Source organism: Nicotiana tabacum, chromosome 20 (genome assembly GCF_000715075.1).
Source record: "Nicotiana tabacum cultivar K326 chromosome 20, ASM71507v2, whole genome shotgun sequence".
Taxonomy (NCBI): Eukaryota; Viridiplantae; Streptophyta; class Magnoliopsida; order Solanales; family Solanaceae; genus Nicotiana; species Nicotiana tabacum.
Genome location: NC_134099.1, coordinates 79,702,389 through 79,774,477, shown reverse-complemented (window position 1 = coordinate 79,774,477; position 72,089 = coordinate 79,702,389). Strand labels below are relative to the sequence as shown.

The 72,089-nt window shown below is 38.5% G+C and overlaps 2 long non-coding RNA genes across 2 annotated transcripts; both read right to left on the bottom strand.

Moving 5' to 3' along the window:
* Nucleotides 1-37,798: 37,798 nt before the first annotated feature.
* On the bottom strand, nt 37,799-40,971 carry LOC107789000 (uncharacterized). Its single transcript, XR_001648745.2, has 2 exons — nt 40,306-40,971; nt 37,799-38,066 (listed from the first exon to the last, which is right to left on the bottom strand). It is a non-coding gene; the product is annotated as an uncharacterized LOC107789000 (long non-coding RNA).
* Nucleotides 40,972-48,964: 7,993 nt separating this feature from the next.
* On the bottom strand, nt 48,965-52,067 carry LOC107764648 (uncharacterized). The gene is made up of 2 exons (XR_001643266.2): nt 51,499-52,067; nt 48,965-49,263 (listed from the first exon to the last, which is right to left on the bottom strand). It is a non-coding gene; the product is annotated as an uncharacterized LOC107764648 (long non-coding RNA).
* Nucleotides 52,068-72,089: the final 20,022 nt, after the last annotated feature.

Below are 72,089 nucleotides of genomic sequence, written 5' to 3'. Positions count from 1 at the left end.
AACATCAATAGACTCTTGTTCCTGTGCTTTGTTGCTGCATGCAGTTGCTGCGAGATGGGCATTAGTATCATTACTGATGTCAAATGTAATATAATGACTAAAATTGTTATGATAATATAATAATTGAATGTTATAATATAATAATAATTAAATGTGTATCCACATAATGTTAGCAAATTTTTTAATTTAACAAAATATGGAAAAGGTCCAATATGCCCTTATACTATACGAAATTGAGCACATTTGCCTTTCGTTAATACTTTAGCCCATTTATGCCCTTACCGTCACATAGTTGGTCCATATATGCTCTTACCGTCACGGAATCCAAGCAAATTAATTAGCTCTTTTGTTAATTGTACTAAAATATATTACAAGCACTATTTCCTTTTTATTAGTACTTTTTTTTTTACCTTTCTCTCTTCTTTTTTCTTTTTTCTTTCTTCTTCTTTTTTTTTTTTTTCCTTTTTCTTTCTCCCATATCCGAATTCCTCCATTGCTGATGCCTTCTCCATTTTCGTCACCAATTTCACATGACAAAACTCATGAATTCCTGCTAATTTTACTATCACGATTCCCACAGGTTCTTCTGACTTGAAGGAGATGAAGCCGAAGAATTTTTTTCGGTGGTGTTAATTGGGTGAAGATAGGATATGGTTATTCCGATTTGAAGGTCTTGTTCCCTCAGATCTAAAGCTCCACAATAAACAACACCTTCAAAATCTGAATAACCATATCCTACCTTTATCAAATTAACACCACCAAAAATATTTCTCCGATAATTCTCATCTCCTTCTTTTCAGAAGAACTAGAGCCTTCTCGCTAGGAAGCTTTTGGTGGTTTAGGTTTGATTTTTAGGAATACATCTAAAAATGTATATGAGAATATTCTCAACATCAACATCATAGCTAACATAGTTAGTCATGTACATCTTGAGTCTTTTGTACTGAACTGAGCATGTTCAATCCACATGGCACATTTGAGGAACTTAGATTTTTAGTTCCTCTTTCTCATATATTCTCCTTTTGGTTACTAACATACATGTTCGAGGGTGACTTCTCCAGGCAGGCTTTATACCCAGCACATCCTGTTTTGGCTGTTTTAGAGCACAGTTCAATGGATTGTGCTATTTCTTTTGCAGAAAATTAAAGCCCCAGATTGGTTTCCCTGCAATACAAAGGCTAGAGGATTTGTAGGCAAACAAACTAGAGAAAGCATTCAACCCTTCAAGATAATGCAGGAAAATGATGTTCATAATGCAGGTGCAGCAACAAGCATTAGCACTTTTCTCAAGATTGTCAAATGGGGAAGCTTCTTTTGCCAAATGATTGCACTTTCTTTGGAAGCTTGGTATGCCTGTAGCCCTGGATAGTTGGTGAAAGAAGAAAAGGAAGCATTTCTTAGAATGGTTACCAGCTATCATATAGAGTCAACTGTGAAGCACTACTTAGGCATAGTAAATATAATGGATTGAACTTGGCTTTGTTGAGGAGGCTTATGAACCACAACAATAACAACAACAACCCAGTATAATCTCACAAATGGAGTCTGGGGAGGTTAGTGTGTATGCAGACCTTACCCCTATCCTGTGGGGGTAGAGATGTTATTTTCGATAGACCCTCCACAGTCCGCACAAGAAGATGAAAAAGACAATAGAACAGTGACAACAAGAGAAGCCATAACGATAGAATCAGAAAAAATAAATGAAAAAAGTAATATTATTTATTAGTAACAACGACAAGGTACTAGGAAACGGGGGTGGAAAAATAATAAGAACACATCACATAATACTAGCATATGAAAACTATTGCGGAAGCCAAATGTATATAGTGTGAATGAGTCACAACTACTATACCAAAAATTATGGCAGCCACCAAATAATAAATAAGACAATAAAGCAACAATAAAAAGAACACTAGAATTTACGAGGTTCGGCCAATTTTGCCTACTTCCTCGAACACAACCAATATTTTATTCCACTCCAAAAATACAAGTGAAATAATACTAAAAGAGAGAAGATACAAATGCCTTAAGAAGATAAAAAAACAAATGAGAGGTGTGTTTCAATCCTAAACATTAGACCTCCTTTTATAGGTGAAATTTTCATAAACATTTTGCCCACAACCGATGTGGGACTTTGGCAATCAACAAATCTCCACCTTGCAAAATTCCATATCTTCAATTTTCTCTCAGTAACAAATTTTGGTTGTGTCTTCATCTTCAATCTTCAGTGTTCAACAATGTTGATCAAATTCAAACAATGTTGAAACTTGATCGCAATCATCACTTTTGTCAGCATATCAACAAGATTCTTTGTAGTATGAATTTTCTTCACCGTGACTCCACCTTATTCAATGATTTCTCGTACGAAATGATATCGAATATCAATGTGCTTCTTCCTTGCATGATAAACTTGGTTCTTTGCTAATTGAATAACACTTTGACTATCACAAAAAATTGTGATACTTTTTTGTTCAACACCAAGCTCCTTTAGCAACCCTTGAAGCCAAATTACCTCCTTCACAGCCTCCGTAATAGCCATGTACTCTGCCTCTCTGTTGTAGACAAAGCAACTGTTGACTGCAAAGTAGACTTCCAACTAACTGGTGCCTTTGCAAAAGTAAACACATAACCAGTAGTTGATCTTCGTTTGTCCAGATCACCTGCAAAATCTGAGTCACAATATCCAACTACAGATTGATTGCCTTCCTGCTCAAAAACTAACCCAACATCTACAGTATTATGAACATACCGTAGAATCCGCTTCATAACTTGCCAATGCTCCTTTCCTGGATTATGCATATATCTGCTAATAACTCCAACAGCTTGTGAAATGTCAGGTCTCGTGCAGACCATTGCATATATAAAGCTACCAACAACATTTGCGTATGGTACCTTTGACATATACTCTCGTTCAGCTTCATCTTTTGGCGACATAGTAGTACTTAGCTTAAAATGGGGAGCAAGTGGAGTAATAACTCGCTTAGTATTTTCATCTATGCCAAAACGTTGTAGTACTCTTTTCAATATTCTTTCTGAGATAAACAGAGTTTCTTTGAACGTTTATCTCTTATTATCTCCATGCCAAGAATTTTCTTTGCCTCACCCAGATCCTTCATCTCGAACTCCTTCTTCAGTTGAATCTTCAACTTATCAATTTCTTCCGAATTCTTGGAAGCTATCAACATATCATCAACATATAGGAGAAGATATACAAAGGAACCATCTTTAAGCTTGCGCAAATACACACAATGATCGTACTTGCTTCTCTTGTACCCTTGCCACAACATAAACTTGTCAAATCTTTTGTACCATTGTCTAGAAGATTGTTTCAATCTGTACAACGATTTTTCAAGTTTGCACACCATATTTTCCTTTCCAGCAACTTTGAATCCTTCTGGCTGAGTCATGTAGATTTCCTTCTCCAAGTTTCCATGTAAAAACGCAAATTTTACATCCATCTGAACTAGTTCCAAATCCAACTATGCTACCAAAGCCAACATAATTCTAATGGAGGAATGTTTTACAACTGGAGAAAATACTTCATTATAATCAATTCCCTCCTTTTGAGCATATCCTTTGGCCACCAATCTTTCTTTGTAGCAAACATCTTTTTGGTTAGGAAATCCTTCTTTCTTTGCAAATACCTATTTGCACCCAATTGCTTTCTTTCCCTTCGGGAGATTGGCCAATCTCCATGTATGATTCTGATGAAGGGACTGTATTTCATCATTCATGGCAATCCTCCACTTATCTTCTTCTGAACTTTGGACTGCATCTTTATAAGTGGTAGGAACATCATCAGCTACAATTAAGGTGACACAAGCAACTGTCTCTATGAGACGAACAGGTTCTGTTATTGTCCTTTTTGGCTTGCTGGTTGCTATTGATTCAAGTTGTTATTGAGGTTCCTGAGTTGGAATCTCCCTCTCTACTGGCTCTTCTTCCAGAGGATAATCTTCATTTGTTTCCTCCTATGCTTCTTGTGTAGGAAAAATAAATTTTTCCTCAAACTCCACCTGCTTAGAAGCACCCTCATTTTGTTTGGTATCTTCTGTTACCTTATTTACCATAGCAGATTCATCAAAGGTAACATCTCTATTGAATATTAATTTCTTTGTCATAGGACACCATAAGCGATATCTTTGACTCCAGAAGTAATCCCCATAAAAATAGCCTTCTTTGCTCTTGGATCTAATTTTGACTCTGTCACATAATAATATGCGGTTGAGCCAAACACGTGCAAAGAGTCATAATCTACAACAGGCTTTCTATACAATTTTTCAAATGGTGTCTTGCCATCAATAGCAGTAGATGGTAGATGATTAATGAGGTGACATACATATGTAATTGCCTCAGCAAAATTTTTTTGCCCAAGCCAGCATTGGACAACATACACCATACCTTCTCCAGCAAGGTCCGGTTCATACGTTCTGCCACTCCATTCTGTTGTGGTGTATGTCTGACAGTGAAGTGTCGGACGATGCCATCATTTTCACAAACCTTATTGAAATGATCATTTTTGTATTCACCTCCATTATCTGTGCGAATACACTTGATCCTCTTGCCTGTTTGATTCTCCACCATCGTCTTCCATTTGAGAAAAATTCTCAGCACTTCATCTTTGCTCTTCATTGTATACACCCACACTCTTCGCGAAAAATCATCAACAAAGGTTACAAAATAGTGCTTCCCGCCCAATGAAGGTGTTTTGGAAGGACCCCAAACATCAGAGTGTACATAATCCAAAATACCTTTAGTATTATGGATCGTTGTACCAAATTTTACCCTTGTCTGTTTTCCTTTGACACAATGCTCACAAAACTCCAAGTTGCAAGTCTTTACTCCTTTTAACAATCCTTGATCTGATAGAGTTTTCAAGGATTTTCCTCCAGCATGTCCCAAGCGCATGTGCCATAGCCTGGTTACTTCTGCCTCTTTATCGTCACTGGACGTCACTGTCGTTGTCCCAATAACTGTACTACCACGATAGCGGTACATGTTATTGTTCTTCCAATTAGCCTTCATTACCACTAGTGCACCAGAACATACTCTCATCACTCCATTTTCTGCAATGATTTTGAACCCTTTTGATTCTAGGGCTCCCACAGAGATAAGATTCTTCTTCAAATCCGATACATATTGAACATCTGTTAATGTTCTGATCATTCCATCATGGTTCCTTAATCGTATTGAACCAATGCCATATGAGGTAAGAGGGCTGTTATCCGCTGTGTGGATGACTCCATATTCTCTTTCTTGAAATTCCACGAACCAGTCCCTGTTGGGACACATATGATAGCTACAAGCCGAGTCCATCAGCCATATGTCTGATGATGTAGATGACTCTGTTGTAACTAATGAGAAGTCTAAATCATCACTATCAGCTACATTTGAATCCATAATGGCCTTTCCATTATTATGTTTGGCCTTATTCTTCAACTTCGGACAGTCTTTCTTCCAGTGCCCCTTTTCTCGACAAAAGGCATATTCATCTTTGCTGGGTTTAGATCTTGGCTTGGATCTTCCCTTTTTTGTCCTCATTTGATTTTGACGACCTCTCAGAACCAGTGCGTCTCCTTCTCTACCCTTTTGTTTTTCTCCCTTTCTTTGTTCATAGATGTACAAAGCCGAACAAACTTCTCTAAGAGAAATTTCGTCATTCCTATGGAGTAGAGTAGTTTCAAGGTGCTCGTACTCATCAGGAAGTGACCCCAATAACATCAAGGCCAAGTCACCATCATCAAAAGTTGCATCCATATTTTGCAAGTCTGTGACCAACTTATTGAAACTGGTGATATGTTCGTTCATTGTGGTACCAGGAACATAGGTGAAGCGGAACAATCTCTTCTTTATGTACAATTTATTTTGATTGTTTTTCTTCAAAAATTTATCCTCCAGTGCTTTCCATAATTTACTTGCAGAAGTTTCCTTTGTGTATGGATATTTCTGCTCTCTAGCAAGGTAGGATCGAATGGTACCGCAAGCAACACAGTTGATAATTCTCCAATCTTCTTCTCCAATAAGTCTGGTCTTTTTTATTCAATGGCAAGATCTAGCCCTTGTTGAAAAAGGACATCTAGAACCTCACCTTGCCACATCCCAAAATGTCCTGATCCGTCAAAAATTTCTATCGCAAATTTTACATTTGACACAATTCTTGTCATAAGCGAAGATGCCAACGATGACGTATTATTGACACTTGATGTAGATTCTTCTTGTTTATTGTCTCCCATTTTGACACGAATATTATTTAATAGATGACGACACAAATCAAGATTATTTCCTTTCTGGTGTGGAAGATCAGACTAAGCTGCAACCACAGAGCATACTAAGACAGAACCTTAACACAGTTACTATGAGCACGTGATTTTTGCCTCACATGAATTACTCCAAAAGAATTCTCAAATTAGGCCTTTTCTTTAATTATGTGTTATTCTAGGAATTACTGTGCAATTTTCTTGATTGTTTGCATATTTAATTTTAAATTAAAAATACCAAAATATAACATCTGCACTTAGGATTTGATTTTACATTTTTGGTTAATTTAGTAAAATGTTATTTTTACAAAAATGAAAAATGCACAAAAAATAACGTACTTTACATTTTTAAAGTGTTTAATGTCAAATTGTGTGATTGTTTTATTTTTAGTATTTAATTACTTGTGATAAATATTATTTGAAGTGGATTAGTATTTTAAGTCAATTTTGGTTTTACAATTTGAGTTGGGATTTTGGTTTTAATTTTTTTAGACAATTTAGGAAGAAAATAATTAATAAAAGAAAAGGAAATCGGAATTGGGCCAAATTAATTAAATCCTCAAGGCCCAAATCCTTACAGCCCAATTCAAACACCCCTGTACCCGGTCCAACCCTACCCAGTCCCCAGCCCTAAACCAAACGACCCCGTTTTGTTAAGCGACTCAATCGGGACCGTTGGTTTCCATCCATCCAACGGTCCAGATTAGGTCTTTGATTTTAATATGTCACACCCCCATACCCTTAAACCCGTCTCCATTCCCAAATCCCGCCCCCCATTCCAATCATCTCTTCAAAGACCGGAAATCCCTCCCCCAAAACCCTAGCCGCCGCCGGCCTGCTCCACCGCCCAAAACCCGGCAGCCGGTACTCCAATGGCCACCAAATTCACACCCCAGCTTCGCCTCGACCTCCCCAACCTAACCCCTCTAACCATCACCCTCGAATCATGGCCGACTGCTTCGAATCTTAGATCGAAGACAAGACCTCAAACCTTAAACCTATCCAATCAGTCCCAAATTAACACCATACCACCACTAGACCTCCTTCGTCCCTAATCCAACACCATTTTCCTTCGAATCAAGTTGGATTCCTTCGAATTTGAAATCGATTGGACGAAACCTAAAATAACCAAGCCAGGGGATCGATACGCAGTAAAAAACTAAGGTCGTAATCGACCTTAGTCGTGTGTTCTTAGTCGAGAACACTCGATTAAGGTCTATTTCGGCTTCAAAATCAAGTTGAAGCTTTGAGTAGGATAGATTCGAATGGTCTGAAATTCCGAGGTATTTCTTTTCATTTATTCTTTTTCGTTTGTTGTCTTCTGATTAATTTTCGTTGTAATTCGTCTTTTGTCAATTATTTTCTTCCTCCTCTTTCGGACCCTTTTCTTGGTCCAGTTTGCTTTGTTGATTAGCATATGTTATAAACTGTTGAATCAATTAAATAGTTTCGTCCATTAGTCCGTTTTCTTGTAGCTAATTCATGTTTGTAGTTAGTTGTTCTCTTCAAGTTATTTGACATTGGTTGTTTTATTTTCTGATCCGTATATTCTCAGCTTCAGGGGTTCATTGTTAGTTTTGAGTTTTTCTACCTGAATCAGTAGGTTTTTAATTCATATTCGTTTTTGAATTGAGTTACAATCAATCGAAACTTAAGGTAGAGATTCAAGGGGGCTTTAATTTGAAAAGTTGAATTGAGGGTAACATGACAACATGGGTTGTCAGGGCACTTTTTAATTTAGAAAATCATGCTGCCCATAACTAGGGGAATAAAATAATGAAATTGGGATGTAATGGGGTAACTGACACTTTTGTCTTGGTTTTTTTGAGTGGGAAAATCAGAGGGGGTGATGGGAGGAAATATTTTCTTAATAGTTAAATGCTTTTAGGAGTTGGAAAGTAGATAACATGGGGGGTAATGATAAAAAGTTAAAGGGGTACACATAGTAAGGGATACACAAGCTGGAAAGGGAAAAGATGTGAATGAAAGGGAGTTGATCCTAGTCTTTAAAAATGGACACGGGCATTGAGATACATGAGACAGACCTAAGAGCTTAGGAGATTGAAAGGAGAACATTCTGAGAACTCTAAGGAGTAACACTGTTCCATTGAGTGATTGGTGATTTCTAAAGTTTCCTTAAGGCTGAAACAATTTCTGGTTAGCTGATAGTTGAAATAAGTTGAAGTCAAGTCAGGTTAAGGTCTTTTTGCTCATTTGTTTGGATTGAAACTGTTTTCCTGGGCTGGTATTTCACTTTTCTGGGTTGGAAACTGATTGAAAACTGTTGCTGACCACTATTCTTGTTACTGTTCTGCTGCTGTCTCCTCATCCTCTGTGTTGTTTTCGAATTCCAGGTACAAATTTTGAATCCTTCATGATAAATGTGGTTGATGTGATCTTGAAATGAAGGCCTCCCTTCTTATTAGCTGTTTCTTTGTTCATTTGCTTTATTCCACATGATATGTTGGTCTAATTTTCCTGTTATAACATGTTTAAAACAAGGCCATGCTGTGAACTTTGAGGCTTGCCTTGAAAATTTATAATTGGACCCTTGTTTGGTATTTGCTGATTCTATTTCGTCTTTCTGTACTCACTTACTAAAGAACAAGTCTGCGTGGTTGAGAATCTGAGTGTGATCTTGAAGTCCAAGTACTTTATATGTTGATTTTTTGGGGGTTCTGATGGCATTGAGGATAGTTTAATCGAAGTTCAGGTTTTTCTTAAGCAGTAGTTAGTATAAAGCGCATGTGAGGAGAAAGAGAAAATGGTTGAGAATTTTTTTAAGAGCCTGCAGTGATTTACTTTGATTGGCATATGAGCATGTTTTTAGTTAAAACTGGTATCCGAATTTCAGAATGCTCAGATAGTTTATTTAGGATTCAATTTGTAGAAAAATGCAGAAGTATCATGTTAGCTCAATGGCATGTTTCATTAGTTTTGTTTGAATTTGCATTTTTGAATGAGCTTGTACCAACGATTGGGCTCTAAAATCTGGGCTTAAAATGGGCCTAGCAAAGGAATATCCTTCCTCGAATCCATGGTACGTTCTGAGTCCAAAATGGGCCTCATCTTGGACCCCGGATGAAAGGCTTTAGGCAAATGGGGTTGATGACCCAAAACGTGTTCTTTTTTCCTAAATAATCGGCATTGTCTCTCTTTAGAAAATTTCCCTATTAATTAGTTTGGGTGCCATATAAAACGGAATTCAGTCCTTTTAATGTTCAAGTAATTAGATCCCTTCAATTATTTGAGGAATGCCGTATTAAGCAAAAATACAGTCATGGCCTTCAAAATTTAGTTTAAGCTCCCTTTTAAAATTAGAAACGAGGTGCACCGTGCCGGATAATAATCTCAAATTACATGGTCCTCGCTTTAGTTAATCTTATTTACCCTAGAACTTGAGGAGCGCCGTCTAGTAAATTTCATGGCCCTTGCAAAGTTGCAAACACGTAGTTGCTTTAGGTGCGCTACTTAATAATTTATCTTCCTAAACTCGGGTGCGCATTTATGTGACCCAAATCCACTAAAATATATCGTGGACCGCGGGTGCATTTATGTGACGTGGTTCAAGATATGTTTTAGATGGCGTTGAATCTCTCTGAAAAATAATTAAATAAAATCGGTTATAAAGTTGAAATCGCACCATAGGCTAGAACATGTACTAAAATCAGATAATAAGCCAATTATAACAGTTGAGCGACCGTGCTAGAACCACGGAACTCGGGAATGCCTAACACCTTCTCCCGGGTTAACAGAATTCCTTACTCGGATTTCTAGTTCGCGAACTGTAATACAGAGTCAATCTTTTCCTCGATTCGGGATTCTAAACCGGTGACTTGGGATACCATAAATTATCCCAAGTGGCGACTCTGAATTTTAATAAAATAATCCCGTTTCGATTGTCACTTCTAGTGGAAAAACTCCATTATACACCCTTTTCGGGGGTATAGGTAAATAAGAGGTGTGATAGCTCTGGCGACTCTACTGGGGATCGAACCCAGAATCTCTGGTTCTGTCACGACCCAAACCGATGGGCCGTGACGGGCAATTCGGTACCTTACTCGACCGAGTACCAACATAACGTATCTTTCGTATTACATCATTATATACACGTGACATACAGACCTAATAGGCCAACATAATTATTTATAACTCAAACATAGGCCGACAAGGCCATACAATCTTTCACGTATACGACATATGTCTACAAGCCTCTAAGAATACATAAATATCATAAAGGTCGGGATAGAGTCCCGCCATACCAAACAATACACATCCAAATCATACTAACCAAACAAGCAACTCCAAAGCAAATGGAGCGCACCAATATCTTCCGCTGAGCTGATAGCCTACTTGGAGGGCTCTCGACCTGTCTATCGGACCTGCGAGCATGAAACGCAATGTCCCCAGGCAAAAGGGACGTCATTACGAATAATGTACCGAGTATGTAAGGCATATAAATAAGTACATAAGAGACATGGAAGAAATATAGAGTACATGACTCATCCTGCAAGTCTGAATAACTTTGTAAATCATAAATTACTTTTAGCGTCATGCATATGCGTATGAATGTCATGTCGTGCATAGGTACATGTTTCATAACATCATCAGCCTCTGACGGAATCCCATCATATTATATCGGCCATTGTGGGCAAAATCATCATCGTATACCAGCTGATCAGGTAGTGATGCGTATATAACGCCATAACCTTTCCCATATTCCATATATATATATATATATACATACATATATACGCGTATATAACACCATTTGAATACATACATATATATGCGTATATAACGCCATTTGAATACATACCCATATATGCGTATATAACGCCGTTTGAATCGTATTTCAGCCACTGTGGGCAACATCATCATCATATACCAGCTGATCAGGTGGTGGTGCGTATATAATGCCATAACCTTTTTCCATATCGCATATACATATATTTACATATATACGCATATATAATGCCATCTGGTCATAGGTCAATGCACATGGATGCAATGCATGAAAAGTACGTCAATAAAATCATTCGAAGGTCATACGACCACTTTGCCTCTTGAGCAATATAATAAAGTAACATCTTTTCAACTTTCGTATTTTTCTGAGACCCATGAACAAATGATAAAATATTATGACACATGAAAATTCAAGAACATAGATATTTCTAATACTTCTATGAATAGAGTCACTTATAGAATTTGTGCATTTGCACGTTTCGTTCATAGCGTATGGATCATGCCAAAAAAAAGAAGGGATCACCTTAACATACCTGGAGCAGAGAAAAATTCGTGTGATATTCGTGGAAAAAATTGTACCATACTCCTTTAGAACCGCAAAATCTCACGTTGGTAGTGTGCTAAGAAATCTTGTTGGATTTTTGGTTGAAGGATGAAAATCGTCACTGCCGTAGTGAACTTAGCTAAAGAATAATTGAAATTGGTAAACAATTATTGAGCGTTGACTGCTAAGAGTGACCGAGAGGGGCAACCAAATGAACAATCTTTCCAAAACTTCTCTTGACCCATCAACCTTAACTTAAAAAAATGGGATTGTTGCCTTTGGTTTGTATTGGATATATTCAAAGTGAAGTATTATGTAACTAACATGGTTTTGCCACCTAATCCTAAAATTAGTAAGAGTCACTTTCTCAAATAGTGGCATTCTGCCACGTTTTATTGGGGGAAGGGATTTAATCTTATCTACTTTTTAGGTAATCGGGTAATGTTCCGTTACCCGGTAATTAACCAATTACCCGAAAACTTGAGAATTATTCCCACTTACTTAAAATATTACTCACTTTTCACATACCTTATACACCTTTATATCGTGGTCATGTGGTACCTTGTATGGTATTAGTCCATAAATATCGAGTATTTTAGCTTGGGCCGCATTTTATTCCAAAATGCCAAACTTCGACAAAATTCGTTTTCTTTGACTTGCTCCCCCTTTCACCTTCATGAATTTACTAATGACTTGTGAAATAGCATAATCCTTATAATCCCTAAATAGTCTTTTCCTTGGACTGATGTCAATTACCTTACGACAAATTCAACATAAAATACTGCAGGGTGCAACATCGTTGTAACTTATTACTGCGAAGCGTAACACCACTGTACTGTAATACTGTTGGGTACAACACTGTTGTAACTTAATACTGCAGAACGTAACATCAATCGTAATATATTACTCCAGAGCATAATATCGACGTAAAATTATACTGTGGGACGTAATATTGACGTAATATTGTGGGGTGTAACATCATTCCCCCTTTGGAAAATTCGTCCTCGAATGTTGACTAATGCTCTTATCATTTTCTTAACTTATATCTTCCGAATACTTTAGAACTTTCCTTGCCATCTAGGCGACTGTTCTATGAATAAGTCCAAAGTCTAGGGCATCCCCCCTTAGGCCTCCTTCTCACACCACAACTTGTAGTCGGAATCCTTCCAATCTCGTAACTGTTGCCACCTTTCATCATGTAGCATGTATAGTTTTGATCTTGTAAGTGTGCCCAATCTTTAGGCTTCACATGTAGAGCTTGATAAGATGTCCCTTTGGGCATTTATGAGTATACTAAAGTTCATCGCTCGGTACCTGTTTGAATTCACGAATATTGTTATATCTCATTGCATAGGTCCGTTTAACCATCCGTATGAATTTACTACCATAACTCTTACTTTAATTTATCGTTGCTGAGGTCTGCTACCAAATCTCAGCTTGCTCTCATTGCTTATTCCATATGTATAAATTTAAGTCCTTTAATGATTCCTCATTACTGTTCGTCTTTAGAATGACAGCCTAATCTTATCTCATACCTTGTAACTTTTGTCCATCCATTGTTGATTCACCTCAATATTGATCTACAATATACCACTGATAACTTAACCTTTTATGTAATATTGCTGTTAGGATTCACGTTTCACTGGGGAACGTCTGAAATGATTAGATTGATCCACCTGGGGCGATACCCTACTTTCATAACCGTACCTCACAGCATCCCAATGCGATTCACCTTGCGTGGGTACTTTAATCCTGTCCAATTCATAAGATCCGTTTCTTTTCTTAGTTGAATCATTATTCAATCGAAGGCCCAAACGTCATCTTTTATTTATTACCAGGGTGTCATTCTAAATGCTATTAGCTTTAGACTCCTTTGAGTTCATTTAGGCTATAGTGAGCTTTGTATAATTTAGAGAAACCATCTGCTCTTCTTATTTTTATAGGCTTAATCCTGAGGACTTATCCATTTTCATTACCTTCTCACTCGCCCCTTCTTATCCTTACTCTTGTCTTCTAGAACCTTATCTCTTCACCATACAATGGCTTGATACCTACACAACTCTATTTATATTACTTTCAACCTTTCAACTTGCTTGCATTATAGATTTCCTTATGTCATTATGGGACATCAAGCGAGATATCACATCGTCTCTAACGCTTCTTTACTGTCTTAATTATCCTCCTCTATACCTAGAAACCATAGGCTATGAGATATGCTACTGAGTATGCCACTATCATTCCTGGATATTGAATCCCAAGACTTCTAGCCTTCTATCCGAAGTATGGACTATTCACATATTCTGCCTTTGAGTATCTCGTACGCCGTTCACCTTTACCTTACTTACCTTAAAATCTCGCATCGTATCTTCTATCTTTTTCATGACCTCCCTTCCACATAGGTATAATTCACGTCCATAACTTGAAGCTCTATTATAATTCTTACACCTCTGGTGCATACACAATCCGGTGGGAGCTTCGTACTGACTTTTTATGAGGCTAGTACTCTTTAGTTGGCTTCATCATAGAGCTTTATAAAATATGGTTACTGTTCTATCATTCTTAAACCTCTGCTACTTAAGAGTGATCCTGAGGTCTATAATTCTCTTGGTCCCTCCTGTTTTGCTTAGTCGATGTAATTTTTTAGTCTCCTCTTTTTTCTGATAAGCCTCTATGTAGACCTGTGGCTCCTAGTATTACTTATTACTTTAACCTTTCATAGGCGTTGAGGGATATTTATGATAAAATCCTTTAACAATTTAATCCTTCATCTATGACCTGGGCTCAATTCTTTCTTTTAAAATATACCAGAATCTTCTACGGTTGTATATGATGCAGGTATAAAACTCCAAACTCTTAAGTGCGTTCATAACGTCACCAACTCGGGATCATTGATTAAATAATTTCTTTTGTTCCTTCTTAGCTTTCTTCAATGTAAGCTATTATCTTTCCTGGTCTTTTCGCCCCCTTGTTGCATGCATACTTAGCTTATCTTAGTTCCCACGCATGCTAGAGTTTTCGTGCAACTCATATGACCTTCAAATATTACTTTTACTTTTTCTTCCCGTTCGTTATCCACGGTAGGGGCCACTTTCCTTTGGAGTGCTTACAATGTTGTTTTGAGACTGTTGTCACATGACCATTTCCTCTTTATATCGTTGTACTGAGGTTGAAGCCTTCTTCCTTATTTCCTCAGCTAGTCTTTCGTCGTAGTACTTAGGGAAGACCCTCTGACTCTTGTAAAGATGCGAGCTTATTATCCTATATTCCCGATTGAATTTTTGATGTTCGTGCTCACTTGTAATTATCCTTAGTTACTTACTTCCATACTCATCTGCTCGTACAGCTTCTTCTGAACTAAAGTTTTGACTATCTTCCCAGTGGAACTATCTTTTATTTCCGTAACACTCATACGGTACCTTTAACTACTCTAACTCCTATTTGAATATTTCTTAAGTATTACAATGTCATAATTGTGGGGCTAAATTTACTATATTGGGTTTTACTATCTTTATCTTGCACAACCTGCTGTCTTGTATTGTATTCTCTTGACTAGCCATGACTAGGCTCTTTCTGAATCAACTACTAACTATTCGTTGTCCCATTCTCATGTCAATATTCCGCGAAATCTTTCTTGGGTTATTTCCTTGGTCTTAACTTACGTCTCGCATTGGCTCCTTAATTATCAACAACATCTCGGGCAAGAACCCTTACTTCTTCTCCTTGACATTGCGTTTACATAATGTTTTGGAGTTATAGCATATCTGTAGCATTTGGATAAGTGCAATATCATCCCTTTCTTATTTTTTATCGCATTCTTCCTTTTATTATTTCATATTCCCCCCTTTAGGGGAGTACTAAGAGTTGGAGCTACGACGACCTGGCTATAGATGTTTCACCTTTTCATCTTTGTCGTTCTTTTACATCATTGATGGCCCTTACTCGCCTTGCGGTAATCCTTATGTACCAAGGATACAAATTTCCTTACTCACAATGGTGATACTTAGTGTAACTGGCACATATATTCCCTTAAGCTGAACTTTGTTCCCCTTGCTTGCTAGAGAAACGTCTTCCTAAATGACCATTCTCTGAATTTCCCATGAATCTTCTTTTATTATCCATTCTATTATCGTCGAAACGCGATCTGAAATTCTCATGACGCCGACCGTTATAGAATCACTCAGTCCCTAATTCATGTTTAGTTTATCTTGTTTACCAGTCCATACTGGTTTTATTATTCTGGGGTCTAACTTTTCCTCTTGGTAATCGCGCTAGAGTTGCCTCAATTATAAACGTTGTTAACCTTCATTAACTGGGCGCCTCGTACCCTTCTTCATATTGCTTATTTTGCTTGTTGTAACTTGTATTTATCTTTTTAATCTCTCATTGTCTTTCACCATAAAGGTGGATAGGCATTCTTGCTTTAAGGATCCTTATCAAGAGGCTTACACCCTTTTAGTACGTACATGATCTGCTGAAGACCTCATATTTACTTATCATAAGCATGATACGAAGTCGAGTTCCTCTAATTCAACACTTCCACAGCTATATCTCTTATCGATCATCTTTCTGAACGTAGACATCGTCTTATTACAAATAAAAATAGAAGCTCGGGACTTGAATTCTTATAAGTGAGCTCTACCACACGATCTAAAGTAAGAAGAAAGAGTGACAATCTTAAATGCCATGTAGCCTCCTGCTTATAAGTGTGGTGCACGACACACCCATAAACAAGACCCTACTAGACACGGCTTGTAGACTCCCTAGGACAGAACTGCTATGATACCACTTTTGTCACGACCCAAACCGATGGGCCGCGACAGGCAACCCCGTACCTTACTCGACCGAGTACCAACGTAACGTATCTTTCGTATTACATCATTATATACACGTGATATACAGACCTAATAGGCCAACATAATTATTTATAACTCAAACATAGGCCGACAAGGCCGTACAATCTTTCATGTATACGACATATGTCTACAAGCCTCTAAGAATACATAAATATCATAAAGGTCGGGATAGAGTCCCGCCATACCAAACAATACACATCCAAATCATCCTAACCAAACAAGCAACTCCAAAGCAAATAGAGCGCACCAACATCTTCTGCTGAGCTGATAGCCTACTTGGAGGGCTCTCGACCTGTCTATCGGACCTGTGGGCATGAAACACAGCGTCCCCAGGCAAAAAGGACGTCAGTACGAATAATGTATCGAGTATGTAAGGCATATAAATAAGTACATAAGAGACATGTAAGAAATATAGAGTACATGACTCATCCTGCAAGTCTGAATAACTTTGTAAATCATAAATTACTTTTAGCGTCATGCATATACTTTTAGGTACATGTTTCATAACATCATCAGCCTCTGAGGGCATCCCATTATATCATATCGGTCACTGTGGGCAAAATCATCATCGTATACCAACTGATCAGGTGGTGACGCGTATATAACGCCATAACCTTTCCCATATTCCATATATTCCATATACATATATATACATACATATATACGCGTATATAACACCGTTTGAATACATACATATATATGCGTATATAACGCCATTTGAATACATACCCATATATGCGTATATAACGCCGTTTGAATCATATTTCAGCCACTATGGGCAACATCATCATCATATACCAGCTGATCAGGTGGTGGTGCATATATAACGCCATAACCTTTTCCCATATCCCATATACATATATTTACATATATACGCGTATATAACGCCATCTGGTCATGGGTCAATGCACATGAATGCAATGCATGAAAAGTACGTCAATAAAATCATTCGAAGGTCATACGACCACTTTGCCTCTTGAGCAATATCATAAAGTAACATCTTTTCAACTTTCATATTTTTCTGAGACCCATGAACAGATGATAAAATATTATGACACATGAAAATTCAAGAACATAGATATTTCTAATACTTCTATGAATAGAGTCACTTATGGAATTTGTGCATTTGCACGTTTCATTCATATCGTATGGATCATGCCAAAAGAAAGAAGGGATCGCCTTAATATACCTGGAGCAGGGAAAAATTCGTGTGATATTCTGGGAAAAAGTTGTACCATACTCCTTTAGAACCGCAAAATCTCACGTTGGTAGTGTGCTAAGAAATCTTGTTGGATTTTTGGTTGAAGGATGAAAATCGTCACTGCCGTAGTGAACTTAGCTAAAGAATAATTGAAATTTGTAAACAATTATTGAGCGTTGGCTGCGAAGAGTGACCGAGAGGGGCAACCAAATGAACAATCTTGCCAGAACTTCTCTTAACCCATCAACCTTAACTTAAAAAAATGGGATTGTTGCCTTTGATTTGTATTGGATATATTCAAAGTGAAGTATTATGTAACTAACATGGTTTTGCCACCTAATCCTAAAATTAGTAAGAGTCACTTTCTCAAATAGTGGCATTCTGCCACGTTTTATTGGGGGAAGGGATTTAATCTTATCTACTTTTTAGGTAATCGGGTAATGTTCCGTTACCCGGTAATTAACCAATTACCCGAAAACTTGAGAATTATTCCCACTTACTTAAAATATTACTCACTTTTCACATACCTTATACACCTTTATATTGTGGTCACGTGGGACCTTGTATGGTATTAGTCCATAAATATCGAGTATTTTAGCTTGGGCCGCATTTTATTCCAAAATGCCAAACTTCGACAAAATTCGTTTTCTTTGACTTGCTCCCCCTTTCACCTTCATGAATTTACTAATGACTTGTGAAATAGCATAATCCTTATAATCCCTAAATAATATTTTCCTTGGACTGATGTCAATTCCTTACGACAAATTCAACGTAAAATACTGCAGGGTGCAACATCGTCGTAACTTATTACTGCGAAGCGTAACACCACCGTATTGTAATACTGTTGGGTACAACACTATTGTAACTTAATACTGCAGAACGTAACATCAATCGTAATATATTACTCCAGAGCATAATATTGACGTAAAATAATACCGTGGGACGTAATATTGATGTAATATTGTGGGGTGTAACAGGTTCAGGGTTCAAGAATCCGAGCTTAGAATAATTGTTATATTTGGCTTTATTTATTGTCTGATTTTATTTACATGGTTGGACCTAATGTGCTAAATGCTGCTTTTACCGCTTTGATATTTGGTTGGACTGTATATAAATTGTTACGAAACCATCCTCTCTCTGAGTCTTCTAAATCATCTGGGAAGTGTGCACTTCGTGTGACTTATTTTCTATTAGAGTCATATCCCAAATTTAGAACGAGGTTCAGGCAAGTTGCAAAGCCGGTGAAGCTTCTGTATTCTCGGTACGCTACCCCCCCCTCGGCTTGAGCTGTCCGCTCGGGTAAGCTAGAACAATAAACCCAGGTTTAAACCTAGTATAACAATGCCTCATGCCGGATCCCTAGTAGGAACGTTTGATTGCATCATGTGCATTTTGACTTTGGAGACTCAACACAGGGGTTGGGTCTGTCTAGACAGGTGCACCCGAAACAAAAAGACCATCCTGATGCACCCTACTGCTATTGGTGCATTTATTTGCTTCGTACCTGCATGCTGACCGACTTATGAATATTGGGAAAAGTTGAGGAAAAAGAAATAGCAGTATGAGGGATAAAGAGAGTTAATCGCCTGATCTAAAAAAAATGTACAAATAGTGCCTAAACTCTGCCGAATTTTTGAGAAAATGAAAAAAAGGAGGCTTGTTTTTAAAAAAAAAAAGTTTTGTTTTAGCTGCCCGAACTACGCCAGTTTGATTTTCACAGGGTGTGAGATACGTAGGCAACCCCCATCGGGTCCAACTTCCTTTTTGCAAAAATAATCCGAAACTCCAAAAAAAAACAATTTTACTTTAATTTGAAAAATAATTAGGGTGATGTCGTTCTTGTCAGAAATAGTAGAATGTCCCTAAAAAGGGCGCCGGAAGGCTATTTTTGCAAGGATAGCCACTTTTGTTCACTTTTTAAGGTTTTGACTAGTTAGCCGACACAACCTTAAAATCTTCGTTTTCAAAGTGCTGAAAGGCCATGTTGGCAAGGCCGGATGTTTTGTGGAAAATTTTGAAAATGGTCTTTTCTCTTAAGTCAAGATGGGTCATAGTTTTCTTTTAATTAAAATCACCTTAATAAATGTGCAGGATGAGCACAAATCAAAATGAACCTTTCTCAGTCCGTGAAGAGATCCCTTTGGAGCTACATATGTGGTGGCATGATTTGGGGGACGACAACAGGAAAGTTGTGACAAAAGCATTAGGCGGTCTTATTGGGCTCTTAAAGGATAAACCCAGAAAAGATGTGATTGAGGCCTTGATACCATTTTGGGACCCGACACATAATGTGTTCCACTTTGTGGATTTCGAGTTAACTCCTACGTTGGAGGAGATAGCAGGCTATGCCAGGTTCGAAGGGAATCTCAGAAGCCAATACCCGGTAGCACCAAGAACAGTGACCCCTCACAAATTTTTGGACCTATTAAGCATCAGTCGGGACATCCGAGATGGAATTTTGGCCAAAGGATTTTGTACCTTCTACTTTCTGTATCGACGTTACGGGAATCACCGTCGCTTCGAAATGCCAGACACTGGTCTTACTCACGCTGGAAATCAAGACAAGTGGGAAGCTCAGAGAGGATTAGCTTTCATAGTGGCGTTCCTGGGTATTTTGGTTTGCCCGAGAAACGATGGGAACATAGAGTTGGGGCTAGTAGGGATAGCTGACTTTGTGATGAAAAAGGAAAATGGGACTATAGTGCCACTTATATTGGCAGAAATTTACCGAGCTCTCACTAGTTGTCGAGAAGGAGCGAAGTTCTTTGAAGGATGCAATGTACTGTTACAAATATGGATGGAGGAACACCTTTGCCACCATCCCGGATACTTGAATTGTGGTTTGACTGGCCTCGAGTGCATCAAAAAACATGAAAAGTGAGTAGTGGGTTATGAATTTCTAGATGGTACGAAAGCATGGCACGCTCATTTGAGATCTTTGACTGCAAATATGATCGAATGGACATTTGGATGGCTTTCAGTCGACGAAGTAGTCTATATGTTAGCTGAAGTGTTTTTTTTTACTGTTGATGGGTCTTCGGAGTATTTAGCCTTATGCTCCGCACAGAGTCTTACGTTAGTTATGCCGATACCAGACCATCCTACACAATGAATATTTGAGTCGGCAGGTCATTGAGTTAATGCCAAAAGTTGCCTTCCCAGAGGAGAAAGTGCGTCGGGTTTGGCATCAGTGCAGATTCTTAGGGCCTAACACTCAAGTACGAGACCTATCCAAAGGCGAGGTGGAGCCCAGTTACACTTCCTGGTATGCTAAAAGATCCTGAGTTCAATATGAGCCCGACAGACCCGCAAAGAGACCCCATGTCCAGCAATTCACCGACGGAGCTCAAGTGCAATGGGACTGGCTGACCAAAGAAAATGAGTACAGGGCTAACATAAGCAATTTGGAAAAGCAAGTCAGAGAACTTCAATTCGAGAATAGCTTGCAAATGACGGTAGATGAAGGAGAAAAGAAAAAGTTAGCCAAAGAAAATGAGGCCCTTCGAGTTCAAATTCAGAAATTGAAAGTAGCGGCAGAAAATCCAGTCCGAAGTAACAGAGATAAAAAGCTCGTAGCTAACCTAAGGCAGAAAGTGAGTAACTATAGTTTCTATTTGAACAAAGCAGAAAGTGAACTGGCCAGGGCTCAAAAACAATTGGCTAAAAATGCAGATGAACGGGTATGCCTGGTTAAGCAGTTAAGAGAAAGGTACGACGATGAGGTCGCGGGGTTGAAGAAAAGGGTCATCGCCACGGAGAACAAAATGATCAAGCAGGCAAAAGACTTCAAGGTAGAAAGGGAACGTTGTTATACGACATTGGCGCAGTTATAAATAGACTTGCAACAACTTCAGGAACAAAATTATGCAGCCAAGCAAACTTTGGAGGCCAGGGCCCAGCAGATTGGGCGTTTTTTACAAGAAAAGGGCGTCATAAGAGAGAGAATTAGAAACATCGCAGACTACATCGTTATGAAGTGCCACATTTGTGAGGATATGACTTGCACTACGTTCTTTGTAGCGGTGATGACCTTTGTTAAACAAATAATGAACAACTTGGACCGACTTCAAAGGGATCTTGCACATAGGCCCGCGACGAGACCGAATGATGTCCCGCGGGCACCAGGAGCATTGATGTACTCATGATTTTCCATTTGAGTTTGTATTTTCTTTTCTGTCGGAGTCCGTAAGTCATGTTGGGTTTATATTTTGTTTCTGTTAGTCTGTATTTCTTTAAAGTATGATAGCTTAATTTCGGAGTCTGTATTTTTGTCTTTTGCATCAGAGTCTGTTAGTCTTTTCAAATTTGTTAATATTGAGTCTTTGTGATCGAAGCATCTGTTTTTATAAAAGCTGAAAATCCCAAAAATGTTTTATTTACTTTCACACTTATCTGATAGAACTACGCACAGTCTGATTCATGCGGGGACATGATACATAGGCAATATCTATAGGATTCGACTACCACTAAAAAGGAAAAGGGTAAATAAAGAAGGATAGAATAAAAGAAGCTTAAAATAAGGGGCATAATTATGAGAGGGCGGAATGACGCACGCAACCGAAGCAAATGCATGATAGAAAATGATTAATTGCCTAGGAGCATTGCATCCATACGTGTGATTGCATATGTGTTAAACTCTAAAAAAACTAACAAGTTTGTTGTTTTTCAGAGAATTCAAGCAGTTAGTTTATTTAGAGGATACTGACACATTATCATTACCAAACCAGATCAAAGGGACCAATACCAGAAATCATGTCTATCCCAGATGTCGATACTAGTGTTGAGGTGGAAGAGTTGGACATCAATAAAATGAAGGAGGAGATGCTCAAACTTAAGCAATAGATGGTCGAAATGTACCAAGCCTGGTCCAAAGGGCAATCACCGCCGCCTTACCCAGCCAACCCGGCTTTTACCCCACCATTAGCTCAGTCTCAGGATCATCCCACCACCGATCCAGGTTTTCCCATTTATCAACACTACCATGGCACTACTTCTCATACGCCACAAGCTCCACCACCAAAATCAATTCCATACCCTCCTCCGCCAATCACCCCTGTCTTTGTGGCATCTCCACCAGCTGCACTCCATAAATCCCCGAGTGAACGTGTGTTCCAAGCTCAGGACAACCAGTATTATACCCCGGAGCCCACTTTCAAAGCTCCCGAAACCTACCCCTATGATCCACGTTCTGATCTCCCAAGAGAAGCCAAAAGACCAGCCAAAAATCCCGAACATGAAGAGATGTTTAGAATAATGAAAAGCATAGAACAATCCTTCAGGGATATGAGAGGGCTAGGAGGTCAGGTAAGTGTGGCTTACAAAGACCTGTGTTTATTCCCAAATGTACAACTACCGGCAGGGTTCAAAATGCCCAAATTCGACTTGTACAACGGACACGGTAATTCAGTGGCTCGTTTGAGAGGGTTTTGCAGTAAGATGAGGGGAGCCGGAGGAAAGGATGAATTGCTAATGGCTTACTTTAGTCAGAGTTTGAGAGGATCAGCATTGGAGTGGTACACCCGCCAAGATCACGGAAGATGGTACACATGGGATGATCTGGCACAAGCATTCGCTTGTCACTTTCAGTATAATCTTGAGATCATTCCAGACCGACTATCTTTGACTAAACTGGAGAAGAAGCACAGTAAAAGCTTTAGAGAGTATGGCTTCCGGTGGAGGGAGCAAGCAGCAAGGGTAGATCCCCCAATGAAAGAGAGTGAGATTGTTGATTACTTTTTGCAGGCTTTGGAGCTAACTTACTTTGGTCATTTGGTGTCCGCAATCGGCAAGTCTTTTAATGAGGTTGTAAAAATGGGAGGCATGGTCGAGGAGGGGCTTAAGTCAAACAAAATCATGAGTTATTCAGTGATCAAGGCAACCACTCAGGCCATTCAAAGCGGTACTGGGGGTGCATTTGGGAAAAAAAAGAAAGAAGATGTCACGACTGTTGAGTCCGGAGCTTGGTTCGGATCTAGAGGCCCGTCACCCTACTATAGCCAACCACGACCCTACCACCAAAATTACCCCCACACTCTATATAGCCATCCATAACATTACTACCCACCGCCAGATCCCCATTTTTCTGTCCATCATGCACAAACCTATACCCAAACTCGGCACACGCACAATGGCGTGCGCCGACTCCACAAAATCCATACCCAGCTCCACATAACACGTATCCACCCCCAAAAGCTTACAGAAATCCCTCCGGGATTGGTTTCCGACCAAACTAAGCCTTCAAGAATGAGAGGTTACAGAAGCAAAAGACTTCTACTCCACTGGGGGAATCATATACCAGTCTGTTCCATAGGTTGAGGCAGTTGGGCATGTTGAATCCAATTGAGCCTAAAATGCCAAATCCTCCTCAAAGAAATCTTGACCACTCGGTGAGTTGTGAGTACTATTCAGGAGCCCCGGGGCATGATACAGAGAAGTATTGGAAACTGAAAATAGCCGTGCAAGAGCTTATTGATACTCATCGGATCGATGTTCAGGCCCTAGAAGCACCAAATATCAATCAGAATCCACTGCCAGCTCACCATGAGACCCATATGATTGAGTTGATACACAAAGGAGGGGATCCCAAGAAGCCCTCATAGACGATAATGATGATCCGCTCCAGCAAAACCAGCTCGAAGGAAAAGGTAACCAGTGGGAAATTAGCGGTCTAGTTGAAAGAGGTAGACGATAAGCCCGTTGTGGCAGCCAATAGAGGGTCGTCAAGCATTGTTGCAGTGAAACTAGAGAAAGCTAAAGTGGTAGTGCCAGGAGTCGCAAGTAAACCTGTTGTGGTTGTGAAGGGTGCTCGCACAGAGCCTGTTATTAAAAAACCGATAATTCAGCTTCCAGTGATCAATAGCAAGGCTATTCCTTGGAATTATGAACGGGTGACCGTGATTTACAAAGGGAAAGAAATCAAATAAGAAGTTTGTGAAGCACAAGGTTTGACTCGCTCAGGAAGGTGTTTTACTCCAGAGGAGTTAAGAAGAGCTAAAGATGATCCAACGCCGATGAAGAAAGCAGTAACTAAAGAAGAGGCAGAGGAATTTTTGAGGAAAATGAAAGTGCATGACTATTCTGTTGTAGAACAGTTGAGGAAAACGCCCGCTCAGATCTCATTGCTCTCATTGCTAATCCATTCAGATGAGCACCGCCGATCATTGATGAAAATCCTGAATGAGGCCCATGTTCCTGACAAGATCTCGGTGAACCATCTGGAAAAGATAGCCAGCAGGATTTTTGAAGTAAACAGAGTCACTTTTTCCGATGATGAATTGCCCGTAGAAGGTACTGAGCATAACAAAGCCCTTTACCTTACAGTGAAATGCGAAGATTCCGTGGTTACCCGGGTATTGGTTGACAATGGTTCAAGTGCGAACATCTGTCCTCTCTCCACTCTAAGCAAGCTAAAAGTAGAAGATGAGAGGATCCATAAGAACAGTATCTGTGTGCGAGGATTTGACGGCGGAGGCAAAGACTCAGTCGGGGACATAATGTTTGAACTAACTATAGGTCCAGTAGAATTCACAATGGAATTCCAAGTGCTGGATATAGCTGTTTCCTACAATTTGCTATTAGGGCGAACATGGATCCACACCGCTAAAGCAGTACCATCAACACTCCATTAGATGGTCAAGTTTGAATGGACAGGCAGGAAATAGTTGTGCACAGCGAAGATAATTTGTGCGCTCACGGCAACACCATTGTGCTATTCATTGAAGTGGAAGATGATAAGGGACCATGGGTCTACCAAGTTTCTGACGCAATGTCAGTCGTGAAAGTTCCAGAAGGGAAGTGTATCCCAAATCCGAAGATAACCGCTGCATCAGTCATGATAGCGTATGAAATGTTGAAGAATGGTTTTGTACCAGGAAAGGGTTTGGGATCAGCTCTGCAAGGCATCATACAACCCGTGTCTCTTCCCGAAAACTTGGGAACATTTGGTCTAGGATTCAAGCCCACAGCCGTAGATGTAAAAAGAGCCAGGAAATTGAAACAGAGGGCATGGTTCCTTCCAAAGCCGGTCCCACATCTTTCCAGATCATTTGTCAAGACCGGTACACGGAGTCGCCCAGTGACAACAATTCCTAGTTCTGTGATTTATCCAGACATGGAGTTAATTGAAAGATTTGAGAAGTTGTTCGACAGTGTGAACATGGTGGAAATTGGAAAAGGTTCTAACAACGAAGAAGTGCAAGTTGTTGGGCCAACAACAAAGCTTAATAATTGGAAGGCTATTCCTCTCCCTACTCGGAAGGAGTCTTGGTAGTTTGCTTTGATTTTCCTTTAAGTTTGTACGGATTATTCCAGGGTTGTAATCTGGATTTCATTTTTCAGTCTGTTTGAGTGTGCAAACCTTGTTATCTTTTATCATTCAATAAAATACAATTTCCCTTTCTTCATCATTCCTGATGGTTTTCCGTTTTGTTTTGTTTTCTTTTCTATATAGTTCTTTTTACGCTAGTTCTAATGACGTGGTATGCATAAGGAATCCTCAGCCCAGTCTTAAAAATCAATCTGATTCCGAAATGTTAGTTGAAGAAGTAGATTCTGATTACGAATCAGAATACGATGATGAGGATGAAGCCTTCGAAGAAATTAGTAAGGAGTTAATTCACTTCGAAGAAAAACCCAAACCCAACCCAACCCGAATGACACAGAAGCCATCAATTTAGGGGACACAAACAATGTCCGAGAGACTAAAATAAGTGTCCACCTCGAGCTGAAAATCTGGGAGGAGTTAATCAAAACACTCATCGAGTACAAAGATGTTTTTGCGTGGTCATATGACGACATGCCGGGTTTAAGCACTGATTTAGTGGTCCACAAATTGCCCACTAATCTGACATTCCCTCCCGCCAAGCAAAAGTTGAGGAAATTCAAAACTGATATGAGTGTGAAGATTAAAGAAGAAGTTACCAAGCAGTTAAATGCAAAGGTTATTCGGGTCACTCGATATCCTGTTTGGTTGGCTAATGTCGTGCCTGTACCGAAGAAGGATGGCAAGATCAGAGTATGCGTCGATTACCGCAATCTCAACAAAGCAAGTCCGAAGGATAACTTCCCACTACCCAATATTCATATTTTGATCTATAATTGTGCCAAGCGTGAGATTGGATCTTTTGTGGATTGCTATGCCGGGTATCATCAGATTCTGATGGATGAAGAAGATGCAGAAAAGACGGTATTCATCACGCCATGGGGAACTTATTGCTACCGGGTAATGCCATTTGGTTTGAAGAATGCTGGGGAAACTTATATGAAGGCAATGACTATTGTGTTTCATGATATGATACATAAGGAGATTGAGGTATATGTAGATGATATGATCATAAAATCAAAACATCAGGCCGACCACGTCGAATATTTGAGGAAATTCTTCCAGAGGCTTCGTAGGTACAACCTCAAGCTTAACCCCGCCAAGTGTACATTCGGTGTTCTATCTGGAAAACTGTTGGGATTCATAGTCAGTCGGCGAGGCATCGAGTTAGACCCATCGAAGATCAAAGCCATACAAGAATTGCCACCTCCGAGGAACAAGACTAAAGTGATGAGTCTGTTAGGAAGGTTGAACTACATCAGCAGGTTTATTGCTCAACTCACGACAACTTGTGAGCCTATTTTCAAGTTATTAAAGAAGTACGCTGCGATCAAATGGACTGATGAGTGCCAAGAAGCATTCGATGAGATAAAGGGATACTTGTCTAACCCGCCTGTGCTGGTACCACCAGAACCAGGGAGACCGTTGATTCTTTACTTGACTGTCCTGGAAAATTCATTTGGCTGTGTACTGGGGCAGCATGATGTCACCGGCAGGAAAGAACAAGCCATCTACTATCTTAGCAAGAAGTTCACAGCTTATGAGGTTAAGTACACTCACCTGGAAAGGACATGTTGCGCCCTAACTTGGGTGGCACAGAAATTGAAACATTATTTGTCATCCTACACTACTTACCTCATTTCACGCTTGGATCCATTGAAGTATATCTTTCAAAAGCCTATGCCGACAGGAAGACTTGCAAAATGGCAGATTTTGCTCACAGAGTTTGACATAATCTATGTGACTCGGACTGCAATGAAAGCCCAAGCATTGGCCAATCATTTGGCCAAAAACCCGGTCGATGAAGAGTATGAGCCACTGAGGACTTATTTTCCTGATGAAAAGGTAATGCATACTGACGAGCTAGAACAGGCCGAAAAACCAGGTTGGAAACTTTTTTTCGATGGGGCTGCTAACATGAAAGGAGTGGGGATAGGAGCCGTGCTTATTTCTGAAACAGGGCATCACTATCCTGTTACAGCTCAACTTCGTTTTTATTATACCAACAATATGGCTGAGTACGAAGCATGCATTTTGGGTCTAAGGCTAGCTGCAGACATGGATATCCAGTAAATCTTGATCTTGGGAGACTCGGATCTTCTGGTACATCAAATCCAAGGAGAATGGTAAACGCGAGACTTGAAGCTCATACCGTACCGACAATGTTTACATGATCTTTGTCAACGGTTTCGATCAGTGGAGTTCAGGCATATTCCAAGGGTCCATAATGAGGTCGCCAATGCTTTGGATACCCTGGCATCAATGTTGCACCATCCGGACAAAGCTTATGTCGATCCTCTGCATATTCAAGTCCGAGATCAGCATGCTTACTGTAACATGATTGAAGAAGAACTTGATGGCGAACCATGGTTCCACGATATCAAGGAGTACATCAGAAGGGGGGTATATCCAGTGCAAGCCACGGGGGATCAGAAGAGAACAATTCGACGGTTGGCAAGTGGATTCTTCTTAAGTGGAGGAGTTTTGTATAAAAGAACACCAGACCTTGGATTGTTAAGATGCATAGATGCTAGACAAGCTATGACTGTCATGTCCGAAGTACATTCAGGAGTTTGCGGACCACATATGAGAGGGTATGTGCTGGCAAAGAAAATTCTCCGAGCAGGTTATTATTGGCTTACCATGGAGCGAGATTGTATCAACTTTATGCACAAATGTCATCAGTGCCAGATATACGGAGATTTGATTCATTCTCCACCATCGGAATTGCACACGATGTCGGCACCATGGCCCTTTATTGCTTGGGGCATGAATATCATTGGACCAATTGAGCCAGCAGCATCCAACAGGCATAGATTCATTCTGGTAGCCATTGATTATTTCACCAAGTGGGTTGAGGCCAAAACTTTCAAATTGGTGACTAAGAAAGCAGTGGTCGATTTTATTCACTCAAATATCATCTGTCGATTCGGAATCCCAAAGGTTATCATCACGGATAATGGTGCTAATCTTAACAGTAAATTGATGGAAGATGTATGCCAACAGTTTAAGATTACGCATCGCAATTCTACCCCATATCGTCCCAAGGCGAATGGAGCAGTTGAGGCATCCAACAAAAACATAAAAAAGATACTTCGGAAAATGGTAGAAAGTTCCAGGCAATGGCATGAAAAATTACCGTTTGCGTTGCTGGGTTATCGCACTACTGTCCGTACTTTAGTAGGTGCAACTCCTTATTTGTTGGTATATGGAACTGAAGCAGTGATACCTGCGGAAGTTGAGATCCCATCCATTCGGATTGTCGCTGAGGCTGAAATTGATGATAATGAGTGGGTCAAGACCCGTTTGGAGTAGTTGAATTTGATTGATGAAAAAAGATTAGCAGCAGTGTGTCATGGCTAGTTATATCAAAAGAGAATGGCAAGAGCATACAACAAAAAGGTGCGTCCCCAGAAGTTTGAAGTGGGCCAGCAAGTGGTGAAATGCATCCTTCCACATCAGGCTGAGGCAAAAGGCAAGTTCGCCCTGAATTGGCAAGGGCCATTCATTGTAACCAGAGTATTGTCTAATGGCGCTTTATGTTTAACAGATTCGAAGGAAAATGCATAGACATGGCTATAAATTCTGATGCAGTTAAGAGATATTATGTATGATTTCTTTGGTATATTTGTTGATTGTTTGTATTTGGCATTGTTTCGAAGATTGAAATGAGGAAGGCAATTTGTTCTGCTATCTAAACACTTTACCTTTGTCTCCCTTGTTGAGCCTTATTTATTTCTTTCATACCCCTCTTTTGGAATCAATAACAAAAAAGAGAGAAAAGGAAAAAAAAGTAAAAAGGGAAAGTATAATAACAAGGGAAATTCGAATGTGAACTACGTTTGACCTGATTCCTGTTAAGGATACGTAGGCAGCTTTACGGCTCGGTCAAAGTGAAATAAAATATCCAAAGATCTCCAAGCAAGAAACTGGGGCAGAGGTTATATTTGTAATAAGAAATGTGATTCCAAAAGTTGTAATTTTAAACCCATGTCAAAATTATTTTGAGCCTTGGATACCCTTTCTTTTTAACCCCATCCAAAAGCCCACATTACGGTCCAAAGAAAGACCTTCTGATTAGTCTTCAAGAGATGCCAAGTCGAGCAAATAGAGGTGATTCATATAGGAGTAACACTATGGTCCAAGCAAGAAAAGTAATGAAAATGAGAGAGTCTTATTGGTGAAAACCCCCATGGGCACCATAAGGCGACGAAAGCTGAGAGAAATAAAAATGAGAGAGTCTTATTAGTGAAAACCTTCGCAGGCATCGTGAGGCGACAAAGAATTGACAAATAAACAAATGAGAGAGGTTTGTCGGTGAAAACCCTTTAGGGCACTGCAAGTCGAACAAGGTCCTTAAGTTGGTGGAAAGTAAAATTGGGTTGTGGAAATCTTGGAGAACAAAGCAAAACAATTGGAAAAAAGGTTGGTTAAATAGACTGGGCTGATTAATCCAAATGCATACCATGATCATTGGTGCCGGTGATTCCGCTCAGATAAGTCCCTTTTCTTGTCTCCAACAGTCATCCAAATTTGGATTCTTTTCTTTATTCTTAAAATCCTTGCATTTCATTGCTGTTAATTTTACTTCTCTAAAGCTCTACCAAGTTTAGCTTTGCAATAAGGAATTTCAAAGCTTACTACCAGTTTCGGAATTGCACAAAGCAAAATGCAGCTGGAACATGCAAAAAATAATATGATGAAAAATGGGACCTATGGTGTAAGCAAAAAAACTGTGGAATGGTTCAGTAATGTCGCGGGAGATGTACAGTTTCAGGCAGAATGGTCAGGAGGGGAGAATAGCAGTTGGGGATCTTGCAGTTAAGGATCAGTCAGGAGGTCAAAACGATTTTTTCGATCAGTTCAAAACAGTTGGACGAAGCAAAGAATGGCAAAGAGAAAACCACCTCCAGCAGGAATGCCACGATGAACCACCACGTTTTAAACTGACGAAATTTTCTTTGATTTGAAACAGGGGCAAAAATGGTATTTGTTTCGGGAAATCATCCGTATGAAGAGTAAGTACCAGGCAGATTTGATCGCGAAAATTCTCAAGACCCTCCTGGAAATTAGGACTTAGTTTAAAATTCAAAATAATCATGAGTAGCGGAATTTGGCTTGAGTGCATTCTAGAAGATTATAAGTGGAACTTTGAAGTTTGTATGTTTGAGATACACTTTGGACATTACCCCACGAGAACAAAGATTCTAACTTCTCTTCTTTCCCAGATTAATGATTATGATTTTTTGTTTCCTCAACGTTTTCCCCAAGCAGAAATGCCATCTTTTTCCGCCTTTTCCCAATTTAGTCGGAAATTTTCAGGACCCCCCTGAATAATGAGACCTAGCTTTAAAATTCTTAGTAATATTTGGTAATATGATTTAGTTTAACACTCACAGATGCGCCCAACTACCAAACTGGGGCAGAAAACTTTCTTTTGTTTTGTCTATTTTTTGTTGAAGTCAAGTGCCCCTCTGAAGAACAGGGAGAATAACACAGATGCGAGGATAAGAGCGTAACCAAGCACTAGCAGTCAGGTGTCCACCTGGAGAACAAGGAACAACAGTCGAAGTATCAGCGATCAGGCGTCCACCTGGAGAACAAGGAATAACAGTTCGAGTTTCAGCAGTCAGGAGCCCTCCTGGAAAGCATGAGAACACATTCAAGCGCAGCAGTCAGGAGCCCGCCTAGAGAACAAGGGAGTATAATTTAAGTTTTAGCTTTCAAATTCTTGGTTTGTCAAGTTAGCAGTCAGGAGCCCACCTGGAGAGCAGGGAATACATTTCAAGTTAGCAGTCAGGAGCCCGCCTGGAGAGCAGGGAATACATTCAAGTTCAATAGTCAGGAGCCCGCATGGAGAACAAGGGAGTACAATTCAAGTTTTAGTTTTCAAGTTCTTATTGATATTTGGTAATGTGATGCCTTTTACACTTACATATGTTCCTAGATACCCAAACTGGGGCAGAAAAATTTCCAATGTTTTTGTCTATTTTGGTTGAAGTCAGGAGCCCGCCTGAAGAGCAGGGAATACATTTCAAGTTAGCAGTCAGGAGCCCGCCTGGAGAGCAGGGAATACATTTCAAGTCTAGCAATCAGGTACCCGCTTGGAGAACATGGAGAAGCAGTTCAAGTTTAGCAGTCAGGAGCCCGACTGGAGAGTAGGGAATACATTTCAGTCTTTACATTTTTCAAGTTTTGAAGTTGGGATCCCGCCCATATAACAGAGGAATACATTTCAGTCTTTACATTTCAAGTTTTGAAGTTGGGATCCCGCCCATATAACAGAGGAATACATTGAAGTTTGAAGTCAGTAAAGCGGAGGGTTGCAACAAAAATCCCCAGTAGAAATTAGAAGGAAGACCACAAGTCGAGCCAGAAGTAAAGAAACATCGGAGGAAACACAAATCAACAAGACAACAAGGCAACAAGAGATGCAAGATCAAGCTGAAGATATAGGAGTTTGTAATTCATAGTTTAGTCTAGCTTCTTGTTTTCTTATAGCATAGTGTAATAAGGAGGTTGGTAAGCGGTAGCAGCAGCATGCAACGGCAGTAACAGCAAAATCACAGTCCCATGGTAGTCCCAGCTACCAAAACTTCCTAAACTACATTGACCTGATTCCTTTATAGCCAAGGATATGTAGAAAACCTTTGAAGCAAAGGTTCGGTCAAATCTTTCAAAAAATGCTTCCCACAAAGTATTCGAACGGGCAAAAATCGCTCACATCCGTTCACTTTATCTTTGCACGAAAACTCTTCATATTTTCGGGCAAAGAGGGGCAGCTGTGAGCATGTGATTTTTGCCTCACATGAATTACTCCAAAAGAATTCTCAAATTAGGCCTTTTCTTTAATTATGTATTATTCTAGGAATTACTGTGCAATTTTCTTGATTGTTTGCATATTTAATTTTAATTAAAAATACCAAAATATAACATCTGCACTTAGGATTTGATTTTACATTTTTGGTTAATTTAGTAAAATGTTATTTTTACAAAAATGAAAAATGCACAAAAAATAACGTACTTTACATTTTTAAAGTGTTTAATGTAAAATTGTGTGATTGTTTTATTTTTAGTATTTAATTACTTGTGATAAATATTATTTGAAGTGGATTAGTATTTTAAGTCAATTTTGGTTTTATAATTTGAGTTGGAATTTTGGTTTTAATTTTTTTAGACAATTTAGGAAGAAAATAATTAATAAAAGAAAAGGAAATCGGAATTGGGCCAAAATTAAATTAAATCCCCAAGGCCCAAATCCTTACAGCCCAATTCAAACACCCCTGTACCCGGTCCAACCCGACCCAGTCCCCAGCCCTAAACCAAACGGCCCCGTTTTGTTAAGCGACTCAATCGGGACCGTTGGTTTCCATCCATCCAATGGTCCAGATTAAGTCTTTGATTTTAGTATGTCGCACCCCCCCATACCCTTAAACTCGTCTCCATTCCCAAATCCCTCCCCCTATTCCAATCGTCTCTTCAGAGACCGGAAATCCCTCCCCCAAAACCCTAGCCGCCGCCGGCCTGCTCCACTGCCCAAAACCCAGTGGCCGGTGCTCCAATGGCCACCAAATTCACACCCCAGCTTCCCCTCGACCTCTCCAACCTAACCCCTCTAACCATAACCTTCGAATCATGGCCGACTGCTTCGAATCTTAGATCAAAGACAAGACCTCAAACCTTAAACCTACCCAATCAGTCCCAAATTAACACAATACCACCACTAGACCTCCTTCGTCCCTAATCCAACACCATTTTCCTTCGAGTCAAGTTGGATTCCTTCGAATTTGAAATCGATTGGACGAACCCTAAAAGAACCAAGCCAGGGGATCGATATGCAGTAAAAAACTAAGGTTGTAATCGACCTTAGTCGTGTGTTCTCAGTCGAGAACACTCAATTAAGGTCTATTTCGGCTTCAAAATCAAGTTGAAGCTTCGAGTAGGACGGATTCGAATGGTCTGAAATTCTGAGGTATTTCTTTTCATTTATTCTTTTTCGTTAGTTGTCTTCTGATTAATTTTTGTTGTAATTCGTCTTTTATCAATTATTTTCTTCCTCCTCTTTCAAACCCTTTTCTTGGTCCAGTTTGCTTTGTTGATTAGCATATGTTATAAACTGTTGAATCGATTAAATATTTTCGTCCATTAGTCCGTTTTCTTGTAGCTAATTCATGTTTGTAGTTAGTTGTTCTCTTCAAGTTATTTGACGTTGGTTGTTTTATTTTCTGATTCGTATATTCTCAGCTTCAGGGGTTCATTGTTAGTTTTGAGTTTTGCTACCTGAATCAGTAGGTTTTTTAATTCATATTCGTTTTTGAATTGAGTTACAATCAATCAAGCTTAAGGTAGAGATTCAAGGGGGCTTTAATTTGAAAAGTTGAACTGAGGGTAACATGACAGCATGGGTTGTCAGGGCACTTTTTAATTTAGAAAACCATGCTGCCCATAACTAGGGGAATAAAATAATGAAATTGGGATGTAATGGGGTAACTGACACTTCTGTCTTGGTTTTTTTGAGTGGGAAAATCAGAGGGGGTGATGGGAGGAAATATTTTCTGAATAGTTAAATACTTTTAGGAGTTGGAAAGTAGATAACATGTGGGGTAATGATAAAAAGTTAAAGGGGTACACATAGTAAGGGATACACAAGCTGGAAAGGGAAAAGATGTGAATGAAAGGGAGTTGATCCTAGTCTTTAAAAAGGGACACGGGCATTGAGATACAGGGAGACAGACCTAAGAGCTTAGGAGATTGAAAGGAGAACATTCTGAGAACTCTAAGGAGTAACACTGTTCCATTGAGTGATTGGTGATTTCTAAAGTTTCCTTAAGGCTGAAACAATTTCTCGTTAGCTGATAGTTGAAATAAGTTGAAGTCAAGTCAGGTTAAGGTCTTTTTGCTCATTTGTTTGGATTGAAACTGTTTTCCTGGGCTGGTATTTCACTTTTCTGGGTTGGAAACTGATTGAAAGCTATTGCTGACCACTATTCTTGTTACTGTTCTGCTGCTGTCTCCTCATCCTCTATGTTGTTTTTGAATTCCAGGTACATATCTTTGACTCTAGGCATGTAAAGGTGGTTGATGTGATCTTGAAATGAAGGCCTCCCTTCTTATTAGTTGTTTCTTTGTTCATTTGCTTTATTCCACCTGATCTGTTGGTCTAATCTTCCTGTTATAACATATTTAAAACAAGGCCATGCTGTGAACTTTGAGGCTTGCCTTGAAAATTTGTAATTGGACCCTTGTTTGGTATTTGCTGATTCTGTTTCATCTTTCTGTACTCACTTACTAAAGAACAAGTCTACGTGGTTGAGAATCTGAGTGTGATCTTAAAGTCCAAGTACTTTATATGTTGATTTTTTGGGGGTTCTGATGGCATTGAGGAGAGTTTAATCGAAGTTCAGGTATTTCTTAAGCAGTAGTTAGTATAAAGCGCATGTGAGGAGAAAGAAAAAATGGTTGAGATTTTTTTTAAGAGCCTACAGTGATTTACTTTGATTGGCATATGAGCATGTTTTTAGTTAAAACTGGTATCCGAATTTCAGAATGCTCAAATAGTTTATTTAGGATTCAATTTGTAGAAAAATGCAGAAGTATCATGTTATCTCAATGGCATGTTTCATTAGTTTTGATTGAATTTGCATTTTTGAATGAGCTTGTACCAATGATTGGGCTCTGAAATCTGGGCTTAAAATGGGCCCAGCAAAGGAATATTCTTCATCTAATCCGTGGTACGTTCTGAGTCCAGAATGGGGCTCATCTTGGACCCCAGATGAAAGGCTTTAGGCAAATGAGGTTGATGACCCAAAACGTGTTCTTTTTTCGTAAATAATCGGCATTGTCTCTCTTTAGAACATTTCCCTATTAATTAGTTTAGGTGCCATATAAAACGGAATTCAGTCCTTTTAATGTTCAAGTAATTAGATCCCTTCAATTATTTGAGGAATGTCGTATTAAGCAAAAATACAGTCATGGCCTTCAAAATTTAGTTTAAGCTCCCTTTTAAAATTAGAAACGAGGTGCACCGTGCCAGATAATAATCTCAAATTACATGGTCCTCGCTTTAGTTAATCTTATTTACCCTAGAACTTGAGGAGTGTCGTCTAGTAAATTTCATGGCCCTTGCAAAGTTGCAAACACGTAGTTGCTTTAGGTGCGCTACTTAATAATTTATCTTCCTAAACTCGGGTGCGCATTTATGTGACCCAAATCCACTAAAATATATCGTGGACCGCGGGTGCATTTATGTGACGTGGTTCAAGATATGTTTTAGATGGCGTTGAATCTCTCTGAAAAATAATTAAATAAAATCGGTTAAAAAGTTGAAATCGCACCATAGGCTAGAACATGTACTAAAATCAGATAATAAGCCAATTATAACAGTTGAGCGACCGTGCTAGAACCACGGAACTCGAGAATGCCTAACACCTTCTCCCAGGTTAACAGAATTCCTTACTCGGATTTCTGGTTCGCGGACTGTAATATAGAGTCAATCTTTTTCTCGATTCGGGATTCTAAACCGGTGACTTGGGACACCATAAATTATCCCAAGTGGTGACTCTAAATTTTAATAAAATAATCTCATTTCGGTTGTCACTTCAAGTGGAAAAACGCCTTTATAAAACCTTTCCGGGGGTATAGGTAAAAAGGAGGTGTGACAGCTCCAGAGCTGTCACACCTCTTTTTTTCCCTACACCCCGGAAGGGGTATATAAAGAAGTTTTTCCAATTGTTCTGTTGTTTTAAGCCTGATACATGTCAGCCATGTGTTGTTTTAATATCTTTACCTCTTCAACCAACCCATTGTTCTATTCAACCAACTGCTTTCGAGCACCGGTATCAACCAACTCAGTTCCGTTGTCGCCTGCCATTGCCTTTAGACCTTATATCGTAGAGAAGAGTTACCACTTTAAACCACAAACCAACCAACCTTCTGCTATGAATATAACAAAATGAAGCCATCACGTTAGCGTTAGGGCATTTAACATAAGATAATCTCACTTTATGTGCAATGCACCTTCCCACAGTTATCGGTTCTAAAATGACTTCGAGGGTATAAAGATCAGTTGGCATCATCCCAACTTGTTCAATTCAACCTCTCTTTTCTTTGTTTTTCTGGTACTTGCTGGCTTGCCTATTATCCTTCATTTCTTTTCTCTCTTTTTTTTCATCACTCTTTCTTTCTCTCATATCTCACATCCCACAATTTCACCTTTTTTTTTCGTTTCCTTTTTTGTCTTTTTTTGTCTTTTTTTCTTTTCTTTTAATAATAAATAAAAAATGATTCGATCGAACCCTATGTAGGTTGCCTACGTATCATGACGTCATATGAATCAGATCTTTGCGTAGTTCGGGAAGATCGAGAATAAAGTAAACAAAATAACGCTTCCATTTTTCTTTTCTTTTCTTTCTTTTTGTTTCTTTTCTTTTTTAAAACAGGTACTCTATGAGAAATTATCAAGGAAAAACTCTAAAAGAGAAAAATATTTTTTGGTTCTTTTTTTTGTTTTGAAGGAAATCTAAGGAATAAACCACAGAAAGACATTTTGAATCCTCATTTGATATCCTGACGCAAGATCTCGAAGCAAATAATGAAAAAGATAAAACGAAATATTTTTGGATTTCAATTTTGATTGCCTAGAGGAAAAATTCCAATGATAAACAAAAGATAAAGTATTTTTTATGTACAATATCCTAAAGTTCTAATGAAAATAAAAGATATTTTTTTCATTTTTCACTAATTTCCCGAAGAAACACCTCAAACAAATCTTTTTGGATTTTGGAATTAACACCTTAAAGAAAGCTTTTAAAGAAGTACTAAAAGAATTTTTTTTCCATTTCTAGAATTAGTATTCTAAAAAAATTTTATAACGAAATATAAAATGCAACATCTCTTTTTTTTTGGATTTTTACTTGTAACACATTTCCAAATGCAAAATAAGGAATACAGTAACAAAAGACTATACAAACTTAACTAGACAATACAAACTCTAACATCACCTAAGAGACTAAATACTACTATACAGGACTAGAAAATAAAACAAAAATAATTGACTCAAAAACATAAAATGGCTCCTCGAGCAACTCCTGAATGCAGTGATTCTGGGGTATCTGTCATATTCAAACATCGGTAAATAAATCCACACCTGTATGAAAAAACTTTAAATCAACACTATGTGAGACAATAACACTCCCTACTGGACACATGGAAGACATGGTTGAGGCTATTTTTGCAAACTGACTTATTTGGCCAAAAGATGGCTAGAAGTGCAAAATTTGGCTATGACCCCGCAAAGCCAAGAACCTAAGATTTACTAGGAAAACCGGACCCTATGTGGGTTGCCTACTTATCGCGTCCCGAAAGACGAGAATCAGGTATGCGTAGTTCAGGCAGATTGAATACAGGCGAGAATAATAAAAACAACTAACATATAGAAAACACACCTTTTCTCTTCTTCTTTTTTCGAAAAATGATGAAACATATAAAATCTTTTTGGATTTTTTTTTTCCGATGTTTTCTTTTATTTTTGAAAAATGATAAAGAGTGCAAAATCTTTTTGAAGTTTCCATGCTCTTTTTTTCTTAATAAAATGTAACAAAAATATAATTGGGCCCTACTCGCTTCATCCTCACACTTCAACCTCTCTCTTTTTCTTTTCTTTTTTCTTCTTTCTTTTCTCATTGTTTTTTTTCATTTCTTCATTTACCCTCAGTTAACATTGGTCTGCCAAATGACCCTTTTACCCTTGAATAAATGCAACTTATAGCACATAAGATGCATCAGGATGGTCCTTTATTTTTTGGGGTATACCTGTCCTAGACGGACCCAACCCCTGTGTTAAGTCCCCAAAGTCAAATGCACATGATGCAAACAAACGTGCCTACTAGGGATCCGGCATGAGGCTGAGTTATTCTAGGTTCAAAACCTAGGTTTATTGTTCTAGACCTGGCTTACCCGAGCGGACAGCTCGAGCCGGGGGGGGGGGGCAGCGTACCGGGAATACAGAAGCTTCACCGGCTTTGCAACTTGTCCGAACCTCATTCTAAATTTGGAATATGACTCTAACAGAAAAGAAGTCACACGAAGTGCACACTTCTCCATGATTTAGAAGACTCATAGAGAAGGGGGATTTCGCAACAGTTTATATACAGTTCACGGAATATCAAAGCGGTAAAAGCAATCAATTAGCACATTTGGCCCAAATCATGTAACAAAATCAGATAATGGATAAAGCCAACTATAACAATTATTCTAAGCTCGAATTCATGAACCCTGAATCAGAGATTCTGGGTTCTGTCCCCAGCAGAGTCGCCAGAGCTGTCACACCTCCTTTTTTCCCTACATCCCGGAAGGGGTATATCAAGAAGTTTTTCCAATTAAAGGACAATCAAAACATGATTTATTATTAATTTTATTCAGAGTCACCACTTGGGAGATGTATGGTGTCCCAAGTCACCGGTTGAATCCCAAATCGAGGAAAAGCTTGACTCTGTTTAACAGTCCGCGAACAGAAATCCGGGTAAGGAATTCTGTTAACCCAGGAGAAGGTGTTAGGCATTCCAAAGTTTCGTGGTTCTAGCACGGTCGCTCAACTGTTATATTCGGCTTAATTATCTGATTTTAAACAATTATAAACCTATGTGCAAATTTAAACTTTAACCGCTTTTATTCATTTTTAGAGAAAATTGCAACTTTATTAAAATACGTCTCAAACCACGTCACATAAATGCACCCGTGGTCTTTGATATATTTTAACATCGTTGAAATTTGGATTTGGGTCACATAAATGCGCACCCGAGTTTAGGGAAGTAATTTTTAAAATAGCGCGCCTAAAGGAGCTACGCGCTTTCAAGTTTGCGAGAGCCATGAAAAATTCAACTAATGGCACACCCCGATTCTAACTTCAAAAGATTGTACTCAACTAAAGCAAACTACAGATGTTCATAATTATTAATGGCCTAGGTATGCTACTAACGGACCAATTAAACAAAATAAAACACAAGTAACAAGAATATTTCTTTTAGTTGTCTTTTAATTTCTAAATTTCAACCCAAATCTAACTTTTAAATCTCAATCCACATTAGCAAATGCTATTCAGTTGTTTTAAAAAAATCCCAGATTATCCAACTATATCAATTCTTAACATATCTTTTGACACCAGTTGCTCAATTAAACATCATGTTCATAAGATTGAAAGAAGGTAAACCAACTAGTGAATTAAGGCAAGACAAAAAACCATGATGATTTCTAAAAGAACTATTAACATAATACAAACAGTGAAGGAAACATATGAGAACGCATCAACATGAAAAGCATCCTTTTATTGAAATAGCTGAGGCATCAAAGTGCACGCATTAAACAAGAAGCAAGATAAAAGAATGCACCTCAAAGGCTTGAATCTTTAAAGGTTCTTTAACTGGACAACCAACCGGAAACTAGGGCCTCGACCGGATTGAAATTCATCACAGGACTGCAACTGGAACTCGAAGGAAAAAGAGTTCACGGCATGTTGTTTTTTGGAAACAGATGAATCGATGGAGTGGGGTCATTTTTTGCGGCTGATTGAAGAAACAACTGGTGGAGAATTCTTTTGGTCTCTACCCTTTGCTCCAAGATGATAATGGCACTGATTGGATCCCTATAGATCTAGGTCTTAGAGTTTAGGGTCCATGAAGAAGATGAAGACTTTCAGCCTTCCATTTTTGTAAAAAACAAACGCTCCTTAGCTCTTTCTCTAAATCTGTTTTCGTCCCAGCTCCATGGAAAAACGGCGAATTCCAAAAAATGTGTCTAGGGTCTATATTTAGGTATTAGGTGCTATTATATAGGGCTAGGGATTAAGTTAGGGGTATGAGCATAGGAATTATGGGCTAGGAAATTGGGCTAGGTCCAAAATTAGGGCTAAAGATGGGTTACTCAAGCCCAAGCTCTATTCTTTTGTTGTGAACGAGATTAAAAATTCGGGCCCATTTATTAATTATTCCTACTATTCAAATAATTATTAAAATAAAACTAACCATTACAACAAATCTATTTTTGTTATTTTCAAATATCATATTAAAATAAAAATATGATACTACTGTTGTATATATTTTTTTAAGTTTTTTTTTTATAAAATGACTACAAAACTTTAATGAACCTATTTTTGTGATTTTTTTGTTTTTCTTGTAATAAAATAAAGTAAAAGAGTCAAAATTACTTAAAATATCTATATTATGCCTAAATTAAATGTTTACGTGCTAAAATATGAAAAATCTTGGGGAGGGTCAAAAATCACATGTCTACAACTGCCCCTCTTTGACTGGAAACGTACAAAGTTTTCAGACAAAGACTGACTAGACAGGTTTTTGACCCGACCCTTATTTGGAGAGACTAAAACTAAAAGAAAAGGGGAATGTGACCGAGCCCTGGTATCTGGGATGCCTACATATCCTTGGCTATAAAGGAATCAGGCCACGTGTAGTTCAGAAATGAGTGAGATGATGGAGTATGGCGAGGTGGAGATCCGGTCGAGGTGTCGTTCCACCGAGGTTCCGGTCCGTAGTCCTGTTGTTACATCAAAAATCAAAACATGAAAAAGACTAGCTAAGCATATCAACTACGAGTTACAAGATTCCTATCTATAAGTCTTCTGAAGCTTGATCTTAAGTTTTGAATGTTTCTTCATGCAGACTTTAGATTTGAACCTTGACGCTTGCTAGTTGAAGGTGCTAGCTCGTGCTTCTTCAGAGTTTCGGACCAAGACCGGACATGTAGTGCTTGTGACCTCGGCCATGTCTTGAGCAACTCATATCCTTCATCAACTTCTGCATTTGGATTAACTTGTTGCCTTTCTCTCTTTTCCTTTATTGTGACTAACTTCTGTTGATCATCTAGGACTGTTGACTCGCATTCTTAATGCGAGATTCTTTTGTTACTGACCTGAATTGCATTCTAAATTGAATTCCCTTTCTTCCAGGTGGGTGTCTGATTGCTGAACTTGAACCGTCTGTGGGCACTTGATTGCTGAACTTGAACCGTCTTCTCTTGTTACTTGACACTGTTTTCCCTTGCACCTTGAACCATTTTCCCCTGAAACTTGAACTGTCTTCCTTCGAAACTACTTTCCCTTGAAACTCGAGTTGTCTTCTTTCGACACTACTTTCCATAGAAACTTGAGTTGTCTCCCCTTGTTCTCCAGGTGGGCACCTGATTACAACAAAACAGACAAAATAAAGAAATTTTTCTGCCCCAGTTTGCACTAGGAAGACTTGTGAGTTGTTAGCAAAATTGTAAACCACTTGTACTATTGATGCAATGATGAAAGTAAACTAAAGAATAGACTAGGAAAACTATAAACTAAGCTTGACTAAAGTAAAAACTGACCCTATTCTCCAGGCGGGGCTCCCTGACTGCTAACTTGAAATGTGTTCCCTGCTCTCCAGGCGGGCTCCTGACTGCTAACTTGAAATGTATTCCCTGCTCTCCAGGCGGGCTCCTGACTGCTAACTTGAAATGTATTCCCTGCTCTCCAGGCGGGCTCCTGACTTCAACAAAATAGACAAAACAAAGAAAATTTTCTGCCCCGGTTTGGTGGCTGGGCACAGATGTAAGTGTAAAATGGATCACATTACCAAATATCAATAAAAACTTGAAAGCTAAAACTTAAATTGTACTCCCTTGTTCTCCAGGCGGGCTCCTGATTGCTAACTTGAAAGTATTCCCTGCTTTCTAGGCGGGCTCCTGACTTCAACTTGAAATGTATTCCCTGCTCTCCAGGCGGGCTCCTGACTTCAAATAGACAAAACAAAGAACTTGAAAGCTAAAACTTAAATTGTACTCCCTTGTTCTCCAGGCGGGCTCCTGACTGTTGCGCTTGAAAGTATTCCCTGATCTCCAGGCGGGCTCCTGACTTCAACTTGAAATGTATTCCCTTGTTCTCCAGGCAGGCTCCTGACTTCAAAATAAACAAAGCAAAGAATTTGAAAACTAAAACTTAAATTGTACTCCCTTGTTCTCCAGGCGGGCTCCTGACTGCTGCGCTTGAAAGTATTCCCTGCTCTCCAGGCGGGCTCCTGACTTCAACTTGAAATGTATTCTCTGCTCTCTAGGCGAGCTCCTGACTTCAACAAAATAGACAAAAACAAAGAAAATTGTCTGCCCCAGTTTGGTGGCTGGGGATAGATGTGATTGTAAAACTAAATCATATTACCAAGTATTACTAAGGATTTGAAAGCTAGGTCCCATTATTCAGGGGGTCCTGACAACTCTTAACTAAACGACAATTTAAAATCTAAGTTATATCTTCTACAAGTGTGACTTCTGCTAAATCTTTCTATCTAAGAGGATCTTTAAACTACTCCCCATTATCCAGGAGGGTCCTGAAAATCAAAAGTCCAATTTTATCTTAAGAGTGACAACTTTTATAGCTGAATTATACTACCCTACAATAGACTTTACGCTAATTGTTGTTATCTAATCGAAATCTTAAAGCTAAGTCCCATTATCCAGGAGGGTCCTGAAAACTCCTAATTGAATCCTATCTCGAACATGCACACTTCTAAGCCAACTTATATTCCTTTGGGATGCATTTATGCTAGATTATGCTATTTCTGAACATTTAAACTAGGTCCCATTTTCTAGGAGGGTCATGAAAATCAAAAATCAAACCTGTTTGGTGACTGCCTTTCTCCACGGATAGTTTCTCCGAATCCAACGAATTTTCTGCCCCTGTTTCAATCAAAGAAAAATCTTGTTAGTTTAAAATGTGGTGGTTGGTTTGTGGCCTTGACTCTGAGGGCGACTACTCCTTCACTTCCCATGATAACTGATTTCCACTCGAGGACCTTGCTTGCTTATGGACTAACAAATTCCTCTGTCATCCTTATCACAGAAAATATCCCTTCTCCGTTCAGACCCAATTCCCTTTATCTGTTGCATTGCTCATGAACTGACATTTACCAACCTTTGTGTTTCACCAAAAATACCTTTGATACGTCCACATAACACTCTCCATCTGTTGCATCGTGATTCTTGTGTTGATATGAATTCCAAAGCATGTTAATTGCCATCCACTTAGTGCGCATGTTATTCCTTCCTGACTTAAATCACTGGCCTTGGCCTTGAAGTCTATTGTTCCCTCACTTGTCATGATAATTTTGATTTCGGATTGGAATACCTTGCTTGTTACTGGTTAAACACTTTCTTTGTTGATCTCATCACAGAGAATACCTTTGACCTGTTCACCCAACACCCTCTATCTGTTACACTGTTCACGAATTGAAATATACCAAACCTTTGTATTTCTCAGACCCCAAAGCATGTTGATTGTTACCAACTCAGTGTGCTTGTTGTTCTTTCCTGACTTATGACATTGATGTACTGGCCAGATCCTGTTTTGTGCAAATGGAAAGCTGGTGGCTAATTTTGAAGTCATTTTTCACTTATTTTGACCAAACCGACTCAGGAAGAAGAAGTAAGCAAGACAAAAGGAACAGAGTAAAGGACAAAGGAAATAGATGATTCCTAACAAGAAAACTACAAAGTAGAAACCTATCAGATGTGGATACCAACTCTAATGACCATGACATGCACATGTTGATTAAGTGGCCTAATCTGTCAAACAAATCTGATGTCCAACTCTTGTTATTACCCTGAACCATGAAATTGGACTTCAATGCTCCGATTTTACAATCTGATTCACAATCCTTATTCGACTTGCAGTGCCCGAAGGGTTTTCACAATCAAGCCTCTCTCATTTTGTTCTTTCTCTCAACTTACCGTCGCCTTACGGTGCCCGCGAGGGTTTTCACCAATAAGACTCTCTCATTTTTGGATTTCTCTCAGCTCTCGTGTCCCTATGGTGCCCATGAGGGTTTTCACCAATAAGACTCTCTCATTTTCATTATTTTTCTGCTTGGACCAGAGTGTTGCCCCTGCTATGAATTTCCGCACCTTGCTTGACTTGGCATTCCTCGAAAACTGATCGGAAGGTCTTTCTTTGGACCGTAATGTGGGCTTTTGGATAGGGTTAAAAAGAAAGGATATCAAAGGCTCAAAACTATTCATCATAGGTTCAAAATTACAACTTTCGGAACCAGATTCCTTACAACAACCACAATTTATGCCCTAGTTTCTTTGCTTGGGGACTTTTGAATTTTTATTTTGATGGCACCGAACCGTGAGGCTGCCTACGTATCCTTAAAAGGAATCACGCCAAACGTAGTTCATGACATAGGAATTGCTTTGTTTTTGTACCTTTCTCTCTCTCTTTTTTTTCTTCTTTTTCTCTTTCTTTTCTTTTCTTTTATTTTCTTTACTCTTTTTCTCTTTTGTTGTTTTGTTGTTGTTTTTCTTTCTTCTTTTTCCTCTTTTTTCTTCTTTTTTTTTTAATTTTCATCTTTTCTTTTCTCTCTTTTCCTTTACTTATCTTTCGAGCTTGCGTTTCTGATCGTTGCTATTGATTCCAAAAGAGGAATACAAAAGGAAGTAAGTAAGGCTCAAAGGGGGTAACAAAGGATAAAGTGTTTAGATATCAGAACAAAATGCCTTCGTCATTCCATTCTTCAAAGCATGTTGGATGCAAATGGCACAATTAAACAAACCAAAGAAATCACACATAATATCTTTTGACTACATCGGAATTGATAGTCATATCCACACATTTGCCTTCTACATCTGTTAAGTACAAAGCACCATTGGACAACACTCTCACTCTCATTACCATGAACGACTCCTGTCAATTTGGGCAAACTTGCCTTTAGCTTCAATCCGATGCGGCATGATACATTTCAATAAGGTTTCTTTATGTTCTATCTGCCCCAGTTTCACAATTCGGGCTTGGAGTGATTTGAGAATGCCTTTATTATTATTATTATTATTTTCTCAAAGATCCCTATCATCTTCAAAATTGTTTCATTGCTTCATGACTAAACTAACTTTTTAAGACCAGACTGAGAATTACGCGTGCATGTCATGTCACTAGAGTCAACAGGAAAAGGACTATAAAAGGAAAAGAGAACTAAACAACATGACTAAAAATAATAGAAAACAGGAAATTGCATTAGACATATGGTGAAAGGGTTTAGACAACAAAACAAACAAACTAAACTGGGGCTAGAAACCTAGAACAAACCTAGACAACACTAAACAGGCTACTAGACTAAACAAACTAGGCAAAATAAGAGGATAGAAGGGTTTGAGTCACAAGACAATATCTGTATTACAACCCTGAAATAACCCGGACAACAGAAATGACAACAAAATAAACCACCAAAACTCCTCCCTGGCTAACCAAGATAGGAGCGTCTTTCCAATTTCCAAGCTCGGCATCTTAGCCACTGAATTCTGCATCAACATTACTAGGACCTTCACAAACTTCCATCACATTGTTCTTAAAAATTGCTTTTGGGTTCCCTTTGTTGGCTCGTTCTTAAGATCAACCTCTAATAGCACTGAAAACTTTGCAGCGCGTGGGCCTTCGAGGATCTCAGAAGAATTTTCATATTCCTTTTTGAAACAAATCATACTCACCATATGCGTCTCAGGCGATGGGCTTTGGCTGGTGTCCGCTGCATCTGGATTGTGCACGACAATGTCACCTGTATCAATAAGCTTCTGAATTGCTTTCTTCAGATTCCAACACTTCTCTATGTCATGCCCCGGGGCATCTGAGCAATATGCGCACCTTTGAGAAAAATCAAACTTCTTTGGAAGAGGGTTTGGCATTTTTATCTGGATCGGTTTCAATATGTCCAATTGCTTCAACCTTTGAAACAAACTGGCGTATGACACTCCCAATGGGGTGAAAGCCTTTTCTTTTTTTAGAAACCTCTCATTCTTAAATGCTTGATTGGGCCGGAAACCTGATACAGGGGGTTTTTGGCAGGCTCGTAGGGGCGGGTAAGACAATTGGGGAAATGGTGTGGGCCATCGCAGGCCTTGTGGGTGTGGAGCATATGGTGATGCATTTTGGACAGGGTACTAGGAAAGTGATGTACGATTTTGGGAGTTCTGTGGGGAGAAGCAGAATTGGGGAGGATTACAAGCATATCCACGAGGTCGACATTAAGGCTGGAAGCGTTTAGGAAGAGCGACCATTGGACCCTGTCGTCGGCGGGGCTCGCCAATATCTTTTCTATCAATGGGAGGACTATCCCGAGCAATTTGTTCGTTCCATCTGAGCCAAAAATCCCTAAAACTTTTCTTGGGTTTCTTTTCCATTTGAGATAGGGAGGAGTGGTCTGGGACAACACCTGATCTGTATTGAAAGTATCGAATAAAATCTTGAGCCATGCCACCTAATATAGTCCACTTACCAACATCTTGACGATTATGCCATTCCAAAGATGCCCCAGTCAGGCTCTCACTGAAGTACGCCATCAACAAATCATCTTTCTCGCCAACACTTCTCATTTTACTGCAATAATCCCTCAAATGGACTACCGGATCCCCACACCCATCATATAAGTCAAACTTTGGCACTTTAAACCTCGGAGGCAGATGAATGCCGGGGGACATAGACAATTCTTTGTAAGACATGCTACCCTGGTCTCCCGTTCCTTGCTTGTTCATTGAAGATTGTTCTATGCCTTTCAGCCTTCTGGGTATCCCATCTCGCCCTTTTCTTCCTGTGAACTCTTCATTTACAATATGAGACCCATCTCGCGGACCCTGCTTGTATGAGTTGGGAACCTTGTGGGCAACCTCTGAGGGGTAATATTGGGCATCATGAGCTTTTAATGAGTATTCATTGTCGGGGATAGTAGATGTGATAGGAGGGCGATTTTGGGGAGAGGTAATTGGAGGATGAGTGATGGAGCTACTAAGACGGTTGGGAAAGTTGTGATAAGCGGGTAGATCTGGAGAGTATGGAGGATCATCTGGCATTGTGTTTGGAGCTTGGGTAAGGACGACATCTAGGAGGCTAGGTGGTGGCGCGGGTGGTACCTTCCCAGTCATCCAAGCCTGATACATGTTAGCCATGTGTTGTTTTAATATCTTTACCTCTTCAACCAACCCAATGTTCTGTTCAACCAACTGCTTTCGAGCGCCGGTATCAACCAACTCAGTTCCGTTGTCGCCTACCATTGCCTTTTGACCTTATATTGTAGAGAAGAGTAACACTTTAAACCACAAACCAACCAACCTTCTGCTATGAATATAACAAAATGAAGCCATCACGTTAGCGTTAGGGAATTTAACATAAGATAATCTCACTTTATGTGCAATGCACCTAGCCACAGTTATCAGTTCTAAAATGACTTCGAGAGTATAAAGGTCAGTTGGCATCATCCCAATTTGTTCAATTCAACCTCTCTTTTCTTTGTTTTTCTGGTACTTGCTGGCTTGCCTATTTTCCTTAATTTCTTTTCTCTTTTTTTTTCATCACTCTTTCTTTCTCTCATATCTCACATCCCACAATTTCACCTCTTTTTTTCGTTTCCTTTTTTGTCTTTTTTTCTCGTTTTTTCTTTTCTTTTAATAATAAATAAAAAATGATTCGATCAAACCCTATGTGGGTTGCCTACGTATCATGACGCTGTATGAATCAGATCTTTGCGTAGTTCGGGAAGATCGGGAATAAAGTAAACAAACTAACGCTTCCATTTTTCTTTTCTTTTCTTTCTTTTTGTTTCTTTTCTTTTTTAAAACAGGTACTCTATGAGAAATTATCAAGGAAAAACCCTAAAAGAGAAAAACATTTTTTGGTTCTTTTTTTCTTTTGAAGGAAATCTAAGGAATAAACCACAGAAAGACATTTTGAATCCTCATTTGATATCCTGACGCAAGATCTCGAAGCAAGCAATGAAAAAGATAAAACAGAATATTTTTGGATTTCAATTTTGATTGCCTAGAGGAAAAATTCCAATGATAAACAAAAGATAAAGTATTTTTTTTATGTACAATATCCTAAAGTTCTAATGAAAATAAAAGATTTTTTTTCATTTTTCACTAATTTCCCGAAGAAACGCCTCAAAAGAAATTTTTTTTGGAATTTAGAATTAACACCTTAAAGAAAGCTTTTAAAGAAGTACTAAAAGAAATTTTTTCCCATTTCAAGAATTAGTATTCTAAAGAAAATTTATAACGAAATATAAAATGCAACATCTCTTTTTTTTGGATTTTTACTTGTAACACATTTCCAAATGCAAAATAAGGAATACAGTAACAAAAGACTATACAAACTTAACTAGACAATACAAACTCTAACATCACCTAAAAGACTAAATACTACTATACAAGACTAGAAAAATAAAACAAAAATAATTGACTCAAAAACATAAATGGCTCCTCGAGCAGCTCCTGAATGCAGTGATTCTGGGGTATCTGTCATGTTCAAACTTCGGTAAATAAATCCACACCTGTATGAGAAAACTTTAAATCAACACTATGTGAGACAATAACACTCCCTACTGGACACATGGAAGACATGGTTGAGGCTATTTTGCAAACTAACTTATTTGGCCAAAAGGTGGCTAGAAGTGCAAAATTTGGCTATGACCCTGCAAAGCCAAAAACCTAAGATTTACTAGGAAAACCGGACCCTATGTGGGTTGCCTACTTATCGCGTCCCAAAAGACGAGAATCAGGTATGCGTAGTTCGGGCAGATTGAATACAGGCGAGAATAATAAAAAAACAACTAACATATAGAAAACACACCTTTTCTCTTCTTCTTTTTTCGAAAAATGATGAAACATATAAAATCTTTTTGGATTTTTTTCCCGATGTTTTCTTTTATTTTTGAAAAATGATAAAGAGTGCAAAATCTTTTTGAAGTTTCCATGCTCTTTTTTTCTTAATAAAATGTAACAAAAATATAATTGGGCCCTACTCGCTTCATCCTCACACTTCAACCTCTCTCTTTTTCTTTTGTTTTTTCTTATTTCTTTTCTCATTGTTTTTTTTCATTTCTTCATTTACCCTCAGTTATCATTGGTCTGCCAAATGACCCTTTTACCCTTGAATAAATGCAACATATAGCACATAAGATGCATCACGATGGTCCTTTATTTTTTGGGGTATACCTGTCCTAGACGGACCCAACCCCTATGTTAAGTCCCCAAAGTCAAATGCACATGATGCAAACAAACGTGCCTACTAGGGATCCGGTATGAGGCTGAGTTATTCTAGGTTCAAAACCTAGGTTTATTGTTTTAGACCTGGCCTACCCGAGCAGACAGCTCGAGCCGAGGGGCGGCAGCGTACCGGGAATACAGAAGCTTCACCGGCTTTACAACTTGTCCGAACCCCGTTCTAAATTTGGAATATGACTCTAACAGAAAAGAAATCACACGAAGTGCACACTTCTCCATGATTTAGAAGACTCAGAGAGAATGGGGATTTCGCAACAGTTTATATACAATTCACGGAATATCAAAGTGGTAAAAGCAATCAATTAGCACATTAAGCCCAAATCATGTAACAAAATCAAATAATGGATAAAGCCAACTATAACAATTATTCTAAGCTCGAATTCATGAACCCTGAACTAGAGATTCTGGGTTCTGTCCCCAGCAGAGTCGTCAGAGCTGTCACACCTCCTTTTTTCCCTACACCCCGGAAGGGGTATATCAAGAAGTTTTTCCAATTAAAGGACAATCGAAACGGGATTTATTATTAAAAGATTCAGAGTCGCCACTTGGGAGATGTATGGTGTACCAAGTCACCGGTTGAATCCCGAATCGAGGAAAAACTTGACTCTGTTTAACAGTCCGCGAACCAGAAATCCGGGTAAGGAATTCTGTTAACCCAGGAGAAGGTGTTAGGCATTCCCAAGTTCCGTGGTTCTAGCACGGTCGCTCAACTGTTATATTCGGCTTAATTATCTGATTTTAAACAATTATAAACCTATGTGCAAATTTAAACTTTAACCGCTTTTATTCATTTTTAGAGAAAATTGCAACGTTATTAAAACATGTCTCAAACCACGTCACATAAATGCACCCGTGGTCTTTGATATATTTTAACATCGTTGAGATTTGGATTTGGGTCACATAAATGCGCACCCGAGTTTAGGTAAGTAATTTTTAAAATAGCGCGCCTAAACCAGCTATACGCTTTCAAGTTTGCGAAGGCCATGGAAAATTCAACTAATGGCACACCCCGATTCTAACTTCAAAGGATTGTACTCAACTAAAGCAAACTACGGATCTTCATAATTATTAATGGCCTAGGTATGCTACTAACAGACCAATTAAACAAAATAAAACACAAGTAACAAGAATATTTCTTTTTGTTGTCTTTTAATTTATAAATTTCAACCCAAATCTAACTTTTAAATCTCAATCCACATTAACAAATGCTATTCAGTTGTTTTAAAAAAAATCCAGATTATCCAACTATATCAATTCCTAACATATCTTTTGACACCAATTGCTCAATTAAACATCATGTTCATAACATTGAAAGAGGGTAGACCAACTAGTGAATTAAGGCAAGACAAAAAACCATGATGATTTCTAAAAGAACTATTAACATAATACAAACAGTGAAGGAAACGTATGAGAACACATCAACATGAAAAGCATCCTTTTATTGAAATAGCTGAGGCATCAAAGTGCACGCATTAAACAAGAAGCAAGATAAAAGAATTCACCTCAAAGGCCTGAATCTTTAAAGGTTCTTTAACTGGACAACCAACCGGAAACCAGGGCCTCAACCGGATTGAAATTCATCACTCGATTGCAACTGGAATTCGAAGGAAAAAGAGTTCACGACATGTTTTTTGGAAACAGATGAATCGATGGAGTGGGGTCATTTTTTGCGGCTGATTGAAGAAGCAGCTGGTGGAGAATTCTTTTGGTCTCTACCCTTAGCTCCAAGATGAAAACGGCACTGATTGGATCCCTATAGATCTAGATCTTAGAGTTTAGGGTCCATGAAAAAGATGAAGACCTTCAACCTTTCATTTTTGTAAAAAACAAACGCTCTTTAGCTCTTTCTCTAAATCTGTTTTCGCCCCAGCTCCATGGAAAAACGGCGGATCCCAAAAAATGTGTCGGGGGTCAATATTTAGGTATTAGGTGCTATTATATAGGGGTAGGGATTAGGTTAGGGGTGTGAGCCTAGGAATTATGGGCTAGGGAATTGGGCTAGGTCCAAAATTAGGCCTAAAGATGGGTTACTCGAGTCCAAGCTCTATTCTTTTGTTGTGAACGAGATTAAAAATACGGGCCCATTTATTAATTATTCCTACTATTAAAATAATTATTAAAATAAAACTAACCATTAAAACAAATCTATTTTTGGTATTTTCAAATATCATATTAAAATAAAAATACGATACTACTGTTGTATATATATTTTTTAAGATTTTTGTTTTAAAAAAAATGACTACAAAACTTTAATGAACTTATTTTTGTGATTTTTTTGTTTTTCTTGTAATAAAATAAAGTAGAAGAGTCAAAATTACTTAAAATATCTATATTATGCCTAAATTAAATGTTTACGCGCTAAAATATGAAAAATCTTGGGGAGGGTCAAAAATCACATGTCAACAGTTACCAAGATAAATCTTTTCTGATGTGGAAGATCAGACTAAGCTGCAACCACAGAGCATACTTAGATAGTACCTTGGCTCTGATACCAATTGTTGTGGAAGCCAAATGTATATAGTGTGAATGAGTCACAACTACTATACCAAAAATAATGGCAGCCACCAAATAATAAATAAGATAATAAAGCAACAATAAAAAGAACACTAGAATTTACGAGGTTCGGCCAATATTGCCTACTTCCTCGGACACAACCAATATTTTATTCCACTCCAAAAATACAAGTGAAATAATACTAAAAGAGAGAAGATACAAATGCCTTAAGAAGATAAGAAAGCAAATGAGAGGTGTGTTTGCACTAAATATGTGTTTTATGTCTTGTATGAGTAATTCCGAACTATGTAGGCGTTATGGAATGAATTCAAGTGATTTGGATCTTTGAAGTCTGAGTAAAAGCCCAAGACATTAAGCCGAGATCGTGTTCGGAGGTCGTGTACCAAGTCCGGATTTTAAAAGAGGACGAAATAAGTTCACTCTGAGAAAATTACACTGCTGCGCCGCATGGGACGCCGCAAGGCGCGGCGCAGTAGTGTAAAATGCTGCCTGATACGAAACGTTGAGGCTACTGATAAACTCCATTAGCGCGCCGCATGGTGCGACGCATGGTGCTCCGCGACTGTACAAAATTTATAGAGCTAGAGTCCTATTTCGCGCAGGAGAAGGTGTTTTCGTCTTGGCCCGACCCTACTTGGTATATATACATGGAAAAATGTTATTTTGGAGATCGAACAGACTTTTGACAGATCTTAGACCTAGGGACACTCTTTAGATGTGGAGGAAGATAAACCACGCTTGGAGGAGGCTTCTAACTAGTTTTTCTTCTCTTCTCTTCTCTTCTCTTCTTTTAGTTTCATAGTTTATTAGTTCTAGAGTTTTGGGTGCTACATGAACTTTGTAGTTTGAAGCTTAGATAGTTCTTATTATTTTATCATATTGGTTTATTTATTCAATTTTGCGCTTAATTATTTGATTGCTTGATCACCAATTGAATACTATCTACGAATCTAGGATTGAACTCGGGAGAGGGAATTCTAGATTGCATATAAGATTGAGTAGAGCAAGATCTTAACTCTTAGGGAGGGCGGATTGCGGTTAGGATAGGAATATACTTAATCGCCTTGCTTGGTTACTATACAGGAATTATTAATGCGTTCTTGTTAATTCTAATTTCATGGGAATATAGGCATTAGGTTAGCTTGAATAGGCGAGTTTTACTTCGGGAGAAGGCTACGAGCAATATTAACCCTGTCAACCAATAAACCAGATAAATTAATTAGACGATTTATGTGAAAAACTCAACGGGATTGTTAGCTAACCCATAACTCTGAATATTCACCCACATTAAATTCGTCGTTAAGCTTGTCGTTGTTTTTTTTATCTCTTAATTTGTTACTTTAGATTAATTTTAGTAAAATATTCACACTTTAATATTCGCTTGAATAGATTAATTGTTTGGTTTAATTTAGTTGATAGTTAATCACAAGTCCCTGTGGGTACGATATCTATACTTACAATCCTATATTACTTTTCAACCACGTATACTTGCGTGTGCGTTTGGGAGCAACAAGTTTTTGGCGCTGTTGCCGGGGACTTAGAAATTAACTAGACTGCGAGATTAGATTTTTACTCTTTGTCTATTCAAGTTTTTTTTTTAATTTTTATCTTAGGTTAATATTTACTATCTTTGCTAGCATGGCATCTTGGAATGATAATTGGTCGAATATTGGTTATTCTTATTATGTTGATCCTTGTCCATATTGTGGAGGACCTCACTGGTGGAAAAATTATCAGAATGTTCCTGGGAGCGAGTTGTGCGCACAATATCAATTATTTGAGTGGAATATTTGTAATATATGTGGTGGTCAAGATGGCCATTGGGATAGTTGTCCTAATTCTTGTTATCCTTCTCAGAGTTCTTATTATAATGTTTCTAATAATGTTTATGAGTTTAATAGGAGCAATGAAGTGGAAGATATGGAAAGCATGGCTCGTATGATGGATATGATAAGTCAAATAGCCGAGCAACATGATGAAATTCAAAAGGCTATACAAAGAATTAGTGAAGCAATTATGAGAATGATGGCCGAGGCGGAGGAAGTGGCTGAAGAAAGAGAGTTCCCGCCAGAAGTTAATTTTGAAGAAGCAGATATAATGAGCGAATCTTGGCTAGAGGAACAAGCTCAATCGATAAAATCTCATGAGTTTCTCCATGATGGTCTTTCAAATATGACAGAACAACTTATAGAAGGAAGAACTGAGCTCAGGCAAAAGATAGACAAATTTGGCTCAGATATCCATGACATGTAGGCTCAATTGAACAAAAAGGTTGAGGGGTCTGATGCCCTACAACAAATTGTTGTGGATACTGGTCAACTTATGGAGCAAAAAGAGGAATCCCAACTATTCGACCAAATTATTCATGATACCAAGGTTGACGAAGAGTGCAAAATTGAGGATGTCAAAAATAATGCAATTTTGGAGTTGGAGCGTATTGGACCTCATTCTAAATACTTTTCAACATTGTGTTTGGTTGGTGATATGGAAATTGATCCATTCGAGCATATGGAGGAGTCAATAGATGAGGAACAAAGTGTTTATATTCTGAAATTTGTGATACCAAAAAGACAAAACGACATCCCTCACTTAAAAGCCAAGAAGTGCAAGATGTGATATCTATTGCTTGGTTCCTTTATTTTCACACCACCGCCTCATGAACGTGACAGAAAAATTGATGTGAAATTGGGAGCACAATTCATATCATCAAAGTGGAAGCAAAAGTGGTGAAAGTGATGGCGTCGTACCGCGACGTTAAATCAAGTGCTTGTTGGGAGGCAACCCAATTCTATTTTTTCCTTTTTCTTTTATTTATTTTTTAATTTATTGTGTTGATTTTTTTTGTAGTATTAGTTTTTGTTTTGTAGGAGTAGAAGCAGGAGGCAAAGCCAATAGGCATGTGCAAAAGCGAGCAGGTGTTTGAAACTAAGTGTGAGATACCCGCACAAGGAATCATACGTGGGAGAAGTCTGAGTATCCTGTGGGCTATTAATACTTCGGCCTTTGGCCTACTAGGGAGTCTATTTTACCCTCTTGTTATTTTCAGTGTGTATTGAGGACATTGCACAATTTTAAGTGTGGGGTGAGGAGATTGTTTGGGTGATTTTTTGTGCTATTTTAGCTTAATTGTAGTAGGAGTTTTTGTCAAAAAACAAATTGGACTTTTCCCGACGATAGATTTCCATTAACAGTTTTCTTGAGGGATTTAAGTCTAAAGAAAAAGAAAAAAAAGAATTTCTTTGTAGGTAGTATAACAATTTCCCCTTGGTTTTTCTTTGTGCCGCATTTCTTTTCCAAGGGTTTTGTTTGAACCGGGTATAGTTAGTTTTTATTTTTTAGAAATAGGAAGTCTTGTGCTATGTTTTGGATTGAAGCAATCTCTTTTAACCTTGTCATGCCTTGAGAATAGTGAGTACTGTGATTGTGACGCTTAGTCTCAGTTTTTGACTCTTATATAAGTACCTTAAATTGTATGATCTTAACTTTGCTTAACTTCTTTGACTAGAGTGTCTTGATGAGTCCAATCCTGAGTGAGTTATGTTCCATGTGTGTGTAAGGTTTGTGTGTTATTCTGTGCATTGCATTTGATGCCTAGAACTTGCTCTGTGTGTTTGCAAAGCGAAATAGTAGTTTTGTTCAGTCTTGGAAGTGATATAGGCGTTTCTTTGTTGAGCCATATATATATTTTACCTGCCTAATTGTTATGTATCATAGTTAACCCTTTTGAGCCTGTAATCCTGTTTCTTTGGCAACCAAATTACAAGCCTTACCTATTCGTTTGAATTAACCATGTATTTGAACCTTTTCACCTCTCATGAGCACTTGAATTGTTATGAACTTTGTAAAAGTTAAAGTGTAGGTAGTTGGTTTCGCTTTTGAGTGGAACTAATGAAATAAGGAGAAAGGTGCACTATTTTGAAAAAGTAAGAGCCACATGAATTGGAAAAAAAATTAGTTGTATTGTTATGAAAAATAATTCTAGATGGTGGTGGCTAGTGATATACTTGTGCTTAAAGAAGTGGGGAGTTAATCTATGTTGATGTGAAGGTGGAGTTATGGTTTGACATAAGTGTGGGGTTTTCAACGTTAAAGTGTATGTATTAAAGTGCTTAGGGAGGTATAGTCACTCTTATATCTAAATATATCCTACCTGTCCCGCAGCCTACATTACAACCAAATAAAGTCCTACTTGATCCTAAACTGAATGAGCCTGATTAGTAGAGTAATACACTACGGGCAAGCCTATGGTGCATCTTTTGTGGCATATGAAAGTTATTTCTGAGAGTGAGTGAATTCTTTCTATCTTGAGTTCCTAATTGTTCTTAAATTTTAGTGTATGGAACTACTCTTTTTTGTTGTGTGAGAGCACTTGATTCATGAAGGAAAGGTGATGTCATTTACCTCTAGGTTAGAGTTAGTGGGTGAGTTGCGAATAATGCGTGGTACTTGTGAATCAAATCTTGAGGTGAAGATGTTACACTCTTGTGCTTAGTCTATTTTAAATATTCTTGGTGTGATGAGTTAGGAGAATTGCTTAAAAAGGTTGTGTCTATATAAAGTGTAGTTTGATTTGCTTAAGGACGAGCAATGGTTTAAGTGTGAGGTGTTGATGATAGGCTATAATTGTGTATTTTAGTTGCTTATTACACTCTAATTTACTGCACTTTAATTGAGTTTGAGCTTTAATCGCTAGTGTTTTGCACTAAATATGTGTTTTATGTCTTGTAGGAGTGATTCCGATCTATGTAGGCGTTATGGAATGAATTCAAGTGATTTGGAGCTTTGAAGTCTGAGTAAAAGCCCAAGACATTAAGCCGAGATCGTGTTCGGAGGTCGTGTACCAAGTCCGGATGTTAAAAGAGGACGAAATAAGTTCACTCTGAGAAACTTACACTGCCACGCCGCATGGGACGCCGCAAGGTGCGGCGCAGCAGTGTAAAATGCTGCCTGATGCGAAAAGTTGAGGCTGCTGATAAACTCAATTAGCGCACCGCATGGTGCGGCGCATGGTGCGGCGCGACTGTATAAAATTTATAGAGCCAGAGTCCTATTTCGCGCAGGAGAAGGTGTTTTCGTATGGGTCCGACCCTACTTGGTATATATACATGGAAAAACGTTATTTTGGAGATCGAATAGACTTTTGATAGATCTTAGACCTAGGGATACACTTTAGACGTGGAGGAAGATAAACCACGCTTGGAGGAGGCTTCTAACTAGTTTTTCTTCTCTTCTCTCCTTTTAGTTTCATAGTTTATTAGTTCTAGAGTTTTGGGTGCTACATGAACGTTGTAGTTTGAAGCTTAGATTGTTCTTAATATTTTATTATATTGGTTTATTTATTCAATCTTGTGCTTAATTATTTGATTGCTTGATCACCAATTGAATACTATCTACGAATCTAGGATTGAACTCGGGAGAGGGAATTCTAGATTGCATATAAGATTGAGTAGAGCAAGATCTTAACTCTTAGGGAGGGCGGATTTGCGGTTAGGATAGGAATATACTTAATCGCCTTGCTTGGTTACTATACAGGAATTATTAATGCATTCTTGTTAATTCTAATTCCATAGGAATATAGGCATTAGGTTAGCTTGAATAGGCGAGTTTTACTTCGGGAGAAGGCTACGAGCAATATTAACCCTGTCAACCAATAAACCAGATAAATTAATTAGACGATTTAAGTGAAAAACTCAAAGGGATTGTTAGCTAACCCATAACTCTAGAATATTCACCCACATTGAATTCGTCGTTAAGCTTGTCGTTGTTTTCTTTGATCTCTTAATCTGTTACTTTAGATTAATTTTAGTAAAATATTCACACTTTAGGATTCGCTTGAATAGATTAATTGTTTGGTTTAATTTAGTTTATAGTTAATCACAAGTCCCTGTGGGTACGATATCTGGACTTACATTCCTATATTACTTGTCGACCACGTATACTTGCGTGTGCGTTTGGGAGCAACAACTTGCAACTCAAATGTTGACCTCCACACCTGAGGAGGCTTATGAACCATTTGGAGGAATGCCTATCAAATGAAACGCCCTCAACAGAAAAACATTGTTGGCAGACTCAGATTCATGGTAGAAATTGGGGGAGCAGGTCAAAAAGTATCCACGAGAGGTTCAACCGGATAACAACAGTGGTTATTTTCTCTTAGTTACTATGTTGGTGATTTTAGGACAGAGAAGATTGAGAGCATCCATGGAGCCGAAAGAATAAGTTGAGTTAACCAAGTAAAGCGTGTGATGGATCAAATAGAATGTGAAGTCTGCTTGATATATCAAATGTTGCAATTAGAAACCAGGGTACAAGAATGGGGGGAGATTTGTTTAAGAAAGAAAGACTTTTAAAATTTGTGGTCTAAAATGTGTCATCATATTTATGTGGCTATAAAAACATATCATTAAGGGTAAAATGAGAAGTTTAAAATAATATTGTTTCGAAATTTATAACTGTGTCCTCTTTTTAAACATACTAATAAAAAACGAGTGCCACATAAAATGGAATATAGAGAATATCATTTAATTATGACCAGAGACGACATAAGTTCTTTCCTTCTTCTACATAATAAGAACTAGCATTGGTAAGATGAAATAGCTAACTTGGGAGAAGTCACCTTCAACTACTGTTAGAAACCAGATGTTAGATTTGTCAAGAACAAAGTTACCATTAAAGCTGTCGAAAATTGAAATACTAGTGTTACTTGCTAACTCTATCTCATGCCAGGCAATCGAAGGAAGGAGATGAAACAACATCAAGAAATAATTGGGATTGAGGCAGAAAGCTCATTTTCATTGCACTTACAATTTTATTTTTCAGAAATTGTTTCGTCTCAAATAGATAACGATGGACTTATCTTATTTTACTTATGCATAAATGGAATATTAAAATTCTCTAAGACAATAGTTCAGAAGAAATCAAATGATTGACAATTGGGCATAACATGGGATCAAACTGCTGGCAGCTTATCCATTTGGGGTTGTAGTTAAATAAGTTGGCAGGATTTGCAAATACATTTTTACATACTGCAAAAAGATCAGCATAGAGTGGTGGAATACTCTCATCATTCTAATCGGTACTGATTATCTCAACTCTCAAGTACATTTACGAACTATTCGGTGTGAATATGTTGGTTCTTGATAAAAGAAACTAAGGGAAATAACAGGGGAAGATGACAGGAAAATAAAAGGAGTATACTGGAATAGATGTAAAAGGAACTCTAAAGAACTGAAGCTGAAAATTCTATTTTATTTCATTGCATCTAGACTACAATTTATAAGAGAACTACTAAATTAAAAGACTCAAAAATCAGCACAAAAGCTGCTGAAATAACAAACTCCTAGAGATTGGTTCACTCCTAAAAACTAATTCAAAAAGGTTATTTCAAATTCAAATTGAATTACTGCGGTAAATAACTCTTAAGCTGAAACAGCTAAATAATTTTACTGAGAGCAGCTTCTAAAGCATATTTCTAACACTCCTCCTTGCTTGTGAAGCTGCAAATTCTGATTATGCCTTGTAATCTTTAACTGGAAGCAACTTTGTATGTAAATCTGCCAACTGATCTTTGGACTTCCAGTAAATTGAGTTCACTTTTTTATTTTGCTGCATCTCATAATTGTCAATGAAATAAGTTAACTCTTTTTTCGGCTTCATTTGCATCTAGCCTTGAGACTTGTCAACTTTCTTCCAGATTTGCATTTTGCCTTGAGGCTTGTCAACTTTCTTCCGAATTTTATTTTTCTGAAATGTTGACAACTTCTTCTTTTCTCCATTTTCTCTTAGAATGTCGACAACTTCTTCTTGCTTAGCTGGTTCACATATGTCCTCAATTGAAGGATTATCTACACTTTGTAGATTCTTTTGGCTCCATTTTTCATCTTCTGTTGGATCAAAGCATAACTTTGAAGATTCTTTTGGCTCCATTTTCCATTAGTTGTCCAACACTCAATAAATTTGATCAATATCAGTAATATAAAGAACATCTGAAATTTTCTTAGTACATCAATTTGTTGCGATTGCAACAGTTCCTTTTCCTTTAGCAAGAATATAATCATCTTTCCCAATTCTGACTATCTTATTCCCATAGACGTGAACTCTTTGAAAAGATTTTTGTCATATCTCATGTGGTTTGTACAACCACTATCAATCATCCAAAAATCGGATTTCTTGATTGAAAGAAAAGTTGTCACAAACAAGTGATCTTCTTCTTCATTGGCGAATTGGGCATCTGCTTCATGCTTTTGAGATTTGCTTTTGCAAATTAAAGCTTCATGACCAAGTTGGTTGCAAATTTTGCACTTTGCATCTGGCCTCTTCCAACATTTCAATGGTGGATGACTTTTTTTGCCACAGTGTTGACAAGGTGGGGAATTTTTCATCGCGTTATTACCCTTGCTTTGAGTTTTGTGGTTGGCTTCCAAGGCTCCTTCAACCATACCATCTTGCCTCATAAGTCTCCTTTTGATGTTCTAAACGTCAATTCCACACAAGAGGGGGGGTGATTTGTGTGGTACCCAATTTTTCGATCTAGAATAACCTGGTTCTTCTAGGTGTTCTAACTACTACTGTTGCGGAATTAAAAGTACAGAAAATAAAGAACACAGAGATTTTTACGTGGAAAACACCTGGCTCAAAAGGTGAAAAAACCACGACCTACTACTCAGTAGGATTTTCCCAAACATCCACTAAAATCACTGAGCCAAAACAACATTTACAAAACCTCTTTGTAAACCTAAGGATTGTCTATAATCCCTGTGTAGCACACAACCTCAACTGTTACGACACCTTCAAGTTAACCTATAACTTGAACACTCAAAGTATCTATTACAAATGCTTCTATGAAAGCTAAAAAGGTACAACTTTAAACCACCTACTACAATTGAACTAGAATAAGAATAAACACAACGGAACTGGTTCTTCTATCTCGTTCAAGTAGCTTCAGGTGTGCATACTTAAATCTCACATAAATTTCTCGCAAAATTGCCTTGCTCGTTTGCTCTCAATTTAGTTTAACTTCTGCGTATGTGCAACCCCTGTAAAAGAGAACAATCACTATTATTTAATGAGTTAGTAATCTGAGTTTGATTGAGACTCAATTGTCGATCTTCCATCAAAGTTGAGTCCTTGTACAATACAAACTCCAACCCTATCCTTTATCTGGATTGTGTCATCTTCCCATAAGGAGACTTTCTCTCCTCATCCAATATGCAACATTTTCGATCAGTTCAGGAGATATTGTTGCTTGATCACTGAGACTTATCTCCTTTACGTGTATCTCACATGTCTAGGTTGATAAATATTGTGCCTCACATGATGGACCTGATCCATGACTGAGTTCATTTGTCATTCTTCAAAACTTCACCTGAACTTGGGCCAACAAATTCCCCCTTTTTGATGATGACAAACTCTATGCTTTTTCTAATCAAAGAACCTGTAGAAACGCAGCTTCACCATCAACACATTAACTTAGAATTTTAAATTATCATCAAGGACCAAGTTTAATTAGGTTATAAATATCACATTATTCAGAATAAAGAGTAAAGCACAATATCTCTTCCCCCTTTTGGCATCATCGAAAAGTTGCATATATTGTGAATCCCAGATTTTAGTAATTACTCATGGCCACTTGGGCAACTGTAAGTGAAAACATGGATGAAATCATCAATAATCAACAAACATATTCAAACTATTAAGATCAGAATCTTCATAGAACAAGAGAAACAACAGTTGTCATTGATAAGATATATTTCCACCAACAAACCACAAAAAAAAACTTCCAAAACATGAGCAAAAAAACAGAAAAAGTCCCTAATCTGGGTCACTAGGGTACTAGACTGGTTCAAAAGACAACAACTGGACATCCTAAGGCTTGGAGGAACTAGAGGGCTGGGTTTAAAGAAGGTTGAGCATATTCTGAAGCATCCCATCACTCTTCTCCTTTTTTTTTGCTAGCTCAGTTCTAAGGCTATCTCTTTTAGTTTCCAGTTCAGCTACACGAGCCTGAAGCCTAGGAATTTCAGCGTCCTTAGATCCACATTCTTGAACCAAAGCCCTAACCTTGCTATTCACAGGTGTCTTCAGAGATGAACCATGTTCAACTGGGGTGGCATTGACTGGATAGTCACAAGCCAAAAGAGTCTTGACGCCAAAGTGTTTCTTACTTGATGCCATCTCCCATTTCTTTAAAGGCACATTCAGCCTGTCCAGAACAGTAGTCAATATGAACCCATATGGGGTGGCATGAGCCTTGGAGCCATTTATGACCCTGTCCAGTAATTTGATAACAAAGGCATGCCAGTTGATGTGCATTCCTCTCACAAGGCACTCCATAAGAACCAGGTCCATGTAGTTGGCAGTGTGCCTCCTCTCCTGTTTGAGCAGCAGGCATTTGTTAACAAATTTAAACAGGACCTTGTGCTCAGGCCTCATCTCAATTTTTTGCACAAACCTGGCTTCAGACACATCTTCAGCAGTTGCGGCATCACAAAAATTCCTGGTGATTTGAGGAGCAGTAGGGAGAGAATCTAGACATGGCCACATTTGCCTTGTATAATCATCATAGCCCTCACTAGGTATGTCTAGAATCTTACCCAATTTGAGTGCATCAAACTGCACCCTTACTCCTTTCACCAGACTGGTGACTACCCCATTCTTCATTATGGCATTGGCAATAAACTCAATCAATTCTTTCCTAGCCAGCCTCCCATCCATTTCAAGGACCATGTCCTTCCAACCTTGTGCAGCTAGGGCATCCACCAGTCTTCTCATTCTTGGCTCATCCAGGTCTCTCAACAGTCTTCCTTTCAAAAAAAATCTTCTCCCAAAGATGGCAAACCTATCTTGTTCCTTTTCAGATTCCTCTTCTTCTTCTTCTTCTTCTTCTCCACTCTATTCTTCTTCCTCAGTAATTTTTACCTGCTTACCTTTCACTGCAGATCTAGTTCTTTTGGCTAAAGAGGGTTTTACAGATACAGGTTCAGAGGAAGACTTCTTGGAAGAAGTCTTGGCTCTTTTTGGTTTGGGTGTAGGAACTTCCACAGTTGTTCCCCTTTCTTGATGGACCAGTTCTATCTCCTCTTCTTCTTCTTCTGCAACCTCAGAACTCTCCATAACCTTTGCTTTTCCCTTCTCCTTCTTTTTCTTCTTGCTTTCTTCCCGAGCTTTCTGTAACTCAGCTTCACTTTGTTTGACCCTACTTCTAGTGGCTCTTCCCTTAGGTACTGAAGGTACAGTAGGTTTTGGGGATGACATTTTGCTTTTCTTTGTTGGTTTGGAAGTATTTGGAGCCTTTTGTGTGGAATCTTAACGCTTGTTTAGATCATAACTTGCCCCAACCCTCTTCAGAAGATCAGCCAGCATTTCCTCAGCAGATGAACCAGGTTCATCTTGTTGTTTTCTTAGATGCACAAGCCCTTCAGTCGCCTCCCCAGAACCACTTCCCCCTGACTTGTTGCCACCTTCTTCAACACCTCCATAGATAGCCAGAAATTTTTCTTTCCCATTTCCCCTCTCATCACCAATTGCTCTCTCTCTCTCTCTCTCTTTTTGTTTCTTTTTACCTCCACTTCTACTAGATTCACCCCCCTTTACATCTTTGACAGGACCAACAAAGACAAACCTATTTTCTACATTTTGAACCACAGTAGAGAATACTTAACAAGAACTTGCCTCACCAGGGGTTTCTTGAATTTTATTAGTGTCAGAAGACCCATGTTCTTCACCTTCGCTGGCAGAAATAAAAGCTTCAGACTCAGAGCTTGAGTCAGATTCTTGAGTAGGACTTTCCTTCCTCTGGATAGCCTTTAATTTCTCATTTAGAACTTTTCTTAGAGCTCCAGAAGCTACAGTTTTTCTGGCCAACATTTTCTGCCTACGAAACCTAGGTTTTGGGGTTTCACTAGGGGGTATAGATAAGGATGTATTAGAAGGGGATACTGGTGGGGGAGTGCCAGGATTGTCTTGGGGGTTAGTCATGGTGGATTGTTTCTTGAGAAAAATTTGGGAATTTTTGGAGAGAAGAAGGGCGATCAGAACTTGAGAAGAGTTTTGACGGTTATGGACTAATAAAGAAGAGGTGTGGTGTATATTTAAAGATGATTAGAATTAAATGCAGTAACGACAGCTTTTTCATAGGTCAATTAGAAGTCTAATCAAGGTGTAATTCCGGTCTCTTAGTGATTATTAGGCATCGCTAGATTTTAGGCAAAAATCCCGGTTTTTAGAGTTCTAGGGGAACGAAACTGGTTCAATGCTCAACGGATAGAATTTCTGGGAATTTGATAAATGTAGGACTTCTGCTCATGATTGGAAAAATAATCTTTCTAATTGTGCAGAGTATAGAAAACATACCTGAGCTTTTCATATGAACACATACTGATGAACCAGGTTCTTTATATAGAACTCTTTTGAACATACCTCAAATGCCAAAATAGAAGAAACTTTGTAAGAGATCAGTGAGTCACATGTCATAGGAGTATACTAATTAAAGTATGAAACTGAGTAAGAATTGATCTAGATATTTACACAAAGTTAGAACTCCTAACCAATTTTTTTTTATTTTGTGCAGTCTGAACTGGACCTATTAGGTGATCTTAATCACCCCTAATTCCAACATGTTCCTCTCAAAGTTTTCTCTACTCAGTGCTTTAGTGAAAATGTCAGCTATTTGTTTATCAATACCACAGAATTCTATTGAAATCAATCCTTTCTCATAGTTATCTCTTAAGAAGTGGTGTCTAACATCTATGTGCTTAGTCCTCTTATGATGAACAGGGTTCTTTGTCATACTTATAGCACTAGTGTTATCACAGAATATTTGAATACATCCTACTTCAATTCCAAAATCTACCAGCTTTTGTTTGATCCATAGCAATTGAGCATAACAAGAAGTAGCAGCAACATACTCAGCTTCAACAGTAGATAGGGCCACAGAATTTTGCTTTTTGGTAGCCCATGACACAAGACCTGAACCAAGGAAGTGTGCCATACCTGAGGTGATTTTCCTGTCCACTAAGAAACCTGCATAATCAGCATCAGCATATCCTACTAGATCAAAATTACTACCTTTAGGATACCAAAGACACAGATCAGTGGTGCCTTTCAGATATCTCAGTATCCTCTTTACAACAGTCAAGTGGGACTCTTTTGGATTTGCCTGAAAACGAGTACAAAGCCCTACACTGAAAACAATGTCAGGTCTGCTTGTAGTAAGATATAAGAGTGAACCATTCATACCCCTATACAACTTTTGATCAACATCTAATTTAGTGACAGTTGCAATGGGTGTGTCTATTTCTTTAGAATCCTCCATTTTAAACTTTTTGATTAGCTCTTTTGTATACTTCTGCTGATGGATCATGGTTCCATTTGGACTTTGTTTGATCTGCAAGCCTAAAAAGAAGTTAAGCTCACCCACCATGCTCATTTCAAACTCACTCCCCATTAGTTTTGCAAAGTCCTTACTCAGCCTATCAGTGGTAGCTCCAAATATGATGTCATCCACATATATTTGCACAACAAGGAGATCTTTACCTTTTTCCCTTAAAAATAAGATACTGTCAATTTTACCTCTTTTGTAACCATGCTCCAGTAGGAATTTGGATAGTCGTTCATACCAAGCTCTTGGGGCCTGCTTGAGCCCATAGAGAGCCTTGTCTAACTTGGAGACATGCTCAGAACAGTCCTTGCTCTCAAACCCTTGAGGTTGTTTCACAAACACTTCTTCCTTTATGTAGCCATTCAGGAAGGCACTTTTGACATCCATCTGATGAAGAGTGAATTTCATGTGTGCATGCAAAGGCTATGAGGAGTCTGATTGCCTCTAGTCTTGTAACTGGAGCAAATGTCTCATCATAGTCTATGCCCTCCTCTTGGCTATATCCTTGTACCACCAGTCTTGCTTTGTTTCTTGTAACTGTTCCATCTTCATCAAGTTTGTTTCTGAAGACCCATTTTGTACCAATGACTGATTTGTCCTTGCGTGTAAGGCCCCGGAATTTATTTTTTTCAAGTAACTTAAGATTTCGTCGTGCCAAGGTTGGCTAATTATTTCATTTTGTGTGCAAATGAGGATTCATGATATAATGGGTATCAATTCGATATGTTAATAAGCATATAATTCATATTAGAGGTGGATTGGGGTCTAAGAAGAGGCCTAAGTCTAAGCCAAGTTGGTAAATTTCATAATAGACGAAAATTGTAAATGAGTGCGCACAAGACCGCACTTTGGACGATCATATCTCCAGTTATATAGGGATTTATGTGATGCCCAACCTAACATATTAAAGCCCTTTGAGTCTAGTTTCCAACTCAATAAACCATTTGTCATTTGGAGTTGTATACAGAAAGTTATGATCATTTTACTGGGCATGTGTCAGTAGCGCGGCCTTAGCGCGGGAGCGCGTAGCCAGCGCTAATTGAGTTTCCTTCTGCCTCACTAGCGCGGGATTAGCGCGGGTGAGCTAGTGTCAGGTCTCTAAATATCCCAAGACCGGGTAAGAAGAGTCCCTAAGTCATTTTTTGAGCAAGGGCTTGCTCTAACAAGGAGGAATTCGTCCCATATTCCATTCCTATGATCCAAGGTAAGTTTTTGGAGTATTTTGAGTTGATTACTACTCCTAAACACTTATATTAATATGGATTGATCTTAAAAATCCATAGATTTCCATTAAAATCCTTGAATTTGTCAAGAACACCACAAGTGGGGATTCTCAAGATTCTTGCTACAAGAGGTATGTCTATCATCTCTAACTACTCTATGGTGATTATTTATGTGTGATATATACATTATAACTCATGGGATGATGATGGAAAGCCATAAGTGCCTAACCTAGATTGTGTTGGTTGTAGAGATTGTGAAATGGGTTAATTAAGGAGGTTGATGGTTGAGTATGAATGAATGGTCATACATATGTTGTTGGAAGTTATAAAATGGTTAGGAAGTGATAGTGGAATAAATTGTTGGTTAATTGTGATAATTGGATGAACCAATACTATAGTTATGAGGTGTAAAGATCTATACCTACAAGGTGTTTGATAATATTCCTAAATGGAATAAGTTATGGAATTTGTTACTAATATTGGTCTCATTTAATGTTGTATTGTAGATTGAAGTTACTTAAGTGTATTGGATCATTGTAGTATCATTAAGGGGCGAATTTGAGGTATGTATGGCTAACTTTGACCTTTGTAAAGTCACTTTGTTTGGTGCACGAATATCTGGTATGTAACGTGAACTACTTGTGGAATTATTGTGTTTGGTATGATTTGATTGTTTGTGGTTAGATCTCCTGATATAATGGTGTCCGTAATTGGCAATAAACCAAATGTGTGATTGTGAATGTGTTATGTGGTAAGAGTTGAGAAACAAATGATAGAAGGAAATCGTGAATGATGAAATTGGAACAATTGTGGTAATAACATATATGGCTTGTATTGGCAATTATCGCGGTGATATAAAATGCATACGAGTTGTTGAACATGACGGAAATAGTATTGATGGTTGTGGAAATCCTTTGAGAAATTATTATTATTATACATAACATATATGGCTTGTATTGGCAATTATCGCGGTGATATAAAATGCATACGAGTTGTTGAACATGATGGAAATAGTATTGATGGTTGTGGAAATTCTTTGAGAAATTGTTGTTATTGTTCTTCGAGAAATTGTTGTGGTTATTCTTTATGAACTATTGTTGTTGTTGTTGTGTTGTTTGTGAATTGTGATTGTACGGTGGGATCGGGTTGCGCACCGCAACACGAAGTAATAAGGTGTGGGTTGTGGTGATAAGGGTGGCCGAGGTAATAAGGGTGGCCGAGGTAATAAGGATGGAAAGTGATCGAAATCACTATTGAAATGAAAATATGAGAAAATTGTGAAATCATTGATATGAAAATGTTGAAGGGGAAATGGAGAGTTTGTAACTTGTTTGGCTTGATTGTTTTCTTTCAGGTGTATTTGATTGGTGATTTCATTACTACTTCTTACTTGTGTTTTGTGTATGGTTGAGTTTACTCAAGGCAAGTTTGTTCATACATACCAGTACAATTCAAATGTACTGACGTCCCTTTTGCCGGGGGCGCTACATTCGTGTTATGATTGTAGGTGGATCCATAGCAGGTACTCTATTCCACCGTCCGTAGCTCCCCTTCACTTTCCTCCAGAAGCATTGGTGAGCCCTTTTTCCTCTCGGGGCCTTGCGTGGCTCATGCCGCTTTTCTTCCCGAAATCTTATTATGGTATGCCGGAGCCTTGTTGCCGGCAAGTATCGTATCATCCTTTTGTATCCTTAGAGGCTCCGTAGACAGTAAATGTCGGTTGCGAACTTATGTAAATATGTATTTTGTATATGGGGCGATGTAAGTTGTAAACTTCATTAAGTGGCTATGTACGCTTTGTAAAAAGGGTGTTTTAATTTAGAAATGACTATTTTCCTTGATTAATGGACAATGAAAATGCTGGGTAACACGTGGAATAGGAAAGACACCCAGGTCCGCTTGGCCGGGGCTACCCGGTCGAGTGCCGGTCGCGCTCCTCGGATTTCGGAGCATGACAAACTTGGTATCAGAGCCTAAGGTTTTAAAGTATCCTAGGATGTCTCGGAGCCGTGTCCAGTAGAGTCCTTCTTATCGGTGTGTTGTCGGCCACATCTTTAAGTTGGAGGCTACACGGACATTTAGGAATGTTACCCTTCTTCAACACTCCAGATCGTGCGATAAAGCGTGACTATAAGATTGTTTTCTAACTCGTGCGTTGAGATTCAAGGTAAGTTTAAACGTTCTTTCATCTATTTCAAGTAGTGTTGTCATATGGCATGACCAATGGGAAAAGGCATGAATATTAAGGAGATGGCATATGTATCATGTTGAACGAGTGGTACGAATATATGAGGTACGTACATAGTACCAGAAGCATACTTTATATGAGAAAAGTGTTAAAAATGATTACCACCTCCAAAGCGACATTGACTTGATAAATGAGACGCGAGCTTATATGGCACATGTGGATAGTGTGGGAAGTATGTATACGATCCCAAGGTGTAAAAGAAAATTTGTTAGATAAGCATATGGTATATGTAAGGCATGACTAAGAGTAATGAAAAACATGTAGGTCGCTTATGGGAGACAAGAAGTTATAAAAGGAGAGTAAATTGAACCCATGATGAGAAGACTCATGTACAACGAACTTTATAGAAAATCCAAAAGTGTACGAAGTGATATTACACTCCTAAAGGATATTGACATGAGGAATTGGAATCCCAAAGCCCGTGTGGCTGAATAAGAGAAGAGAACTTATGAGTTTAATACCATTGTGACTTCAATCTCCCTAATAGTCGAACATATATGTGAGGGATAGAGAAATAAAACATATGTCCATGAAGTTGCTAAATTCAAGACTTGTGTCAAAATCCGAGACATTCGCCTCAAGTGGGGGAGAAAGGGCCATAGTGAGGCCACTTAAATATAATAAAACAAGAGTAAGACCATGTAGCTTTGATGTTTGAATATTTTGTTGAAGACGTGCATAGTCTAGAAAAGTGATAATGGATAATGTGATTATCTGAAAGGATATGCTAATGATAGACCACTAGTACCCCAAAAAAAAAAGTGGAAGGTTAAGGAAGGTAAATTCTTCATACATGGCAATGTGAATGATAGGGTCAACGATCCTAGAAACTAAGAGTAGGTTTGTAAAGGGGTTCTATACTTGTTAGAGGGCTAGGGACAATGCATCCCAAGTAAGTACTATATATCAAAGGTGAAAATTTTGCGAGTTTTTAGAATGGGTTAATCATGGAATTGCGATTCAACCAATGTTTCAAGACGTTAAGAAAGGCGAAATGAGTGGGAGAAATAAATGTGATGCTATAATAACCCACGAGGGTATTTGGGCTTGATGGAGGGCCTCTAAAGAATCTTACAAGCAAAGAAGTGTTAAGTGATATGCGGATGAACACACTTTCCCACGGATATCCTAACAAGAGTTAAGAGGTGAGCGGGATGAAATAACTAAGGGAAAAGACCACGTAACATGTGGAAGAATGCATGGCTATTCACTAGCTAGGAAGAATGAGGTGAGAAGAAATGGGGAGAAAACCTATAAATTGAGATGATCACGGGTATCATAAAATATCTTGTATCAGAATGGTGGACTCGCTTAGCGTATAAGTGTTAATAAAAGTTATAAAGGACTAACTGTAATACAACCGACTTGGGTGACACTGAATGGCAACTAAAGGAGCTAAAGATAGTTCATATCTACATATAATGGAAAGTGAGACTAATAGTGGTGAAGTTGTGGTATGATAAACTCATTAAATCAAGCACAATGATATTACAAGTTCACGGGAGGTAGACAAGTGTGTGGCAAAATAAGGCTATCAATTATGCACTATGAGCGAAATAGAATGGGAATGAATATTCCAGTTAGAAAGAAAAGATGGTACCAGCATATATTGTTCGGGCTAGTGGCACTTTCTGAATTGAATATGTATGAAGGGTATTGATATGCGTTTTGGGTGGTGAACAGTAAAGAGAGATCATGAAAATGTTCACAAGGGAAAGTGGAGTGGTTTCTTAAATTCTATAAGTCATGTAAGGAGGAAAAAGGTTGTCTAGGAAAGGTCTGAGCATAGTGTTACATTACATTTGATGCAATGTCGTGCATGTCGATGATGTGAAGGTGTGTGCGCAGGCAAGAAGATGTTATTCCTTTGAAATAGAAGGTTCTATAAGAAAACTCATCCAGTAATGTCTTTTATTGAGAATTTGGAAGAGCAAGTTGCATATATTCACAAAAGATTGTAACCATATCAAGGAAATTATTGAAGAACTCAAATCCTAGGAGGTCATATGTAAGAGAAATGTGATAAAGATGTTCCACTAATGATGCAACATGTAAAGGTGATAGTTATGCCTCTAGGCAACTCAAGAATCATGGAAAGAACCCTGCAACACATGACTTAGAACTTATGGCGGTAGTTTTTGTGTAAATATTTGGCGACATTATGTGTAAGGGGTCCACGTTGACGTATTTACGGACCACAAGCGCCTCAATATATTTTCAAGCAAAAGGAGTTGAATCTGAGACAGAGAGGATGGCTCGGGTTAGTCAAGGACTATGACATTGAGATTCTCTATCACCCGAGAAAGGCCAATGTCGTGGCGGATGCTCTTAGCTGGAAATCTATGGGTAGTTTAGCTCACTGGGCGATATGTCAAAGGTAGTTAGCCATGGAGGTTCACTAGTGGCTAGTTTGAAAGTTTGTCTTGTAAAGTCTAATGAAGGTAGGGAAAATGTGCAAAATAGGGCTGAATCGTCGCTTGTGGTGGAGCAGTATACTCAACTGTATATCAAAGAAATAGACAGGTTGCATGGCACTCTAGCCTAAATCATTTCCGATCGAGGGGCTCAATTCACGACAAACTTTTGGAAGAAATTTCAGCAAGGTTTGAGTACTCAAGTAAATCTTAGTATACCCTTTTATCCACAAACTGATGGGCAGGTAGAGCAGACTATTCAGATGCTCGAAGATATATTGCGAGTTGGTGTTATAGGTTTCAAAGGAAGTCGGGA